Genomic DNA, 72,089 nt, shown 5'->3' on the forward strand with positions numbered 1-72,089 from the left:
AAGGTGTACAAAGCCTTTAAAGCAAAATACAAAAAAAATGCGCTTACAATGTGGCAGCCATGGAACATTGCATTAGAGTGTAAACTTTGTTGCAGATTTTGTTTGGCAGCAACATCCTCCCTCTTTGTAAATTGTCTCCCGGTGTCTCGCTTCTCAGTCTGACCAAGTCTTCTGACACTTTGTATTTGATACTACATTCATGTCAGACTGATAGAAACAGGACAGGAAGAAGAATTCTTGCGGATATGCTCTTAATTGGATGTGTGTTCCTCATGGGTTGGGGCTGGTGATGTCACAGCTGCTTATGTACTACTCCTAGTATAGATTTTGGGAGTTTCTTATTTACATATTATGAGCACTTAATGAATCTCACCCGACAATAAAAGGGGAAATCCAATGAAAATCATCTTCTGATGCAATTGATAATGTTTGTGATTTGGGACCACCCCTGATTTAAAATATTTTGATAACTTTTCCTTAACAGAAATCTCTGTGGAGTGCCAAAGGGGTATAATTGTCCAGTGGACTCGTGCAGTGGTGTACAGAGGAGAGTAATATAAATTAGCCCCCGTTCTTTTCTGCTCCACACATTGTTCACGATCCTTGTGTCTATTTACCCCATTGCTTGCTAACTGTGGAGTTCCTCTGGTGAGGGGAGCCCCATGAAGGTTCTTTCCAAAGGAATTAGGACCAGTCAGGACTGGGTCCCATTTCCAAGGACCCCATGTTATAACTATTATTAAGTCCTTTGAATGCCGGAATACAACTCCTGATACAATGCCTGATACTTTTTGGTTGGAGTGATACATTTCAGGTGGAGTCACCTTCAACTGCCCATAGTTGACAGCCCAGGAAATGCGCCTCTATTTGCTTCCATCCTTCCCTATACATCACTCACTGCATATAGAATTTATGTAAATATTTGTATATTTTTATTTATTTTTTGTTTTTATTTATTCTCGTTGCTTTTTTTCTATCGGGATTTTCAGTGGCCACTTAATGAAGTCTGTAAACTGCTTGAGCCCAATAAATATCTGAGAAAGGAAAGGTTAATATATTCTAAATAGACGTTAGGTATAGAATGTCAGATCTGTCAGAGCCGATAACCACGCGCTGCTCAACGAAGAAGATTTGATTCCTTTTGCCACTGTCCTAAAATGTAGAGCGCCAGCAGCAACCAGTCATTCACCACAGGCTGGCATCCAATGTACCCGAGTGAGAAGCCAGCCGCAGCAACCATCTGTTTTGGATTCCTCGCTGAGCCAAGATGTTCAGTGAAGTGGATGCCATCGAGGGCTCCCGCCATCTCCTGCTCCGATTATTAGTGTTACAAGTGAAATTATCTTTCCCGAGCAGTGGGGGAGCCATAATCCGTACAGAACAACGAGAACTTAAAAAATTGGGAAAAAAAACAAAAACTCCACGCTTTTTCAGCCATCTTTTTGTTAAAAGTATGGAAAAGACGGCTTGTAAATGTAATTACAATCTTCCAGGGGACATAACGGGGGTTTTATTAAGCATGAGAATGCTTGGCAGCAGCCCGATGATCATTTTCCTCCTGTACAGACATGATACAGGCTGTTAATCTACAGATCTTCTCGTTCAACCAATTTCTGCAACAACATAAAATAGGAGGGAGGTCGGACTGGTTGCTAAGAAATTCAGCAAAAATATCAGAATATGAGATGTTTTCGACTCAATGATTGTAGTTTGTCTGGTGGCTTGCCCAGTACATGTCAACCATAGGGAGGGCGTTAGCCCAGGGGTCTCCACCACCCATGCAAATATTATGAACTTAAAGGAAATCTGGTGGCTGGGCACACATGCTCATTGCTATTGGAAGAGGAAGATAAGTGGCTGCAAGATGCATTGGGTGACGCTTATCTCTGAAATCAAATTCAACCTTGTTTTGTGTAGATAGTAGGACAGCTCTCCTTCACATTAGGCTATCACGTGGTCCTGTAGACATCAGCAGATGATCTGAAGACTATTATGCAATGTCTATGGTCATAGGCTATCCACGCAATTTAAGACCCCACTACATCTACTGACCTGTATAGAGATGCCCATTCAGGCTGGTAGTCTATGCCATATCAAGAGTGTAATGATGATGAGGTGTAGAGGTAGCAATTACTCCTGACCCCGGTGCCTGAGGGGGTCCAAAAGGTCCCAGTACCAGATAAGAAGACACTATTATCAATACCTTAGGCAACAGGGCCCCTGTTACAATTTTGCTTTGGAGCTTCTACTTACAGCTCTGGCTTCCCACTCAACTTATGGTGGCTGGTTCTGGACACACATTGCTGGCAGCCATAACAAGACATCACCCTATGTAGCCTCTGATTAGTTTCTTGTGGCCTGTCATCTGTTCTCCTTTCTTGGACCACTTTTGGTAGGTACCAGCCACTGCCTACCAGGAACAACCCACAAGATTGGTCATTCTAGAGATGTTCTGACCCAGTCGTCTAAAGCGTTGGCCTTTGTCACAGTCACTCAGGTCAATAGATCAATTTCAAGTACTGACTGATCACCTGCTCCCTAATATATGCCACCCGTGTGCTATTCACTTTACACAAATGCTATGGCTGGCCAGTATATTAGATATATATAGCATTATATGGACATGTGTCCTTCTTCTAATGTTACTTCATTCTGGACAGGTGAAGTGAACGTGGCCTCACATGGTCGCACTTGGTTAATTAAACTCACAACAAGCTGTTGGCAATTCACACTCTGCAGAGTATGACGATGGCCAGGGCCTTATGAAGAGATCGGTCCAAGCAACTGCTCCGATGGTCATGGAAGGGTGGTCCTGGCCACCAAAACCTGGTACCATTATGGGGACCTGTGCAGCTCCCTCCCCCCTCTCACAGCATACAAACTAATAAAACACATAGACATAGAATCTGCAGCCACATCCCCTCCTCCCTGTCTTCTATTTAGTGTATTACACTAGATGGATTTTTCTTGTTGGTTTCTGAACATTTACAAACAGTCTATGGAGAGGAAAAAGGGATCTACAGGTCATGGAAGGGGAAGAAGATGACACCCAAGAAAATATACTACTCACAAAAAGTTAGGGATATTTGACTTTCGGGGGAAATTTATGGAAAACGTAAAAAGTTCCCACTCCAGTGATATTATATCATAAAAGTAAGGCATTAAGTAGAAGAAGCAATGGTGATTTCCTCATCTCAAACAATTTATTGACACAAAAGCCCACACCAGTGATGGGTATACCGCCACAAAATGCCAGTGTCTCAAGAACTTGTCATGTGGCCTTGAGCATCAATTACAGCTTGACAACGACGTCTCCTTGCTGTTCACAATTCGCCTTATTGTCTGCAGAGGCACGGCATCCCACTCTTCTCAAAGGGCGGCCCACAGGTCATTGAGGTTCTGGGGCGCAGAGTTACAAGCGTCTACACAGGGGTGGGATTCAAATTTTTAACATCAGGTTCCCTACTCAACGGCAGATACGAGGCATCACGACACATGTTTACATATACATACACCATATATATGCAACACACATAAATACACCATATATACACTACACACACATACCACAAAATTTTTAAAAAGCCTAAGGAACTAAAATATCAGTGTCACGCAAAGTTTTTTTTCCAGCGCCGTCCCACACCTCTAACCCTCCCAATGTCTATCTGTACATATCCCAACCCTGCTTAGTCTCCATTGTGCCCCCCACACAGTAGTTATGCCAAATCTGGGATGGTTGGGAGGTATGCATACCCAGGCTCAGACTGGCACACAGGGGTACAGGGGAATCCCCCGGTGGGCCCCTGAGGAAGGTGGGCCCCTAGTCTCCCATCCCCTGCACAAGTGACATATAACACAGTAGATTTACTGCACTACATACATATATTCAATGTACAGCACCTCAACCAGCCTATGTTCATATAAAAAAAAAAAACACTTGTTAAATTATTTATTATATTTGAATGTATCTGTACAGTGGGCCCCCAAAATAAATTTTACTGCTGGGCCCTAGGTTCCCCAGTCCGACACTGTGCATACCTATACAGACTATATAGACACTACACTCACATAATCACATATACAATATACACCATACAGTATATAAATGACCCCAGGCTACACTTACAGTAGATTTACCTACACCATATACATTTTATACACATTTGTACCTCGCACTAAAGACATATTTGTAGACATATTATATTCTGTGCTATCCAGAATACAGCACCACATACCTCTTATGTCCAGTGACTTCTCCTCTGATGCAGGCCTTCTCTTTCTTCATCTTCTCCTTTGAGAACAGACCGCCATGATGATTTTTCACCCATCTCTCGTCTCTGCAGTTTGACAAAAGACATCTTAGGTTCCTACTTTTCCATCATCCTCCTTCCTTCTTAACAGATCACCTGCCACCTTCAATAATAATAATAATGTGCACTAGTTCAAAAATGCTCTCGTTCTGTGTGCCAGTACAAAAAAATCCCTCAGTGCCCCCCAGTTGAGCTAATGTCCCCATAGTGCCTCCATGATGTGTGCAAGTATAAAAAAAACCCTATATAATGTCCCTAGTAAATGCCCACATAGTGCTCCTCTTCCTCATAGTGCCCCCATAATGTGCCAGTATAGGATTCCCTTATAGTGTCACCCAGAATGTGCCAGTATGAGTGCCCCCATAGTGTGCCTATATAATATGCCCCCATAGTGTTCCCCCCCCCTCCAACAACATAGTGTCCCCATAATGTGCCAGTATGAGATGCACCCATAGTGTCCCCCATGATGTGCCAGTAATGCCCCCATAGTGTCACCCATGTGCCAGCAATGCCCCCAGTAGATGCCCCCATAGTATCCCCCATATGCCAGCAATGTCCCCAAAGATGCCCCCATGTGCCAGCAATGTCCCTAGTAGATGTCCCTTATAGTGTCCCCAAGGATGTGCCAGTAGATGCCCCCATAATGTCCCCCATGTGCCAGCCATGCCCCCAGTAGATACCTCCTTAGTGTCCCCCATGATGTGCCAGTAATGTCCCCAGTAGATGCCCTTATAGTGTCCCCCATGATGTGCCAATAATGCTCCCATAGTGTCCCCCATGATGTGCCAGTAGATGCCCCCATAGTGTCCCCCATGATGTTCCATTAGATGCCACTATAGTGTCCCTCATGATGTGCCAGTAATGCCCCCATAGTGTCCCCCATCATGTCCCAGTTGATGCCCCCATTGCGCGCCACATAAAAGAAAAAAAAAAACACGAATACTTACCTCCATGCTGGTAGCGATGCAGGCCTCTTCCGGCCTGTGTCCCGCGCAGTACAAATCTCGGCTCAGGCGGACGCGATGATTTCATCGCTCCGCCTGCGCCAGCCTCTGATAGGCTGCAGGCACTAGGCTTGCAGCCAATCAGAGGAGCATGAAAGGGAGACACCTCTCCCTTGCTCTGCTGCATCTCCCCCTGACCTGCTGTCGCCGCTGCCAAGCCCAGGGTCTGGATTCAGCCAGCAAGACGGTTCTCCGACCTGGATGTAATTTTAACCCCATGCCTGCGTCTACACCGTGACTTAGCTGATCCCATAGATTTTGTATGGGATTTAGGTCTGAAGAAAGTGCAGGCCACTCCATTTGAGGTCCCCCAGTCTCCAGCAGCCATTCCCTAATGATGCGACTTTGATGAGCTGGCGCATTGTGGTCCATGAAGATGAAATAAGGCCTGTGTTGTTCATGCAGAGGCACAATGACTGGAGTAATAATGTTCTTCAAGTAGTATGAGTTTGTCACTGGACCATTCACAAAGTGTAGGGCAGTTCTGTACTGACTAGAAACACCTGCCCACACTGTAACACCACCACCACAAAAGGCTCATCTGATGACACAGTGGCTGATGTAGAGCGCTCTCCTTGACGTCTCAAACATTGTTAGTGGCCATCATTTCTGCTCAGCGTGAATTTACTTTCATCAGTGAACAACACTGAGGCCCACTGGTCCCTTGTCCAGCGTAGATGCTCCCTGGCCCATGTAAGACAATGACTCCTGTGGCTAGGTACCCTTGCAGGTCATCTAGCACACAGACCACACTGATGTAAATGCTTTCCAATGGCCTGATGTGACACTTGGGTGCCTCTAACCTCCCTTAAATGGGCCAGGAGTTGTGTGGCATTCATCATTCGATTCTGCAGGGCATTGTTCACAATGAAGCGGTCATCAGTGTGGGATGTGGCCAAAGGATGTCCACTTCTCTGCCTTTCTGTGACTCTTCCAGTCTCCCTGTATCTCTGATACAACCTGCGGATGACACTCTGTGACACTCTAAGCTCAGTGGCAACTTGCGTCTGAGAACATCCTGCTTGAAGCCTCGCAACAGCGAGGTACTGTTGATCAATTGTTAGGTGTCTTCTTGGTCTCATGATGTCAAAATGTGAACACCATGATGAGAAGGACTGTTTAAATACTAATTCTAATTGAACTAGGAAATTTATTAGGTGATTCATGAATCAAACACCTGTTGTGAATTTTTCCGTTAAGCTCTTTGTTAGAGAACAGCAAAAAGAACAAAAAGTTCTGAAACATTGAACAGTTGGACATGTGCATTCAGAAGTTTAGAGAAGGTCACATTAAGTTCACCTCTAAAGTTTAGAGGGCATTTTAGGTTTGTTCTGCCCAGCAGGGTTAGAGAATCATTACAGATCACGTCTGCCTCAGTCTTGGTATTTCTGAAGTTTTTAGTTATAGCACCATCTAGCGGTGTTAAGTTGTATTACACTTTGTTTTTCCTGTTACAATACTACTGCATTGTGGGTGGTGCACTGCATTGTGGGAGTGCAAAGCATTCTGGGAAAAAGAAGTCTCTAGTCTCCAAGACACAGTTCAGAGCTGTCCTATGCATGTCTCCATCTCAAACTCCACCATCCTTGTAAAAGCATTCAGGGACATGATGTTATGCAGAGCTGTTCAGCTGGTTGTGATTGTTACTCAGGGAGTTGTTATTACTGTTAGCTAGCCATGCAACCTTATGTACAGTGAGCCATTTTTCCATGTGCCTTCACTAATGACTGTTATTGTTATAGTACATGCTATTCTATGCTTTATACTTGCTGTTTGTATTCTTGTAGTTTTACCAATCAATCAATTGTATATAATCAATCAATCAATCAATCACATATGTATGACCTGTTGACTAAAAAACAAGTTAGACTACAAGGAACAGTCCTCTAATTTGGAAGACAGGAATGGTTTATGCTGAATGTCAGACTGCACACTGTGTGAACGTGTATGAAGACAGAACAAGGTTCATCCTGAAATTTAATTCACAAAACAAATATCCCTAACTTTTTAGTTACATCCATTTAATTCTACTTTGCTCGTCTACTTGCAGAATGGGTTCATTCTTAGGCCTCATGCACACGACCGTTGTTTTGGTCCGCAACCGAGCTGCAGTTTTGGCGGCTCGGATGCGGACCCATTCACTTCAATGGGGCCGCAAAAGATGCGGACAGCACTCCGTGTGCTTTATGCAACACGCCAGACCTGCAGGGTATGACGAAGTGAGGTCACAGTTATGGGCAATCGAGGGTACTCTCTATATTTGAAGAACCCTGGGCAGGCGCGTGGCAGTGAAGGAGAGGTAGACACAGTTCCTCTGGGGCACGCTCTGTAGATAGGGACCAGGCCTGATGGTAGTTGAGGTGCCCTGGATGTTACAGGTATTTTGTGTGCCTGGGGCAAGGTCCCTGTGGTATTCGTGACGCCAGTGCCTTTGGACGGTGGCACGCCGGTTGGTGGCTGGAATGATGAAGGTACACAAGTATATAGTGAACCAAAACGTAAACTTTACTGGACAATCCAACTTTGTACAGCAGGTGTAGCACAGTCTCTATATTACAGTTCCACGAAAGGGGCTTATTCACAAGTATGGCAGGCAATAGTCATGCAAGTTACACTGAGGGTAAATTCCACAAGCACTCAGCAGCAGGTTGTACTTTTCCTCAGAATCACTGTACACTGTCCTCTATAGAACTCCTGCTCTGGCTTTACATCTCCCAAGGCCCGGATGCCTAAAAGGGTGGCTTATATCCTTGGTTACTTTCTTCCTCAGGTATTATACTACTTGCTATGATTTCTCAAGGTTCTCTGCCCTTCAGGGTCACTTTGCTTACCCTGGGTCGCCTCCTCTTGTAAGATAAGTAACTGTGGGTTTTCTCCCAGGAGGTTGGATCCTGCAACTGGGGTATCTCTACTGAGCTGATCCTAGCTTCAGGAGCTTCAGGTGGACGAGGTGACTCCTCTAGTCCCCTGGAATGAACTAACACTTCCCTGTCTGGGCCTTCCTATATGTAACTAGGGCTCTCCAGCTCCCTCTAACGTCTGGGAGGCTAAACTACACCCTGACAGGCCTGACACCCAGATAATACAGGGAAAAACATGCACATGACATTTAATGCAATGCAACACATTAACCTGTGCAGTGCCCACCTTTACCTAGTGGGACACTACATACCCCCACGCTATAACGTTGCCCGTCCTCGGCGCAACATGGAGGGTCCGCCCATCTGGAAGCGGCAACCTGAAAGATAGCAGAGAACATACATATGCAATATTCACCACATTTAACAACACAACAGTGGGCAATATGGATCACTGGAAGGAGTGGTGACAAGGGGCGTCGTTCTCTTCTTTCAGGATAATGTGAGGGAACAGTGGCGCTGACCTGGCACAGCGTATCAATAAACCAGGATAGTCCATATTTCTTGCAGTGGTGGCAGACAGGCTGTTTCCTGCTTCTGGGCCGGTACTTCGGTCGCCCATCAGGCTCTTTTGGATATACATCTCCATATGCAGGTGGGAGCCTTGGAGGAAAAGGACCTTCATCTTCTAGTAACAATGGTCTCTCTCACTCCTCTATTTTCTTGCACACCTTCTCTAAGCTTAGAGTAAGATGGTTCACCTGCTCCATTAATGCGGCCACCACATCCGTGACCGGAGCTTGGGTGGCTTGACAGACTCCTGCAGACCCCACATTAACAGTCTTTGGCTGACAAGCCTGGGGTTCAGGGAAGGTTGCTGGCCCTGGAGCAGGGTTCTGGCCTAGTATGCTGATGGCCAATTCTTTAAAATCCAAGAATGTACAGTGAGGGTGTTGAGCTGACAACATCCGTAGCTGGCCCTTTAAATGCTCAGTACTTATGCCTGCAATGAATTGCTCTCTAAGAGTCCGGTCCTGGTCCTCAGCTTCTTTAGGATCCACTTGGACTACAGCTCTCAGCGTCTCCTGTAAGGACAGGGCAAAATCACGGAGCGACTCTCCAGGCTGCTGCTTTCTGCTGAAGAAACGCATTTTAACTTCTGACACCGTTCTGGCTTCAAATGTGGTGCCCAAACGTTCGAAGATCTGTTCCAGGCTATTTTTCTCAGAACGGGGCCATGACATTACTTCCCTGCGGGCGGCCCCTTCTAACTGAGCTAAGAGGATCTCCATTTGCTGCTCAGCATTGATGGGATAAAGCCGGAACAGAGCCAGTATCTGTTCCCTAAAGTCTTTTAACTTGTGGGCTTCCCCTGAATAACGGGGGAACCAGGGGGCCCCGAAATAGTACGGCATGGTTAGCGGCATCAGGCTGGGCGGTGCCGCGGCGGCAGGGGCCCTAGAGTCGGCTGCGGGTGCTTCGGCAGGCACGACTGGGGCTTCCTGTCCGATTTCCTCGACCGCGGACATGGCGTTGCTAGGTGGGTATGGCCCTTTAAATGTAGCGGAGCGGACCGGAGAGGCTATGGCAGCAACTTTAACTTTTTTTTTTTAGACAAGTCTTTCACGACTAGCGGGGATCCCTCCGGTGCCTTGGCAGGGGTCGGGGAGCTTCCGGACAGGTAAGCGGAGAAGCCGGTAAAAGTTTTTAAAGTTGGTACTCACTCCGGTGGTGCTCGCTCCAAGTCTCGCGAGATGCGCAGCTCCGGGTGTCGGGACGTCCTGTCTACTGCCTCAGCAGGTGGGCGCGGCCTCTCGTAGCTCCGGGACTCAGGTAGGCGGGGTTCTTCTTCCTGGTTGGTTGGGCGATGGCTCCGCCTGATTCTTTTCGCGCCAAAGTCCTCTTTTTCGCGCCAAAAAGCTCCACGAGGCGCACTTGTAATCCAATCAGGTTAAATGGGCAATATGGCTGTCTATTCACTGACAGCAAGCGGTGACTCAAATAAGCAGAAAACAGTCCATATAGCACAATCTTCACACCGCAATTATTACAGTTCACTTTGGCCCAGCAATTTTCAATAAAACAATTGGGGCATGTCACTTTAAGACAATTTTCAGCACACCGTTTTTGTATCCGCAATGGCGCAGGAATATTCGGATCCTGTTCGTGACGCCAATTTATGCAACACCCCAGACCTGCAGGGTATGACGAAGTGAGGTCACAGTTATGGGCAATCGAGGGTACTCTCTATATTTGAAGAACCCTGGGCAGGCGCGTGGCAGTGAAGGAGAGGTAGACACAGTTCCTCTGGGGCACGCTCTGTAGATAGGGACCAGGCCTGATGGTAGTTGAGGTGCCCTGGATGTTACAGGTATTTTGTGTGCCTGGGGCAAGGTCCCTGTGGTATTCGTGACGCCAGTGCCTTTGGACGGTGGCACGCCGGTTGGTGGTTGGAATGATGAAGGTACACAAGTATATAGTGAACCAAAACGTAAACTTTACTGGACAATCCAACTTTGTACAGCAGGTGTAGCACAGTCTCTATATTACAGTTCCACAAAAGGGGCTTATTCACAAGTATGGCAGGCAATAGTCATGCAAGTTACACTGAGGGTAAATTCCACAAGCACTCAGCAGCAGGTTGTACTTTTCCTCAGAATCAACTGTACACTGTCCTCTATAGAACTCCTGCTCTGGCTTTACATCTCCCAAGGCCCGGATGCCTAAAAGGGTGGCTTATATCCTTGGTTACTTTCTTCCTCAGGTATTATACTACTTGCTATGATTTCTCAAGGTTCTCTGCCCTTCAGGGTCACTTTGCTTACCCTGGGTCGCCTCCTCTTGTAAGATAAGTAACTGTGGGTTTTCTCCCAGGAGGTTGGATCCTGCAACTGGGGTGTCTCTACTGAGCTGATCCTAGCTTCAGGAGCTTCAGGTGGACGAGCTGACTCCTCTAGTCCCCTGGAATGAACTAACACTTCCCTGTCTGGGCCTTCCTATATGTAACTAGGGCTCTCCAGCTCCCTCTAACGTCTGGGAGGCTAAACTACACCCTGACAGGCCTGACACCCAGATAATACAGGGAAAAACATGCACATGACATTTAATGCAATGCAACACATTAACCTGTGCAGTGCTCACCTTTACCTAGTGGGACACTACATTTCCGCATCCGTTGCTCGTTTCTGTGGTCCGCAAAAAAAATATAACCTGTCCTTTTCTTGTCCGTTTTGAGGACAAGAATAGGCAGTTTTATTATGGGCTGTCCGCCCCCTTCTGCAAATTGCGGAACGCACACGGCCGCCATCCGTGTTTTGCGGACCGTAAAACACAGAGCGGTCGTGTGGATGAGGCCTTAAATGAATGTCTGCAAGAAAAAATGGAATTTAGAGTAGAATATAGGATATATATTGACCATCCTTAGGACAGGCCATCAATGTGTGATCAATGGGGGTCCAATCCCAGGCGCCTCCACTGATCTGACCTGTTCACAGGTCTCCCCTTAATGTGGACACTTATTATGACCAGAAAAGGACAAGCTCATCCCGTCTATGACGTTGCAGCTTCATGTAAATGCCTCCGCCTGACATCCGTTCACACAGACTTTCTAATCCGCCTCCTTTATAAAGAAGCTACCTGCCGGTAAAATAATAAATCAATGGCCTCTTGTTTTATTGCACGCCTGATGCCAATAATTAGTAGAAGATAAAAGAACTGCTCCTTCACAGAGATGGGTCCAGTCGGATAACGATGCGGCTGCAGCTGGAGCTTTTAATTGCACAGTTAAAAAACAGAGCTGAGAATAATGTGAGCCGGGGACCCCCGTATCATGACATCAAAGGGAGTGAGAGCACAAACGTGACAGCGGGGTATCTGCCAGACCGCAGCCTCTTTGTAGTCTATGATAAGGTGCGAAGTCTATTGTTCATGTACACAGACTACTGGCTGGCGCTCAACTTCTGTGTGAAGAGCAGACGTTCTTACACTACTTTTTTTTTTACCATGATGCTAAAGCTATGAACGTTGCTTTGCTCCACTGTGAGAAGCCCCAAGTACCTTGCAGGGCCACACAGCAGAAATCAGAGGGATAGGTTAGGGCTAGATGTCTCCTAGTGCCAAACAATGCCTATTATAAGACGTCATGTGCCCGCTCACATGGTGGCGCATTGATTTCTAAGGTTACATCCTGGGCACTCCAATGTGCAGCCTTTGTATGCCGCTATATTACAAAGGTATAGTCATATAGAAGAAATGTTTCCAGGGAGAACACTGCCATAATGCGGCATTTGGTGCTGTATGTCTCCTATGTGTTTCCATCTGAAAGTACATTATGGGCCCATAGATTTCTAGGGGTGTCACAGTATGATCACATACCACCATATAGCAGCTTTAATGTTTGCGGTCCAGCTCATTCTCAGTCCTCCCCCTCTGGTGGTCTATATACTACCAGTCTGGTAGAGCAGCAATGACGTTTGATAAATGCGCTGGGTCCTGGGTTTGTATTTAACCAAGGACAGTAATTGTATAGGGGTTGTACAGTATGTTGTCCCTAGACTTGTGACTACTTTCTCCACAGACTCTGGGTTTCTGTCTGAAAACATACTCCCCCCTCCCTGCCATTCCTCCCAACTACAAAGCAGCTGTCTGTATCGAGTTACAACAGCCAGTAAAAAGTTCTGGCTGTTGTAACTTTCGGCAGTACAGACGGAAGAGGGAAGAGGTAGAGAGAGACCCACATCCCTCATCACATCTCTACATGACTGCACTGGGGGCCAGTATTCCGGCTGCCCAGACTCTCACTACTCCCAGGGGTGAAGATTTTAATTGTCCATTTCAGGCAAAAGAAAAAAATAGTGATCGTCTGCTAAGTCATCAAGTCTGGAGTCATCAGTCGCTGACAGTATATATACAGTATATATATTGAAATATAATTTTCATGCATATTGCAAATCCAGATACATGGAGTCTGTATGGCAGCACACAAAGGTCTTACTTTTTTTTGTATTATGGAGCAGTAAGCACTCTACATGCCGCCATATCATGTCCTTATACCTCTAGACCAGGCATCCTCAAACTGCGGCCCTCCAGCTGGTGTAAAACTACAACTCCCACAATGCCCTGCTGTAATCTGTTCGGGCATGCTGGGAGTTGTAGTTTTGCAACAGCTGGAGGGCCGCAGTTTGAGGATGCCTGCTCTAGAGGGTCAATGACTCCATAGTACAGCATCCGTGAATGTAGCAGACGCGGAGGCACAGCATGGGGCCGTAGATTTCTACAGGTGCCATGTCAAAAACCTGTACAACAGAGATCCATGATACAACTGTGTGCATGACCGTTATAGCAGTGTCCCCAACCCGTCTCCACCTGTTGGAAAAACTACTAATCCTATTGTAACCTAACAATCAAAGGCTGTCAATGAATGCTGGGAGTTATAGTTCCCCAAACAGCTGGAGAGCCACAGATTGGGGTACCCAGCCTTGTAATCCTTGGATGGGGAGTCATTTCAGTGGTGTATTTGCAGTTTCGGAATGCACCTGCTTCTTTCCAGCCACAGGTTATATACTGTATCACTTAGGTGCAGACACATCTAATGTAGGTCCTGGTACAGAGCCCGCCTATTGTCATCTTCCAAAGGTTCGCCGGCAAGAAAAAAAAAAAAAGAGAAGAAAGAAGAGTTTTCTCTGCAAAACAAAGTATCTTTTATTCTTCTCAGAGCAATGGAGGGGAACTGGGGAGACTGGTAAAAAAGTGGTCTTACCGGAAGTCGTCCAAAGAATGCAGATATACTGTATACCGCTGACAATGGGACGCATTGTTCTCCACAAAGCCTGAACATGGAGTAAGATTGGCGGGGTGGAGGGTCTACGCCGCCCGCGGGTCAGGTTTCAGCCATGTCAGTCTTGTCACCGGTCAGGAAGAGGAGCTGACGATCGCGGCTACAAGCCGTAAATGTTTAGACAGTGCTGGAGTGACGAGAATATATATTCATTATATCAGATGGAGGCACTTAGGAAGATCCCAGCAGAGAGGGCACGATGTATACCCATAAGCTGCCATGATGGTACTTACCTTATATAGTCTCATCATACAGAGGGTGCAAGTACTTACTGTATCTTCAGCCTTTGGCTACATGCACACAACTGTGGTGTGTTTTGCGGTCTGCAAATCGCGGATCCGCAAAACACGGATGGCGTCCGTGCGAGTTCCGTAATTTGCAGAATGGCACGGACAGCCTTTAATATAACTGCCTATTCTTGTCGGACAAGAATAGGACATGTTATATTTTTTTTGGCGGGGCCACGGAACAGAGCAACGGAGGCAGACAGCACATGGAGCGCTGTCCGCATCTTTTGCGGCCCCATTGAAGTAAACGGGTCCGCATCCGAGCCACCAAAACTGCGGCTCGGATGCGGACCAAAACAACGGCCGCGTGCATGAGGCCTTTGCCGGAGAAGCCCTGCACTGTTTGTAGGCTACTCTAGGCCAGCATTTCTGTACACTGCCCTGATACTGCCCAAATGTTCATGGAACACAATGCAGCAGATATTAAAGGGGTCATCTGTCTCACAATACATTTTAATGGAGTCTCTGGTCATAGGGCAGTGATGGCTAACCTCCAGCACTCCAGCTGCGGTGAAACTACGACTCCCAGCATGCACCCTTCATTTCTGTGGAGTTCTGAGAACGGCCAAGTAAGTGCACATCTTGGGAGTTGTAGTTTCACCACTGCTGAAGTGGCGGAGGTTAGCCTTCACAGTCATAAAGGGTTCCCCTCTGTCACTTTTATAGGGACTTCCATTTCCATCTGGATTGAGGGAGTTGTGGACTGGAAATCTGTCTGTACAATTTTATGGACGATTACAGACACAAAATGGTATAAACGTTACAAGGATAGCACAGGATTAGAAAACATGGCTGGTTTCTTCCAGAAAGAGCACCACGCCTAGGCACAGGTTGTGTCTGGTATTGCAACTCAGCTACATTGAGGTGAATAGAGCTGAGATGTAATACCGCGTACCACCTGTGACCAAAGGGGGCGCTATTTATGGAAAAAGTTATGTTTACTAATTCTAGAGAACCAAACCCTTTTACAGTGAAACCCACAGGGAGATGGTCTTCTTCACCTCTCTGATGCCACCAGCAATATTTATGATCCCTAATTGATGGCTGTGACGGTCTGGTCAACTCCCACCGTCACGGGTCCCCTTTTCCTGCCCGGATTGTATATAATCCTGTCAGGCGTACTCCCTCAGGCATGAAATCATCCCACACATCAGCTGAGGCCTATTGCCGGGTAAAACATGAACTGAACTTCATTGACACACACACATCACGTTTATACACATAACTCCTCCCCCAGTATCCTGGGACAGTGGCGTACACACAATCCATGGGGCCCCGGTGCAAAACTAATCCATGGGGCCCCCTCCCCGCCCATCACCCAACCTGACTCCGCCCCCCCCCCCCCACTACCTCCCCTACCATTCACCCAACATGCCTCCCAACAGTACTACTTTGTGCGGGACAGGCCGATTTTGGATGGCAATCCTGCTGTACTGCCATCTGTGGAGGACACTGTTATGGGGGATCTGTGGAGGGCACTTATGGGGGATATCTGTGGCTGACACTATTATGGGGATATCTGTGGATGACACATATATAGCTTTGCTATATATGTGTCATTCACAGATATCTCCATAACAGTTCCCTCCACAGATATCTCCATAACAGTTCCCTCCACAGATATCTCCATAACAGTGCCCTCCACAGATATCTCCATAACAGTGCCCTCCACAGATATCTCCATAACAGTTCCCTCCACAGATATCTCCATAACAGTGCCCTCCACAGATATCTCCATAACAGTGCCCTCCACAGATATCTCAATAACAGTGCCCTCCACAGATATCCCCCATAAGTGCCCTCCACAGTTCCCCCCACAACAGTGCCCTCCATAGATATCCCCATAAGTGCCTTCTAGTAATGTATCAGTGGGGAGGGATGAGGCGGGGACACTTGCGGCGGGGCCGGTGCCATGGCCGGCGCTGTGCACACACCGGGGGCAGCTCCTACCTTCTGGGAGCTGCCCAGGACATTTTGCTCCATGGTCATGGCCCAGCTCCTCCCCACACTTCTTCTGCTGCTGATGCTGAGATGCAGAGCACAGGGCAGCGGTTGCGGAGTGAGCGGCTGCCAGGGCAGCGGGGAGGGCATATGGGCCATGCACTGCGGGGGGTCCACGAGCCCTAACTGCACCGCAACTGCTGCTACACAAGTCTCCTGAGCGGCGGCCGCTTCACCACTCCCACTCCTCACAGGGCCGGCAGTGGGCAGCCGAACTAGAGCGTCGCTCCCCACCCTGCTGCTGCTGTGCTGCCTGTGCATGACATGACATCTCTTCCTCCGTCATGCGCCTCCTGCCTGCTTCATTCATAAAGTGGGAGGAGCAGGCAGGCGGGGCAGGAGGCGCATGACGGACATGTTTTGACACACCCACTCACTGACTGTTGGGCGCTCGCATTTTGAAAGCAGCTTGAGCGGCGCGATATGGCTGCACGGCGGCCCACCCGCGCAGCTTAGTTAGAAGGAAGGGAACACCAGAGGCATCCAACCCCTGTATGTACGCCACTGTTCTGGGAGATATTCGAGTGACAACATAAGCCAACCCCCCTCCCCATGTGTCACATTCTTCATTGTCTGTGGTAAAACTGTGAGCAAGAGTCAAACAGTGTTCATGATGGAGGGCATAATAAAGGGCTTTCCTTCACGCTGCTCCCTCCTTGCTGACAGCTTCGGCAGACACAGATGGACCCTTTTCGGGTCGACTTGGGGCTGTCCGGGTAGCCCCTGAGATACTTAAGCTACCAACTCCGTTTGCCTAGACAGGCCATCCACATTCCCGTTCAACTTGCCAGGCCGGTAGTGTATAGTGAAGTCGTATGGTTGTAGGGCTAGACTCCACCTGAGAAGACGGGCGTTATCCCCTGCAACCAGGTTGAGCCAGACTAGGGGATTGTGGTCGGTGATGAGGGTGAATGCATGGCCATAGAGATAACGTGTCAGTCTTTTCAGTGCCCAGACGAGAGCTAGGCTCTCTTTTTCGATAGCTGCATAACTGACCTCCCTGGGCAATAGTTTCCGGCTCAAATAGGTTACTGGGTGCTCCCCTCCGTCCTCTCTGACCTGGCTTAACATTGCCCCCAGTCCAAACATGGAAGCATCTGTGTGAACGATAAAACGTTTATTAGGATCAGGGGCGGCGAGAACAGGTGCACTAACAAGAGCTTGCTTCAGGGTTTGGAAAGCTGTCTCACACTCCGGGGACCACAGGACCTGTCGGGGCGAGTTTTTCTTCGTCAGGTCTGACAAGGGTTTAGCCAGGGCGCTATAGTCAGGGACAAAGCGTCTATAGTAACCGGCTGTCCCTAAAAAAAGCCATAACTTGTGTCTTGGTACGGGGGAGTGGGCCAATTGGCAACAGCCTCAATTTTACCCGGCTCCGGTCGTTGTCTTCCACAACCTACCCTGTGTCCCAGATATTGAACTTCCGCCATCACAATGTGACACTTCTCGGGTTTCAAAGTCAAACCAGCTGCTCTGATCCTGTCCAATACAGTCCCTATGTGGACTAAGTGGGCTTCCCATGAATCGCAAAAAATGTCGTCCATGTAGGCACACGCAAAGTCTTGGAGTCCATCTAGGAGACGATCTACCATTCTTTGGAATGTAGCTGGGGCATTCTTCATCTCGAATGGCATGACCCTAAATTGATACAGGCCGAACGGGGTGACAGAGGCGGATTTCGGAAACGTATCCTTGGCTAGGGGAATTTTCCAGTAGCCTTTGCATAAGTTGATAGTAGTCAGATACTTCCCCCTAGCGATGCGGTTCAGCAGTTCAGCTACCCGGGGCATTGGGTAGGCGTCTGTAACCATCTTATCATTTAGTCTCCGGTAATCTACACAGAAGCGGGTCGTACAGTCCCACTTTGGCACTAGTACCACCGGTGAAGCCCAAGGGCTTTCTGAATGCATCTCCCTGTCCCTGTCAATTCTGTTGCTGCTCCTTAATTACATCTAGAGGTCCCCTCACTTGCATCCTGTATAGCAGCTCGAAGGGCGAGAATCCCATAGATTCCTGCGGCACCTCCCTATAAGCAAAGAGGAGGTGAGGCAGGAACCGTTCCCAGTCTCTGTAAGTGGCTGTGAATGTCTTCAGCATTTGCTTCAGAGTTCCATTAAATCGCTCACAGAGACCGTTAGTCTGGGGGTGATATGGGGAGCTTATCAGGGGTTTTATCCCACAGATCTTCCATAGATGATGTGTTACAGACGCTGTGAATTGGGTACCCTGGTCAGATAGAATTTCTCGGGGGAAATCCTACTCTTGAGAATACTTTGACCAGGGCATCTGCTATTGTTTCAGCCTCAATATTGGTCACCGCTACCGTTTCGGGGTACCTAGTGGCATAATCCACTATGGTCAGGATGTATAGTTTACCGGAGTGGCTAGGTTGAGCCAGGGGCCCTATTAAATCCACCGCTACCCGACTAAAGGATTCTTCAATTATGGGCATGGGGATCATTTTGGCCTTAGGGTGGTCACCTCTCTTGCCCACCCATTGGCATATTTCACAAGTTTGACAATACTGTCGGACATCATTGGAGATTCCTGGGCAGAAAAAATGTTGGGTCACCCGGTATGACATCTGTCGGATGCCCAAATGCCAAGCTAAGGGGATGTCGTGCCCAATTCTCAACAGCTCCTGCCTATACTTTGGGGGGATGACTAGCTGACATTTCTGCTTGGGCCATGAGGCATTTATCCTAGAATCGGTTAGCCTATAAAATCTGCTACCTTTCCATACATACTGCTCCCCCCCCCCAGTCCCCCTTGATCAGTTACAGCTTTTTCACGGTACTTTAGTAAGGTGGGGTCTCCTGCTACCTCTTTCCCAAAATCCTCAGGGGTGTCCCAGGATAGGGGCTCTACTGTCGCTGTCAGGAAAGTGGATCTTACCTGGGTCCCCGAAGTTTGTGAGGGGCCTTCTGCAGCACGACTCTGGGCTCTGGTAATTACAGTGTGCACCTCTTGGTTGGGTGTAGGCATAAAGGTAGACGTAAGAGGACCCAAATCATTGCCAAGTATTACATCGGCGGGCAAATCCTTCATGACCCCCACCTTTACTGTTCCAGACCCCACACCCCAATCCAAATGAACCTGGCAGTGGGGATTCTATAGGCGGCTCCCCCTGCCACCCAAACAGCAATAGATTTGCCTGTTGGCTCCTTGTTGTTATTGAGCAAATGTTTTTGAATCATCTTGATGGTGGCCGCCTATACCGGATTGGCTTCATGAAGGAATCCCAGGGGTTCTTCTCCAGATAACTCCCGGGGGCCAACTGTGGAGCTGAACAGACGTGTTTCGGAGGAGCATCTGCTCTACAAGTGGAATTATCCTATTTTTGATAGCCCTTATTGTCAAACTTGTGGCTTTTTTGACAAAATCAAGTGGGGCTGACATTCGGGCACCCTGGTGTGGACATTTTGACGACTAAGAACATCGCTGTTTATCTTGGAAACGATACTTGATCTACACCGGTGGAAGCGGTCCCGGCCGGAGCTGGGGCCGACCAAGTTAAAATAGTACCGCTCTTGCTATGTTGCTTTTGCTGAACCTGCAGGGCTCTGCAGACTATTGAAGACAGAAGCAGACACCCAGTCTAGCGAAACATCATCCCCTGCAAACAGGAGACAACGCTGCACTCAACAGTTCCGGACCTGCAAACGTGCCCGACGAAAGTAGATCCGGCCATGAGCCGAAGCAGGCTGAAGAAGTGAAGAGCTGACTTAGGCCTCTTTCACACTTGCGTTGTCCCGATCCGGCGTGTACTCCACTTGTCGGAATTACACGCCGGATCCGGAAAAACGCAAGTGTACTGAAAGCATTTGAAGACGGATCCGTCTTCAAAATGCTTTCAGTGTTACTATGGCACCCAGGACGCTATTAAAGTCCTGGTTGCCATAATAGTAGTGGGGAGCGGGGGAGCAGTATACTTACCATCCGTGCGGCTCCCGGGGCGCTCCAGAGTGACGTCAGAGCGCCCCATGCGCATGGATGACGTGCCATGCGATCACGTCATCCATGCGCCTGGGGCGCCCTGACGTCACTCTGGAGCGCCCCGGGAGCCGCACGGATGGTAAGTATGCTGCTCCCCTGCTCCCCGCTACACTTTACCATGGCTGCCAGGACTTTAGTGTCCTGGCAGCCATGGTAACCACTCTAAAAAAGCTAAACGTTGTATCCGGCAATGCGCCGAAACAACGTTTAGCTTAAGGCCGGATCCAGATCAATGCCTTTCAATGGGCATTCATTTCCTTGCGGCAAGTCTTCAGTTTTTTTGGCCGGAGCAAAAAGCGCAGCATGCTGTGGTATTTTCTCCGGCCAAAAAACGTTCCGTTCCGGAACTGAAGACATCCTGATGCATCCTGAACGGATTTCTCTCTATTCAGAATGCATTAGGATAATCCTGATCAGGATTCTTCCGGCATAGAGCCCCGACGGCGGAACTCTATGCCGGAAGAAAAGAACGCAGGTGTGAAAGAGCCCTTACTAACTTGTGGCGCACAGAACCTTACAGAGAACCGGAGCAGACGCCGATTTCTGGAGTAGACCGGACGATATCTATATAAGGTACGCTAGTGGGGCCAGTGATTGTCCCATCAGTGTCTAAGTCCGCACTGAGTCGGGAGCCGAACTTCCGGGTGGTCCTGCAGCCGGCTCGAAGATAAAAGCAGCCATATAATAGCTGTAAAGCCCGGTTCATTCACCCTAAACCTCTGCTAACAGCCGCGGCTGTGGTGATCGATAGAATAAACAGTAGGGACCTGCTGTGAAAGCCATAAAGCGCTCTGGTGATCGGAGCCTGACACAAAAGAAAGTAGATCTAGGCTAGCTGCTGAGCCAAGCAGTTGCATGGTGCCTGAGCTCCTGCTCTAAACAGTGGCTATCTTTCACTCTCATTACTTTTATTGAGAAAACCTGAGATTTCCTCGATATAGAAGACTGCTGCTAACATCTAGGCACCCAAATATCACCACTTTTGCAAATATCACCACTTTTGCAAATATCACAGGATAGAGTTACACACTTTAAAACCTGAACTGCTGCTGTGACCGGCGACAGTAGTTCCGGCCGGGTCCGGTTTCGGACCTGCCGTTGGCCTAGGAAGAAACTTAAATATAGAGTTTTGTACTACCAACCGCGACTGCGGAGGACAGTAAATTGGCCAGCAGGGATCTGCTGTAAGGGCCACATGGTGCTCCAAGTTCGGGGCCTAACATAGTGGGACGTAGATCCCTGCGCTCACCTGCGCTTATAAACCGAAGAGAATCAAAGTTATGCCCGCATAAATTGGGCCCATGAAAAGCTGATAACCTGACAATTTAAAATAGGGGATACCCTAACCATACCCCTGGATACCCCCCTGGGTCACTGCTGCTAGGTGGCCAGAGGGCCCTGTTGACACAGGAAGCTGCAACACTTTGAATATCTATGTATATAATGTGAAGTGAACAACTTCAGCATCCTTTAAGCCTGGTATTACTGCGATAAAGATCAAATATGGTCAAGATAGGTAACCCCAAGGCAGGTGAACACACAAACCACCGACAAATAGCGGGAATATGGAGAAATTTATAAAGAAAAACTGCTGCCACATATGTCTCCAAGATTACGCCGACAACTTCACGAGCGGCGAGCCAGAGACAGCAAGTAGAAGCAAACACAGCAAGCGGAGGTGAGAATGAATCGGATAACCTCCCGATATCTCGCTCATACCTAAAAGAGATTCTGTCAACCTCGCTAGCTACAGCGCTGGAACCTCTGAGCGCCGACTTAATAGCTATAAAACAAGATGTCCGCCATATAGGAACGCGAGTAGAATCTCTGGAGGACTCTCATGCAACAATCCTCCAGCATCAGGCTGCAGTAACGCAACGCTTACAAATCTATCAATCCAACCTGAACAACATATATAATGTGATTGAAGATCATGAAAACCGTGGAAGACGTAACAATTTACGATTCCGTGGAATCCCCTTAACGGTTGGTGCTGGCGATATCCCCAATACAATAGCACAAATATGCCTGCAACTTTTAGGCCCAGATTCCGTCCACAAAATCATTCTAGAAAGGGCACATAGAGCCCTTCTCCCCAAACCGCCTCTATCTGAGCCATCAAGAGACGTTATCTGTAAATTCCAGAGCTTTCCTGTGAGCAAGAGACACCAATAACATCATATGGGACGGCCACAAAATTCTTGTGTTCCAGGATCTAGCACAATCTACACTGAAAAAAAGAAGAGCACTCAAACCTCTGACAGATCTGTTAAGATCACGCAAAACCCTATATCGTTGGTCTTTTCCATGCGGCCTATCTTTTGCTCATGATGGTCGCAGAATTCAAATTGCCTCTTTCAGTGACTTGAGCGCGGTCTACAACCTGCTACAGATCGAATCACTGGCCATTTCAAACTGGGATCCCGTTTCAAGAACTCGCAGACCTGCCGGAACTGCCAAGACAAGATCCCTGGGAAAGACAAGGCACTCCCAAGTCTAATAGAGATAGAAGAGACAAAAGGAATACTACTCCCAGACGACTCCCAATAGGAGACTGATATATGGAGACGTTTTATCCAGCCTAAATCATCTCCTCCAGATATTATGCGTTTATTAGGCTCTAGCTCTTTACCTTAGTAGCTCACTCTTTTAGGACCATCTACCCCTTTCCCTTTCTTCCACCTGTCTGGATTCTTTGAGTCTTTGACCTGATCCTCATTTCTATCGTAGGGTGCTGTAACACACTACTGTCCCTTTTCAGCCTTTCTCCACCCACCTATCCTAGTCACTTCTAGCTAAATGTTTCAAGTTGTACTTAAAAGGCTATCTATGCTTAGATTAGCCATATATGTTTTAACCTGTTACTGGTTATTTTGTTCTGATTCTGTTTCTTGTTACAGTGAGCGCTCCCTATCCCTAACAATTGTCTCTCCAGAAATGACACAGTGGAATCCTCGTGAATCCCCTTCGCTTCACCCAGGGACGCTGAGTATATATATATATATTTAATCCACACCTTATGACTAGGGATGAGCGAACTCGAACTGTATAGTTCGGGTTCGTACCGAATTTTGGGGTGTCCGTGACACGGACCCGAACCCGGACATTTTCGTAAAAGTCCGGGTTCGGTGTTCGTCTCTTTCTTGGCGCTTTTGTGACGCTTTCTTGGCGCTTTTTGAAAGGCTGCAAAGCAGCCAATCAACAAGCGTCATACTACTTGCCCCAAGAGGCCATCACAGCCATGCCTACTATTGGCTGTCACGGAATGTGTACAGGTAACAAGGCAAAGCAACATGTATAAACGACTCGCTGGATCCAAAAACTAAGGAACCAAGGGAGACCCCTGCAGAAGACCTGGCACTTTCCCTGGCTGCTCAGCCTATGCAAAGATCCGAATGGTGGAGGTTTGCATATCCACGAACCGTGACTATAAAGCCCTGAGCACCCTACAATAGTGAGGGGACACGACCACCGGCTCCCTACACGAGACACGGAGGGAGTCAGGGTCACCTGGGATCCAGCAAACAGATATTAACAGATAAAGGTACACTTAGCTTTGAAGCAAACAGGAGGACAGATCAGCGTGCACACACACTCCAGGAAGTAATATAAGCCGCCCAGAAAAGCATTCTGGGGAGGCATTTAAAGGGAAGCAATTAACACATGACAGCTGAGAGAGGCTGACGAGAGGAGGAGCTGAATAATTCAAGGAGGAGGTTCTGAAAGGCCTCTGTCAGAGCTTCTCAGCTGTCTGGTTGTGACATTGGCATGGCTGTGATTGGCCAGAGCACCATGTGACCCAGCCTCTATTTAAGCTGGAGTCACATAGCGCCGCCCGTCACTCTGCTCTGATTAGCGTAGGGAGAGGTTGCGGCTGTGACAGTAGGGCGAGATTAGGCAGATTAACTCCTCCAAAGGACTTGATTAACTGATCGATCTGCAGCTGTGGATCATTGAGCTGCTGAAATTCAATTGCTCACTGTTTTTAGGCTGCCCAGACCGTTTGTCAGTCACTTTTTTCTGGGGTGATCGGCGGCCATTTTGTGTCTTGTGCGGTGCTGCGACCAAGTGCATCCAAGCTGCGACCAAGTGCATTTAACCCTCAATGGTGTGGTTGTTTTTTGGCTAAAGCCTACATCAGGGTGAAGCTGTCACACCAAGTGCATTTAACCAGCAATAGTCTGTTAATTTTTTGGCCATATACTAAATCAGGGGCAAGCTGCGCCCGTCACCAAGTGCATTTAACCAGCAATAGTCTGTTCATTTTTTGGCCATATACTACATCAGGGGCAAGCTGCGCCCGTCACCAAGTGCATTTAACCCTCAGTAGTGTGGTTGGTCAAGCTGTCACACCAAGTGCATTTAACCAGCAATAGTCTGTTCATTTTTTGGCCATATACTACATCAGGGGCAAGCTGCGCCTGTCACCAAGTGCATTTAACCCTCAATGGTGTGGTTGTTTTTTGGCTAAAGCCTACATCAGGGTGAAGCTTTCACACCAAGTGCATTTAACCAGCAATAGTCTGTTCATTTTTTGGCCATATACTACATCAGGGGCAAGCTGCGCCCGTCACCAAGTGCATTTAACCCTCAGTAGTGTGGTTGGTCAAGCTGTCACACCAAGTGCATTTAACCAGCAATAGTGTGGTTATTTTTTGGCCATATCCCAGTCTAATTCTGTCACTAAATCCATACCGGTCACCCAGCGCCTAAATACTAGGCCTCAAATTTATATCCCGCTACATCTGTCGTTACCGCTGTACTGTTGTGGCTAGGCAAGTTATTTAGTGTCCGTCAAAGCACATTTTTTGTTCTGGGTTGAAATACAATTCCCAATTTAGCAATTTCATAATTTAGTGGTTCCTGCTATATCAGAGCTATTTGAAATCTATCCCTAAAAGGGTATATAATATTCAAGGTGCACATTGGGTCATTCAGAATAACTTCACACACCCGCTACTGTGTATTTCCAAGTCTAATTCTGTCAGTAAATCCATACCGGTCACCCAGCGCCTAAATACTAGGCCTCAAATTTATATCCCGCTAAATCTCTCGTTACCGCTGTCCTGTTGTGGATGGGCAAGTTATTTAGTGTCCGCCAAAGCACATTTTTTGTTCTGGGTTGAAATACAATTCCCAATTTAGCAATTTCATAATTTAGTGGTTTCTGCTATATCAGAGCTATTTGAAATCTATCCCTAAAAGGGTATATAATATTCAAGGTGCACATAGGGTCATTCAGAATAACTTCACACACACGCTACTGTGCATTTCCAAGTCTAATTCTGTCACTAAATCCATACCGGTCACCCAGCGCCTAAATACTAGGCCTCAAATTTATATCCCGCTGAATTTGAATACAATACACTGGGCCAAATAATATTTTTGTTGTTGTGGTGAACCATAACAATGAGGAAAACATCTAGTAAGGGACGCGGACGTGGACATGGTCGTGGTGGTGTTAGTGGACCCTCTGGTGCTGGGAGAGGACGTGGCCGTTCTGCCACATCCACATGTCCTAGTGAACCAACTACCTCAGGTCCCAGTAGCCGCCAGAATTTACAGCGATATTTGGTGGGGCCCAATGCCGTTCTAAGGATGGTAAGGCCTGAGCAGGTACAGGCATTAGTCAATTGGGTGGCCGACAGTGGATCCAGCACGTTCACATTATCTCCCACCCAGTCTTATGCAGAAAGCGCACAGATGGCGCCTGAAAACCAACCCCATCAGTCTGTCACATCACCCCCATGCATACCAGGGAAACTGTCTCAGCCTCAAGTTATGCAGCAGTCTCTTATGCTGTTTGAAGACTCTGGTGGCAGGGTTTCCCAAGGGCATCCACCTAGCCCTTCCCCAGCGGTGAAAGACATAGAATGCACTGACGCACAACCACTTATGTTTCCCGATGATGAGGACATGGGAATACCACCTCAGCACGTCTATGATGATGACGAAACACAGGTGCCAACTGCTGCGTCTTTCTGCAGTGTGCAGACTGAACATGAGGTCAGGGATCAAGACTGGGTGGAAGAGGATGCAGGGGACGATGAGGTCCTAGACCCCACATGGAATGAAGGTCGTGCCACTGACTTTCACAGTTCGGAGGAAGTGGTGAGACCGAGCCAACAGCGTAGCAAAAGAGGGAGCAGTGGGCAAAAGCAGAACACCCGCCGCCAAGAGACTCCGCCTGCTACTGACCGCCGCCATCTGGGACCGAGCACCCCAAAGGCAGCTTCAAGGAGTTCCCTGGCATGGCACTTCTTCAAACAATGTGCTGACGACAAGACCCGAGTGGTTTGCACGCTGTGCCATCAGAGCCTGAAGCGAGGCATTAACGTTCTGAACCTGAGCACAACCTGCATGACCAGGCACCTGCATGCAAAGCATGAACTGCAGTGGAGTAAACACCTTAAAACCAAGGAAGTCACTCAGGCTCCCCCTGCTACCTCTTCTGCTGCTGCCGCCTCGGCCTCTTCTGCTGCTGCCGCCTCGGCCTCTTCCTCTGCCTCTGGAGGAACGTTGGCACCTGCCACCCAGCAAACAGGGGATGTACCACCAACACCACCACCTCCGTCACCAAGCGTCTCAACCATGTCACACGCCAGCGTTCAGCTCTCCATCTGACAAACATTTGAGAGAAAGCGTAAATTCCCACCTAGCCACCCTCGATCCCTGGCCCTGAATGCCAGCATTTCTAAACTACTGGCCTATGAAATGCTGTCATTTAGGCTGGTGGACACAGACAGCTTCAAACAGCTCATGTCGCTTGCTGTCCCACAGTATGTTGTTCCCAGCCGCCACTACTTCTCCAAGAGAGCCGTGCCTTCCCTGCACAACCAAGTATCCGATAAAATCAAGTGTGCACTGCGCAACGCCATCTGTAGCAAGGTCCACCTAACCACAGATACGTGGACCAGTAAGCACGGCCAGGGACGCTATATCTCCCTAACTGCACACTGGGTAAATGTAGTGGCAGCTGGGCCCCAGGCGGAGAGCTGTTTAGCGCACGTCCTTCCGCCGCCAAGGATCGCAGGGCAACATTCTTTGCCTCCTGTTGCCACCTCCTCCTTCTCGGCTTCCTCCTCCTCTTCTTCCACCTGCTCATCCAGTCAGCCACACACCTTCACCACCAACTTCAGCACAGCCCGGGGTAAACGTCAGCAGGCCATTCTGAAACTCATATGTTTGGGGGACAGGCCCCACACCGCACAGGAGTTGTGGCGGGGTATAGAACAACAGACCGACGAGTGGTTGCTGCCGGTGAGCCTCAAGCCCGGCCTGGTGGTGTGTCATAATGGGCGAAATCTCGTTGCAGCTCTGGGACTAGCCAATTTGACGCACATCCCTTGCTTGGCGCATGTGCTGAATTTGGTGGTGCAGAAGTTCATTCACAACTACCCCGACATGTCAGAGCTGCTGCATAAAGTGCGGGCCGTCTGTTCGCGCTTCCGGCGTTCACATCCTGCCGCTGCTCGCCTGTCTGCGCTACAGCGTAACTTCGGCCTTCCCGCTCACCGCCTCATATGCGACGTGCCCACCAGGTGGAACTCCACCTTGCACATGCTGGACAGACTGTGCGAGCAGCAGCAGGCCATAGTGGAGTTTCAGCTGCAGCACGCACGGGTCAGTCGCACTACGGAACAGCACCACTTCACCACCAATGACTGGGCCTCCATGCGAGACCTGTGTGCCCTGTTGCGCTGTTTCGAGTACTCCACCAACATGGCCAGTGGCGATGACGCCGTTATCAGCGTTACAATACCACTTCTATGTCTCCTTGAGAAAACACTTAGGGCGATGATGCAAGAGGAGGTGGCCCAGGAGGAGGAGGAGGAGGAAGAGGGGTCATTTTTAGCACTTTCAGGTCAGTCTCTTCGAAGTGACTCAGAGGGAGGTTTTTGGCAACAGCAGAGGCCAGGTACAAATGTGGCCAGCCAGGGCCCACTACTGGAGGATGAGGAGGACGAGGATGAGGAGGAGGTGGAGGAGGATGAGGATGAAGCATGGTCACAGCGGGGTGGCACCCAACGCAGCTCGGGTCCATCACTGGTGCGTGGCTGGGGGGAAAGGCAGGACGATGACGATACGCCTCCCACAGAGGACAGCTTGTCCTTACCCCTGGGCAGCCTGGCACACATGAGCGACTACATGCTGCAGTGCCTGCGCAAACGACAGCAGAGTTGCCCACATTTTAACCTGTGCGGGCTACTGGGTTGCCACCCTGCTGGATCCATGCTACAAAGACAATGTGCCCACCTTACTTCCTGCACTGGAGCGTGATAGGAGGATGCGCGAGTACAAGCGCACGTTGGTAGACGCGCTACTGAGAGCATTCCCAAATGTCACAGGGGAACAAGTGGAAGCCCAAGGCCAAGGCAGAGGAGGAGCAAGAGGTCGCCAAGGCAGCTGTGTCACGGCCAGCTCCTCTGAGGGCAGGGTTAGCATGGCGGAGATGTGGAAAACTTTTGTCAACACGCCACAGCTAACTGCACCACCACCTGATACGCAACGTGTTAGCAGGAGGCAACATTTCACTAACATGGTGGAACAGTACGTGTGCACACCCCTCCACGTACTGACTGATGGTTCGGCCCCATTCAACTTCTGGGTCTCTAAATTGTCCACGTGGCCAGAGCTAGCCTTTTATGCCTTGGAGGTGCTGGCCTGCCCGGCGGCCAGCGTTTTGTCTGAACGTGTATTCAGCACGGCAGGGGGCGTCATTACAGACAAACGCAGCCGCCTGTCCACAGCCAATGTGGACAAGCTGACGTTCATAAAAATGAACCAGGCATGGATCCCACAGGACCTGTCCGTCCCTTGTCCAGATTAGACATTAACTACCTCCCCTTAACCATATATTATTGGACTCCAGGGCACTTCCTCATTCAATCCTATTTTTATTTTTATTTTACCATTATATTGCGAGGCTACCCAAAGTTGAATGAACCTCTCCTCTGTCTGGGTGCCGGGGCCTAAATATATGCCAATGGACTGTTCCAATGTTGGGTGACGTGAAGCCTGATTTTATCACAAGACACGGAGGCTCCTATTGCATTAAACTCTCTTTACTGTTACCATAGCAGCAAAGAAGAACATGTCAATCAAAAGAAAAACCATAACAACTGACTCCTCCCCTCCATCCCAGTATATATTGTCTCTCCCCTCTGGGATCATCCTCTTTCTTTGCTGCTGCCATGGCAGATAAGTAGTCTTCATGTTAACTGTATATCTTTCTGTGTTTTTGGAGTTTCCTTTTAGGTTTGTCGCTTCATGGCTTGCTAGCCCAGGTGCCCCCTGGCCACCTTATTCCCCAGAGTCCTCGTTTCTGCGGGAATTTACTGATTTCATATATGTATCTTTTTCTTTATAGTTATATTCGCTTTATTGGGCCCCACTTGCACCGATTCTTGTTTGTTTTGCCCTCCCTTTTCCCTCGCTTGCCTTCTTGTCCGGTCTCCGGTCCCCGGTACCTGTTGTTTCATCAGTGCTCCGTTCCGGCCGAAGTCTCGCGATCCGCGAGATTTCGGCCGCCATCTTGCTTTTCCCCAGCACCCGCCCGAGATCTCGCGATAGGCGGGATTTCCTAAGCCCGCCGCTCTTTAGCTTTCCCTGCATTGCGGGCCTAGGCCCCTCCTCCCGCCCTCTTCCTTCCGGCTGCGACGCGCGTTTTTCTCCACGCTTATCCCTGTCGCCTTTGCAGTCCCACACCGGTCTACAGGATCACTCACCTGCGTTATTTAGGTAGGTTTGGGCTTCCTTATAGGCGCTTTACTTGGTATTCCTTGGGTGCAGTGCCCTCATTAGCGTTTTTTCCCTTCTTTTACAGGTCTGTCCTTCTGGTGGTCTGGGGTGACTAACTCCTACCACTTATCATGTCTCGCCGTAGTTCCTCATCCAGGCAGGATGCCCCTAGTACACCCCTTGTTCCTGCTAATGCCCCCTCCCGCGATGCAGGTCCTCAAGGGTTAGAACATACTGCGCTGCAGCAATCTATTTCTGACGCTATCATGGCGGCGATGGGCTCTATGTCCTCCGCACTGTCCCAGTCGATCTCTCAGGCCCTAAGTGCACAATCTGCTGAGTCCATGCAGGACCAGGCTTTGGATATCGCCAGACCATCTGCCTCCAGAACCCTCAGAACCGATGGTAATCCATCACGTGACCACGCGGTTGTCCCGCGGAAAAGAGCCTGCGCACGACAGGCAGAACGCTCTCGTGCATGGAAGTCGGCCAGGACTATACCTGAGCCACAGTCTGATTCTGAAAGAGAATCGAACGAGGAGGCGCGTAATGAGTCTTTATATGACTCTTTAGACGAAATTCAGGATGTTGAGGTTGATCCTCTGGATATATCGCCTACCCCCGGGCCGTCCATACCTACGGTTTCTGTACAGGGAAACCAGCCTCTCCCAGACGACCTCATGGTTGACTCCCTGGGTACTCCTTTGTTCAACCCGGACGAACTCCATCATCCCCGCTCTGCGGAATGGCTCCCCACCACTCCGGTGGCACAATATTTGGAGGCAAAAATCCGTACTCCTCTGAGTAAGGAGTCCCGGAACAAATTGCGGGCAGAATGCCCTCGGCCTTTGATTTTGAATAAAGTGTGTGAGACGCCTACGGTGGACCCGAAGATGGTCCAATTCCTCACCAAAACGAAATTCAACCCGAAAAAGGGGTTGGATTCCGCTCTGCGGGCCGTTCAGGACAAACTCCTTGACATCACGGGGCCCCTCGCCAAGATCTTTGAGATGGCGGAGTCCGCTAAGTCGGAGGGCAGGCCGGTCGACCCGGTTGAATTGGGCGGATGGGTCCAACGGGCCATCTGCATCACGGGCAACGTGAACACCTCTCTGGCCATCGAACGGCGAAAGGCCATTCTGATGAAGGTGGAACCGAAGCTGTCCAATTTAGCTTTGTCTGAGGCAGGCAAGAATGCCCAGGGTCTCTTATTTGGAGACTCATTCATTAAGGAACTGGGCAGATACGTCGGGGCCTTTACGGCGTTAGACAAGGCCCAAACGTCAATGAAACGTGTTTTCAACAACCGTTTTTCCAGCAGGGCCGGCAGTTCTAGGGGCCGTCTGTCCGGCCGGTCGGATTTCCACTCCCGCGGAACGGGACGAGGCTCCTTCAGTTATCGGTCCTCCCTCCAGGACCCAAGGCACCAGCCGTCCTTTTTCCCATCCAGAGGCTCTTCGGGTCGGTCCAGGAATTACCGCGGGACCCCATCCTATCGCCGTCCAGTTGGTAAGTCCCCAACCAGTGATTCCTGTGCTTTCTTCAACAGGTTGTGTCGGGGGCAGACTCCGTTTCTGTTTCAATGCCTGGTCCGAGATCACCTCAGACCAGTGGGTGCTCCAGACCATCAGGGGATTCACGATAGACTTGGTGGCTTCACCGGGCCATCTACCCACTCCTCGCCCCATCCACTTAACCGGTTCCCTTCTGCATCTTTTACACAGGGAGCTGGTGGGGTTGGTCCACAAGAGGGCGATAGAGCGCACCTCACCTCACCCCGACAGGGTGGTCAGTGGCATGTTTTTGGTCCAGAAAAAGGGCGGTCAAATGCGCCCAGTTATCAACCTGAAGGCCCTCAACTCACTGGTTCAGTACCGGCATTTCAAGATGGAAGGCATCCATCTTTTAAGGGATATGCTACTACCCGGCGATTGGATGGTCAAGCTGGACCTCAAAGATGCATACCTTACGGTACCGGTAGCCCCGTCTTCCAGAGACCTGCTTTGCTTCCTTTGGGGAGACCAGATTTGGCGGTTCACTTGCCTGCCGTTCGGTCTTTCGTCCGCCCCGTGGTGTTTCACCAAGGTGATGAAACCGGTGGTATCTTGGCTCCGCAGCAGAGGGGTGCGCATGATAATTTATCTCGACGATATCCTTATCATGGCGCACAGTCCATCCCTTCTCCGATCTCACCTCACCTTGACCACCGACCTCCTTTCCCGCTTGGGTTTTATCATAAACCACGAGAAGTCTTGCCTCACTCCAGCTACGTCCATGGAGTTCCTGGGATTCAGAGTGGATTCCGTGTCCCTGTCTCTTCATCTCCCTCTGTCCAAGGTCCGGTCCATTCGCAAAGAACTGCGCCACGCTCTTCTTCGACCGCAGTTGTCGTTGCGACACCTGGCGCGGCTTATTGGCCTGTTGGCATCCTCTATCCAGGCCATTTTCCCTGCACCCTTGCACTATCGGGCTCTCCAGAGGCTCAAAATTGCCCATCTTCGGGCGGGATCCACATACTCGGACCTGGTCACGCTGGACACGGAGACGAGGGACGAGTTGAGGTGGTGGATCCAGAATCTATCGGTTTGGAATGGCAAGGCTTTGCTGGGTCCTTCGCCGGACCTGATCATCGAATCCGACGCCAGCTTACACGGCTGGGGAGCTCACTGCAACGGGATTTCCACCGGGGGGCCTTGGTCCCCGGAGGAGTCTCGTCTTCATATCAATGGCCTAGAGTTGCTGGCAGGGTCGCTGGCGATTCGCAGTTTTGCGAATGGCACTGTCACGACTTGTATCAGACTGCGGATGGACAATGTATCCGCAGTCAGATATGTCAACGGGATGGGCGGAACGCGCTCGTCAGTTCTGACGTACCTGGCACAGGACTTTTGGGAGTTCTGCCTCGCCAGGGGTATCGTGGTGGTTGCGGAACACCTTCCCGGCCTCCGCAATGTAGTGGCGGATTGGAATTCACGTTACTTTTCGGATTCCAGCGACTGGAAGCTAGACGAGGGGGTGTTCCTAGCTTTGTCGTCTCGCTGGGGTCCTCCCTCGGTGGATTTATTCGCGAGCCGCTTGAACGCCCAGACTTCCCGGTTCTTCAGCTGGCGACCGGACCCGTTGGCGGAGGCAGTAGACGCCTTCCTCCAACCGTGGGGGGGTTCACTGATGTACGCATTTCCCCCCTTTGCCCTGATTTCTCGGGTCCTCCTTCAGGTTCAGCGCCAGCGAGCGGAATTGATCTTGATCATACCTCTGTGGCGGTCTCAGCCCTGGTTCCCGATGGTACTGGATATGCTGGTGGACTCTCCGCTCCTCCTTCCAGACCTTCCGCACCTTTTGCGGGCCCCCTCGGGGGACTCCCACCCCCTCATTCAGTCACGCCTCCTTCGTCTTCTCGCTTGCAGGATCTCGGGTGCTCCGGCAGGTTGTCGGGAGTTTCGAACACGACTGTTTTCCTTCTGGAAAACGCATGGGCTCCAGGGACCAGACGTGCTTACCGAGCCGCCTGGGACTCTTGGGCTCGCTGGTGCGGAGAACGGGATCTGGATCCCTTTCGAGCACCTGTAGTGTCGGTCCTGTCTTTCTTATCATCTTTATTCGATGCGGGCAAAGCCTACCGTACAATTAATCTGTACAGGTCGGCCATCTCGTCACGACACGAGGGTTTTGAGGGTTGTCCTGCTGGACAACATCCTCTTGTATGCCGTTTGTTAAAGGGTTCTCGTTTATCTCGTCCTCCCAGACCTCGTTTTTCTACCACTTGGGATGTGGGGTTGGTTTTGTCCTTTCTCCTTTCGTGGTCTCCTAATGACCAGTTGTCACTGCGACATTTATCTGCCAAGTTGGTTACACTTTTGTGCCTCATTTCTTGTAAGCGGGTGTCGGATGTCCGGGCTCTGGATTACGATGCTCGGTCCTTCACTCCGGATGGGGTCTTATTTAACATTTCTAGGCGCACAAAAACGAGCATCCGCTCTGTGTCTTACCCAGCATTCCGGCAGTCCCCTCTTTTATGCCCGGTGGCATGCCTCCAGGAGTATGAGTCTAGGACGGCTTCCCTACGGGATCCTTCTTCCCCTAATTTGTTTATTTCTTTTCGGAGGCCTTATGCTCCCGTTTCGAGTGTCACCCTCTCTCGTTGGGTTAAGGAGATTCTGGGTCTGGCGGGTATTGACACCTCTATTTTTACGGCCCATTCGGTTCGCAGTGCTTCTGCTACGTCCATGTCGGTCTCGGGAGCCCGTCTGGAGGACGTTTTGCGCGTGGCGGATTGGTCCAGAGTCTCTACCTTTCGGGAATTTTACTTTCGTCCCGAGTCACATGCCTTTCATTCTGTCGTCTCTCAGCTTTAAACTTGCAATAGGAGCCTCCGTGTCTTGTGATAAAATTTCATGATTTTCCTATTACATGACGTAAAGTCATGATTTTATTAAAGACACGGAGGCGAGTATTGCCCACCCTCCCACCCGGGTTTTGGTTATGTTCAACTGTATTGTTGTTCTTGTCCTATTGTTCATGATACTGCCCATTTTGATGTTTCATGTGTGCACTACATCTTGCTTGGTTTCGTGCCATTTTCATGTGATTTTACCTCGTATTTATTTTATCCTGCAGGTTGATTGATTTCTTCATTCATGGTTCCAGTTCGGTTGGCGCTGTTGCCGTTTAGGTTTTTCGGTGGATCCGAGTTTCCTGGTCGATTCGGGGTCTGGAATGTCCATCGGGTTTCGGATGATCCAAGTTCCGTCGATGTCTGCGGTTTTTTGCTGTTCAAAGAAAGAGGATGATCCCAGAGGGGAGAGACAATATATACTGGGATGGAGGGGAGGAGTCAGTTGTTATGGTTTTTCTTTTGATTGACATGTTCTTCTTTGCTGCTATGGTAACAGTAAAGAGAGTTATATGCAATACTCGCCTCCGTGTCTTTAATAAAATCATGACTTTACGTCATGTAATAGGAAAATCATGAAATTCTCTGCTATGACATGCAGACTGATTCTCTGCTGACATGAAGACAGATTCTCTGTTACGGGACCTCTCTCCTCTGCCTGGGTGATGGGCCTAAATTTATGAAAATAGACTCTTACAGTGGTGGCTGACGTGAAGCCTGATTCTCTGCTATGACATGAAGACTGATTCTCTGCTGACATGAAGCCAGATTGTCTGTTACGGGACCTCTCTCCTCTGCCTGGGTGCTGGGCCTAAATATCTGACAATGGACTGTTGCAGTGGTGGCTGACGTGAAGCCTCATTCTCTGCTATGACATGCAGACTAATTCTCTGCTGACATGAAGCCAGATTGTCTGTTACGGGACCTCTCTCCTCTGCCTGGGTGCTGGGCCTAAATTTATGAAAATGGACTGTTGCAGTGGTGGGTGACGTGAAGCCTGATTCTCTGCTATGACATGAAGACTGATTCTCTGCTGACATGAAGCCAGATTGTCTGTTACGGGACCTCTCTCCTCTGCCTGGGTGCTGGGCCTAAATTTATGAAAATGGACTGTTGCAGTGGTGGGTGACGTGAAGCCTGATTTTCTGCTATGACATGCAGACTGATTCTCTGCTGACATGAAGCCAGATCCTCTGTTACGGGACCTCTCTCCTCTGCCTGTGTGCTGGGCCTAAATATATGCCAATGGACTGTTGCAGTGGTGGCTGACGTGAAGCCTCATTCTCTGCTATGACATGCAGACTAATTCTCTGCTGACATGAAGCCAGATTGTCTGTTACGGGACCTCTCTCCTCTGCCTGGGTGCTGGGCCTAAATTTATGAAAATGGACTGTTGCAATGGTGGGTGACGTGAAGCCTGATTCTCTGCTATGACATGAAGACTGATTCTCTGCTGACATGAAGCCAGATTGTCTGTTACGGGACCTCTCTCCTCTGCCTGGGTGCTGGGCCTAAATTTATGAAAATGGACTCTTACAGTGGTGGGTGACGTGAAGCCTGATTCTCTGCTATGACATGAAGACTGATTCTCTGCTGACATGAAGCCAGATTGTCTGTTACGGGACCTCTCTCCTCTGCCTGGGTGCTGGGCCTAAATTTATGAAAATGGACTCTTACAGTGGTGGCTGACGTGAAGCCTGATTCTCTGCTATGATATGAAGACTGATTCTCTGCTGACATGAAGCCAGAATGTCTGTTATGGGACCTCTCTCCTCTGCCTGGGTGCTGGGCCTAAATTTATGAAAATGGACTCTTACAGTGGTGGCTGACGTGAAGCCTGATTTTCTGCTATGACATGCAGACTGATTCTCTGCTGACATGAAGCCAGATCCTCTGTTACGGGACCTCTCTCCTCTGCCTGTGTACTGGGCCTAAATATATGCCAATGGACTGTTGCAGTGGTGGGTGACGTGAAGCCTGATTCTCTGCTATGACATGAAGACTGATTCTCTGCTGACATGAAGCCAGATTGTCTGTTACGGGACCTCTCTCCTCTGCCTGGGTGCCGGGGCCTAAATATCTGAGAATGGACTGTTCCAGTGGTGGGTGACGGGAAGCCAGATTCTCTGCTATGGGACCTCTCTCCAATTGATTTTGGTTAATTTTTATTTATTTAATTTTTATTTTAATTCATTTCCCACATTTGTTTGCAGGGGATTTACCTACATGTTGCTGCCTTTTGCAGCCCTCTAGCCCTTTCCTGGGCTGTTTTACAGCTGTTTTAGTGCCGAAAAGTTCGGGTCCCCATTGACTTCAATGGGGTTCGGGTTCGGGACGAAGTTCGGATCGGGTTCGGATCCCGAACCCAAACATTTTCGGGAAGTTCGGCCGAACTTCTCAAACCCGAACATCCAGGTGTTCGCTCAACTCTACTTATGACATACCAAATAGAGCAGAAACATCACCTTTCTGTACGACTATTTAACCATGGCTAGTCTCAAAATAGTTTCTTACAATGTGAAGGGATTTAATTCACCTTCCAAGAGATGCAGGATCCTTTCACATTTGAAGAAAATGGATTGCTCTGTTCTTCTCATACAAGAGACCCATTTTAAATTCAACCATTATCCAAACCTTTCATACTCTAGGTTTCCTACCTGGTTCCATTGTGGATCTGACTCCTCAGCTTCCAGGGGTGTAAGCGTGGGTTTCAGTAGGGATTTACCCTTCCAATACTGTCATCATATCCAAGACAGTGAAGGCAGATATATCCTAGTGAAAGGCAAAATAGCCAACCAAACATATACGTTCATTAATATCTACGCCCCTAATGTAAGTCAAATTGGATGGTTCAAATCTCTCTTTCCAATAATAGAGTCCTTTAGAGAAGGTGTGGTTGTCCTGGGAGGAGATTTTAATGTTACATTAGAACCCCACTTGGATTCAACATCTCAAAGATCTGCCCTATCCCAGAAAGCTCTCAAAATCATTCACAGAAATCTCCAAAATGTCCACTTGGTGGATGCATGGAGAATCCTTAATCCCTCCAACCAGGACTACACCTTCTTCTCCAATGTACATGGCTCCTATCAAAGATTAGACTACCTGTTCATCTCAAAAGAATACTTACAACTGTGGCAGGAAAAACAATAGGATCTATTCATCTATCGGACCACTCACCAGATAACTCCCGGGCCTCCCCAGTAGTTGGAACTGGGCAATCAAGTGAGTGGACTGCTGTCCTGGCGCTAGCACCTGACGGACGGTTCCAGTTAGGTCGGCGTTGTTCCAGCGGGCAGTCCCTATGGTAGTGTCCCACTTGCTTGCACCGGGAACAGCGAGGTCCAGTAGTCTGTGGAGGTTGATAGGCCGCGGCTGCAGGTCACTGGGGTGGTTGACGGCACCCTCCTGGTGGTTGTGTTGCGGCCTTGACCCGAAGAAGTTGTGGTTTGAGGGGAGGTCGTTCTGGCTTCCGGGCATCCGTGTATTCATCGGCCATCCTGGCCACCTGTTGCAAGGTGAGAGGGTTACGGTCCCTCACCCAATCCTTTACATCTGGCGTGAGCAACGTGAAGAATTGTTCCAGTAGTACCAGTTTTAGCAATTCCTCCAGGGTGGTGGCCTGACAGCCATTCACCCAGTGGGTGGCTGCCCTATGCAACTGGCAAGCCCACTCTGTGTAGGAGTCTGACTCCTGGAGTTTCTAAATTTCCTCCGGTACGCCTCTGGGGCCACTGCGTACCTTGCTAGGAGCGCCTCTTTTACTCGCTCATAACTACTCAGGTCCTGATCAGGGATGGCTCTGAAAGCATCAGCTGCCGTGCCAGATAGATTTCCAGCTAAAATTGGAACCCATTCCCCCTCTGCTACCTTGTGCAGGGCACATTGTCTCTCGAAATCATCCAGAAATACATTGATTTTGTTAGTGTGCTCCTCAAATGCTTTGAATGCGCTGAAAGGAACTTCCCACGATTTGGGGTTAGCGCGGGAACAGTTTAGCCGCTGTAGTTCTCTGGGCCTCCACTAGACGGATCTGTAATTCCCTCCGTTTGTTCGCATTTTCATTTGCACTATCAATGACGCGAAAAATAATTTCAGGCGAAGGATTTGGCCCAAACAGCGCTAGCCGTTCCCTTATTTCTCTGTCCACTTCACTTTCCTCTGTAAGCACAGCCGGGGTAACCGCGGCCATGCGCTCCTTATCCGGCTCCATTAGCTCGCTGATAATAAGATGCTTGGCTTTATTGCTGCCACTACCTCCACGAACTTCCAGTAGTTCTTTCAACGTGTTGCGCTTGAGCTGGTTGTAGCAGTCTTCCATACAAGCTGCTCCAGTTCACGCCTCAGATTATGAAGCCATGGAAAAGGGACGATCCCACCGCTGCCACCAAATGTGACGGTCTGGTCTCCCTTTTCCGGCCCGGATCGTAAATAATCCGGTCAGGCATGAGATCATCCCACACAGCAGCTGAGGCCTAATGCTGGGTAAACCATGAACTGAACTTTATTGACACACACACATCAAGTTTATGCACATAACTCCTCCCCCAGTATCCTGGGAGATAATTGAGTGACAACATAAGCCAACCCCCCTCCCCATGTGTCCCATCCTTAGTTGGCTGTGGTAAAACTGTGGACAAGAGTCAAACAGTGTTCATGATGGGGGGCATAATAAAGTGCTTTACTTCACAGTGGCATATAGGACTTGCACATCTGAGTAGATGCCCACCGATGTCCATTATGGAGAACCTAGGGGTGCTGTTTCTCCTAGTGGCATAGGGAATCTTATAGCATGCTCCCTAGGAAAAGGGATATGCAGATTCGCTGTCTTCCAAAAAAGGGCCCCCTACTGGAGTGGGGGGCGCTGCTGTATAGTCACCTAGCGGAGGTAGTTTTCTTCCTCTCGGAAGAGAGCTGATCTGCAGGTCCATGATGGTGACACATCTTATCCTTATCTTGTGTGTGGCACATCAGGAAATTAATTAGGTTCGATTTCCCTTTTGTCACAAACTAACCAAATTAACATTGAAGGAGCGACGCTCTGTGACTGCCATCATTTCTTAAAATTACCTTCTAAGGGCACAGGGTGAAAAATGTGACAGATGTGAGTGTCGGTGGAAGTTTTGGCTGTAAATGTGAATGCATGGAGCTCCGGGGCCTTCAAAGATGTTTCCTTTCACGTAGATTAAGTTTCCAAGTTGTACTCGATGGTTGCTAAAAATACAAATCTCTTCTTGTACCTCTGGCAATATGAAGCATTAGACCGCAATGATATGAGTTGCACTTGTATAATACACGGTTGAGTCCTATTATTCTGAGCAGCAGCTAATATCCAGAATAACAGCAGCACAGACAGCAGCCTGACAGGATGGGAGTGACTCCATAAGGTTATGGGAGGTTGTCACAGGTATCTGGAGCCACTGCGTCCCACAACTGCTGGAGGAGGCGAGGGGGGGATCCATAGGGTGAACACAACCATGAAGGTGGTCCCACAGCTGCTCAGTTGGGTTCAGGTCTGGTGAATTAGGGGGCCAGGACAGTACTTGGAAGTCTTGGTCATGCTCTTCCAACCAATGTTGGACATTTCTAGCCCTGTCACATGTCACATTATCTTGCTGGACTATCCCATCCGCCCCAGAGAAGACAATCAGCATGTATGGTTGTACGTGATCTGCAAGGATTTATTCATACCCAAAACATCTGATAGCGCCTTCCTCATGGATGAGTGGTCCAGAAAATGCCAGGAAAACCTTCCCCGGACCATAACGCTGCCACCACCAGCTTGTGTTCTTCCAGTAATGGTTGCAAGGTGTTTGTTCTCTGATGTTTCTCTCCTGACACGCCAACGTCCATCCGTCCCATGAAGCAGAAAACGTGACTCATTGGAGAAGACATCCCTTTACCAATCAACAGAGGATCTAATTCCAACACAGCCCTGAAAACCGTCCTGCCTGCTCCGGAGCCCCATACGCAGTAGGATTCACTGAACTGTTGTGTAAGGCCTCATGCACACGACCGTTTTTGTGGTTCGCATCCGAGCCGCATTTTTTGCGGCTCGGGTGCGGACCCATTCACTTCAATGGGGCTGCAAAAGATGCGGACAGCACTCCGTGTGCTGTCCGCATCCTTTGCTCAGTTCCGTGGCCCCGCAAAAAAAATATAACATGTCCTATTCTTGTCCGTTTTGCGGACAAGAATAGGCATTTATGCAATGGGCTGCCCGTTCTGTTCCGCAAATTGCGGAAGGCACACGGGCGGCTTCCGTTTTTTGCAGATCTGCGGTTTGCGTACTGCAAAAAACAGAACGGTCGTGTGCATGAGGCCTTAGACACGTCTAGTAGTCCCTTTGTAGCCGATTATCACCTCTCCCATCAGTGGCACGTGCCGCTTCGCAGTTTCCATGTTTATTCACAATGGAGCCATTTGTCCTCTCACAATACACTTTCACCACAGTAGTATGAGAAGAGTTCACACTGCGCAGTTTCAGAAATACCGCCACCCAGGGCCCAAACACCAATAATTATTCCTTTCTGAAACTTTGATAAATCGCCTCTTTTACCCCTGACAGCAACGAGAGATATGTGTGCAGACAGCCTATCGCATACCTTATATACCCATTGAGCCAGCTCACCGCACCTTATATACCCACTGAGCCAGCTCACCGCACCTTATATACCCACTGAGCCAACTCACCGCACCTTATATACCCATTGAGCAAGCTCACCACACCTTATATACCCACCAATAGGGATGAGCAAATCGACTTCAGATGCTTCATCCGAAGTCGATTCGCATAAAACTTCATTAGAATACTGTACGGAGCGCTCGCTTAGAATGTATTGGCTCTGATGAGCCAAAGTTATTACTTAGCGAAGTCTCGCGAGACTTCGGGTAATAGCTTCGTAAATTAATTTTTACTGTAAAAAACCTTGGTACGGAACTCGGGTTCAGTTCTAGGTGGTACCTGATGGTGAAAGTAGGTAAGTAAGTGGTCAAAATGATGTGTTATGGAGGATATAACGTGTTATGTGGTGTTTATTGGTTCATTCATTCATCTTCTGCTGCTTGTCCATGGAAAATGATGGGGGTCTCCCAAGGTGCTTTGCAGAACAGTAGACATTTCTCTGTCTCCATGTGGCTCCATATAAAGTATATCATACAGCAGGGGTAAAGCTCCTCCCTGGGTAAGGATGAATTCTCTGCTTTAGCCTGAGGCATAACGGGAGTGACAGTCAGAAAAATAAAGATATTTAGTAACAAATATTGTTTAATGTCTTTATCAATGACTGTACTACAGATTATGAAGACTGTCACAACCTCACAGATCCCGGCGATCAGCTTGATCCGGGAAGGCTCTTCCAGTTATACGTTTCCCTACAGCGGCCACTACAGGAAACAAGTGGAATTACATGGCTGGTTGGACATGTGATGCATGGATGGGCCGGGTGACCAGGGCGAAAGCTGCCCTTCATTATTCATCTGTTCTCCACTCTGCTAAATACAGGGGGTCCCGAATTGTGGAAAACCCTCTATCACACTCATATACCCTAAAAGTAAGGACCTGTCTTGTCTTGACATCCTCTTCATATCACTTGTGACTGGAGCAACTTTAAAACCTTTTAGAAACTATGAGGCCTCTTTCACACGGGCGTCGCGTGTGAGGGCCGGACAACATACGGGTGCGTTGGGGGAAAATGCACAATTTTTCAAAGCGTTTTTGCAAAGCGTTTTAATGCGTATTGCACGCGCGTGAGAAAAATCGCCATGTTTGGTACCCAGACCCGAACCCGGACTTCTTCACAGAAGTTCGGGTTTGGGATCGGTGTTGTGTAGATTTTATTATTTTCCCTTATAACATGGTTATAAGGGAAAAATAACAAAGATCGGGTCTCCATCCCGATCGTCTCCTAGCAACCATCCGTGAAAATCACAATCCGCACTTGCTTGCGATTTTCACGCAGCCCCATTCACTTCTATGAGGCCTGTGTGGCGTGAAAAACGCACAATATAGAACATGCTGCGATTTCTACGCAACGCACCAGTGATGCGTGAAAATCACAGCTCATGTGCACAGCCCCATAGAAATGAATGGGTCCGGATTCAGTGCGGGTGCAATGCGTTCACCTCAGGCATTGCACCCGCACCGGATTCTCGCCCGTGTAAAAGGGGGCCTTAGGGGAAATGTATTTTTGAGACATTAAATTTAAATGTGCCCTTTTTTTCTTCAAATGTTTTAATGTCTTATATTATTTTACTTTATATGTCCATTTAGAATAATTTGATTTTACTTTATTTTATTACTTTTACTTTTTTTAAATTTTAATCTTGTATTGCTTTTTTTTTTACCTTTGTAATATATATATATATATATGAAAAAAAATACATCAAATATTTTTCTTTATAAAATGGATGGAAACAAAACATTTATAGCTGTCGAGTGCCCGAGAATATTTATCACCATATGTATCCTATAATTATGGTAATGAGAATTTTACACACAGCGAAATCCCCACCAATCCGAGGCATTTTCCCACCACACCCCCAATTTCTAACAGAGAGGAAACAGGTGTTGGGTGTATATGCAGATATGTGGCACTGTGCATTACAAGCATATGGTAAGGCATATTGTATTAGCTCGTCCTATGAATGCTTGTTTTATATATATCAAGTGGCATAATAAAGTCGTACAGTTGGCGCAGACACAAAAACACTTTCCCCCCTTCTTCCCTTGTGCACAAAAGACACTTCTGATCCTTCCCTTTTAAGACTTTACCCCGTTCACACTGCTCTTCCTTTGTAAAAGGTTCTTTTCAAGACGACTTTGATAAAAAAAAAAGGAAAAAAAAAAAAAATCAAAGAAATGTCTAAATGACCCTCTAATGACCAGAGCTAATAAGGAAAATGCTTCTAAAATTTCTTTTAGCCGCCCATAAAGGGCCCATTGTTTTACCTCTGAGAGCCAAGAGCGAAACCTGTATTTTCCGAGATGACTCGTCTATCTACATAATACCTGAATCGCTGCATTATGTATTTAAAAACCCTTTAATAATTCCGTTCCCACAGCAGGTTGTTCGCCGCGTCTCTCGTGTTCAGTCATTTAGGCAGAAATGACAGATTGACTGATTTCCCGTTTGTTTCATATAAAAATAAATAAAATGAACGCAAAAACAAACAAGCGCTCCACATGTTCCCGCGGGAATGTCTTTGAATGTTTTTGAAAGTCGCACTCTGTTGTGACTAATAAAATGATAATAAATCAAATGCGGAATAGAATGCAAGCAAAATCATAAAAAAGGAAAAAAATAAAAAAACTACTTGGAATCCGGAAATTTAAAATTCAAAATGTGAAAATACAATATTGCAACAATATAGAAGGAGAATAATTCTTAAAAATGATTGCTGTAATTTCCGTTTGTGATAATTTCCATTATTATAATTATACATAGAAAGGACTTGTATCATCTTCCCAACCCCCCGATGTACGGATGTCCCGCACTTTTAGATCCTCTCTATGGGCCAGTCGTTAACAAAGAGCAACTCTCCTCCTTATTGAACTGATATGTTCATGGTTGTATGTAAGATGTGCAGGGTTTAAGGTCGGCTTGAGATGAGGGGCCCCAAATTAGTCCATAGTTAGGAATCCTGTGCAGATGGGGCCCAGAAGCTTCGAGTTACCCCTCTCTGTCAATTGATTTGAATGGATGGCATGTAATTCGACAAAGGTATGACCAATAGGGCAGGCTTCGAGGGAAATCAACAGTTCAGCTTTGGTTAATCTGCACCTATGGAGGGTTTCTACACCAAAAATCTTCCGACATTTTGAGGATGAGCGGCCCCTTTCATTCTACTGACCTGTGAGGGGCCCAACCAATGGACACTTACCAACAATAAGGCTATGGGGGAGATTTGGCAGAAACTCACCTTAATCCACTGAAGTTCATGTCACTTATATAAAAAAAAAATCTGCAACTTTCTGATATACTCAGCATTTCAATTTCTAACCATTTTTAAAATCTATGCTTTGTGTCAGTGAATAACAACAGGGCTTCCATCGAGAGGCTGAAAAACACCCATCCTGATCAGGTGCAAGCATGTCTCCAAAAAGGAGAAAGCTCTGATACACTGTGCTAAACGCTGCACCTGCGTGAGCGAGGCTGGGTCAGGACAGGTTCTCAGCAATGGGTGGAAACAATGAATGCTTTTCCTAGACATATCAGGCTTCTTGTGTAGTAAGAGAGAGCGCCCTCTGCTGAGAAAGGTAAGGAACAGCATATGATTTTCTTAAGGTAGCCCCTACGCTCCCACCACCAATGCCATGGTTGTACCCACACTACCGAGCTGTGCAGGACACGACTGCTCTTGCAATGCATCTCACACCATGCGCAGGACTCAGGTTGAAATAGTTCAGCCGTGACTTTTTGATTTTTCAGAGGTTGGAAGACAGGAATGAGGAAGCCAGATTTCTGTAAAAGTTTTAAAAGCGCTTGTACTAATAACTTACAATGGGTTTTTAGATTTTAACAGCAAACTGAATTTTATAGAATTTTATCTTCCGCCAAATTGAAAAAAGAAAAAAAAAAATTTGCAAAAAGTTGACTTTACTGTGACCCGAAAACGAACCCTTTCCTTTCAGCTAACCCACCCTAAGGCCTCATGCACAAGACCGTTGTTGTGTTCCGTTCTGCAGAATGGGGTTCCGGTGTTCCGTAATTCGTTTCCATTTCCGCGTGTCTTTCTTTATTTTTGGAGGACCACCGGACATAAAGGAAGGTAAAAAAAAGTCTAAGGCCTCTTTCACACGGCTGTTGCGGAAGCATGTGCGGGTGCGTTGCGGGAACACCCGAGATTTTTCCGCGCGAGTGCAAAACATTGTAATGCATTTTGCACTCGTGTGAGAAAAATAGCGCGTGTTTGGTACCCAAACCCAAACTTCTTCACAGAAGTTCAGGCTTGGGATCAGTGTTCTGTAGATTGTATTATTTTCCCTTATAACATGGTTATAAGGGAAAATAATAGCATTCTGAATACAGAATACATAGTACAATAGCGCTGGAGGGGTTGAAAAAAAATAAAATAAAAATTGAACTCACCTTAGTCCACTTGCTCGCGCAGCCCGGCTTCTCTTCTGTCTTCATCTTAGCTGTGTGGAGGAACAGGACCTGTGGTGACGTCACTTCGGTCATCACATGGTCCGTCACCATGGTAAAAGATCATGTGATGGATCATGTGATGACTGTGACGTCACCAAAGGTCCTTATTGCTACACAAAGCTAAGATCAAGACAGAAGGAGATGCCGGGCAGCGCGAGCAAGTGGATTAAGGTGAGTTAAATTATTTTTAATTTTTTTTAACCCCTCCAGCGCTATTGTACTATGCATTCTGTATTCAGAATGCTATTATTTTCCCTTATAACCATGTTATAAGGGAAAATAATAATGATCGGGTCTCCATCCTGATCGTCTCCCAGCAACCGTGCGTGAAAATCGCACCGCATCCGCACTTGCTTGCGGATGCTTGGGATTTTCACGCAACCCCATTCCCTTCTATGGGGCCTGCAGTTGCGTGAAAAACGCACAAAGAGGAGCATGCTGCGATTTTCACACAACGCACAAGTGATGAGTGAAAATCACCGCTCGTGTGAACAGCCCCATAGAAATGAATGGGTCGGGATTCAGTGCGGGCGCAATGCGTTCACTTCACGCATTATACCCGCGCGGAATACTCGCTCGTGTGAAAGGGGCCTAAGACAGGTTTGCCATGCAAATAATAAGAATAAAACGGACGCGGGCGACAATCTTGTGCGCCTCCGCGTTTTTTGAGCGGTCCCATTGACTTGAATGGGTCCGCGAACCGTTTTCCGCGGACAAGAATAGAACGGGTTATATTTTTTTGGACTGGACTGGAACCACGGATCACGGACGCGGATGGCAAACGGTGCACTATGTGCATTTTCAACGGCTCTATAGAAATGAATGGGTCCGCACCTGAAACACTAAAATCGGCGGAACGGACGCGGAAGCAAACAACGGTCGTGTGCATGAGGCCTAATACACAGACTCAGCGGCAATAATGTTTCCTCTGCCTTCCGGATAAATGTCATTCTTCTGTTTTATTTTTATATCGTTCGCAAAACACTGGAAATAAAGAAAGAATATTTTACAATTTTCTGGAACAATTAAGCCCATTTGATAGAGCTGTTATAGACTTTATCTGGACACGTACACACACCTCACAAAATACTAGTCACGTCTTAAAATTTATAAGAGCCGGCTCGGGCCTATTACCTATTTTTTTTTACTGGAGGCCTGTAAATCATTTTAAACCGCTGTCGAGCCCATCACCTTTCTTTCTGCTGATGTTGCTGCCTAATAATTCCAAGTGGCTGTGCAGCGTAATGTAAGCACTTCATTATATAGACACTTTATTGGCTCTGTGATTTGCGCTAACGGTGACCATCAAATGAGAATATAAAGCCTTGATGCTTCCACTTAGCACCAGCTGCTCGAGGCCGGCTCGGAGCTGATCTCCTTGCTTTGTTACAATGTAGCTATTCTGTTCTATTTACAATGGTTTATATCCAAAATATCTATTTACATAGTAAACAAACAATGTACACACTGTGTACATGAAATAGTAACTCTAATTATTACTTGAATGGGGCCTCGGACCGTGATTTGCGGACGATAATAGGACAAGCACTACTTTTTTGCGGAACGGAAATACGGAAACGGAATGCACAACGGAGTAACTTCCGTTGTTTTTGCAGACCCGTTGAAATGATCGGTTACGCAATACAGTCCCCAAAAAAAGAACAAAACGGAAGCAGAAAGAAAATATGTTCCTGTGTATGAGCCCTTAAAGGGATAGTTCACCCCTGGAGACCTTCTCTACAGCAGTGGAGCCGGAACACGGAACTGTGATTACTAGTAGCGATGAGCAAAGTATCAAAAATTTATTTGGCTGCTTCGCCAAATAAAAAATAAATAAATCACTTTATGATGAATTTGCATTTCTTTGTAAGTAGTGGGTGCAATGACAGGGAACGGCGAATGCACCCCCCCCCCCCCCCACTGTACCCCTCATACGCCCCGTTCATACATGGCATCTGATATAAATAACAGAGTGTAAAATAAAATAAAAAGTCATACTTATCTGATCCTTTTGCTTGCGACGGGCCGGCTGCCGCCATCTTGATTAAAGATCTAGCGCAAAATCTCGCACGGCCTGTGATGTCATCACGCCGGCCAGCGCCACCATGCACAGGATTTTGTGCAAAATCTTCAAGAAAGATGGCAGCGGCCGGCTGTCGCAAGCAAATGGATGTGGTAAGTGTTTTTTGTTTTTTTTCCCCCCCGCTATTTTAGGTTAAATTGATTTGCTACCACAAAACACAAGGAAATTCGGCTTCGCGATGAATCAAATTTATACTGAAATTCGGATCAATTTGGACTTCAATTAGCTCAACACTAATGATTACCACCATGGGTCCCGCCATGCTGGGGGATCTGTAGAAAGGGTCTCCAGGGGGGAACAATCCCTTTAAGCCTCCAAGATATATATGGATACGTGGTGGTGATCATGTGGGCCTAGTATTGACTGACAGAATATGACATCTAAGTGCCATACTAGTAACAGTTATGCCGCACGTTGAATCGCACGAAATCTGTTTTTTTTTTCCATTTCCCCCAGAATGAGTTAATAAATAAAGTCGTCACACACTTAGGCCCCTTTCACACGGGCGTTGCGGGAAAATGTGCGGGTGCGTTACGGGAACACCCGTGATTTTTCTGCGCGAGTGCAAAACATTGTAATGCGTTTTGCACTCACGTGAAAAAAATCGCGCATGTTTGGTACCCAAACCCGAACTTCTTCAGAGGTCCTGTTCAGCAAAGGAGACAGAAGAGATGCCGGCTGCGCGAACAAGTGGATTAAGGTGAGTTAAATCATTTTTTATTTTTTTTAACCCCTCCAGCGCTATTTTACAATGCATTCTGCATTCAGAATGCTATTATTTTCCCTTATAACCATGTTATAAGGGGAAATAATAATGATCGGGTCTCCATCCCGATCGTCTCCTAGCAACCGTGCGTGAAAATCGCACTGCATCCGCAACTTGCTTGCGATTTTCACGCAACCACATTTATTTCTATGGGGCCTGCATTACGTGAAAAACGCAGAATATAGAGCATTCTGCAATTTTTTTACGCAACGCACAAGTGATGCGTGAAAATCACCACTCATGTGAACAGCCCCATAGAAATGAATGGGTCGGTATTCAGTGCGGGTGCAATGCGTTCAACTCACGCATCGCATCCGCACGGAATACTCGCCCGTGTGAAAGGGGCCTTAGGGCTCATGCACACAAACATATGCATTTTGTGGTCCGCAAAAAACGGATTTGCAAAAAATACAGGATGACGTCCGTGTGCATTCCGTATTTTGCGGAACGGAGCAGCCGGCCCCTAATAGAACAGTCCTATCCTTGTCCGTAATGCGGACAGTAATAGGACATGTTCTATTTTTTTTTTCCCGGACATACGGAAATGGAAACGTTTTTTTTTTTGCGGACCCATTGAAAACAGAACGGACACGGAAAGAAAATGTGGTCGTGTGCATGAGCCCTTAAGTTGACAGAAAAATCTAAACATTTTAGTTCTCTAAATGTGATGATGCAAAAACTAAAATATGAATGTGATACTTTTCCTGGCGCCATTACATAGACCCTACGGATTGTATGGCTGCTAGTATTATGTGGATGCGCTATTACTATTTGGATGCCACGGCTGACACTAATATGTGGGTATTATTCAAATGATACTGTATGCTATTATGTAGACACTACGGCTAAAGTTACAAAATGCCGGCACTATTATGTGGACACCATTGCTAGCAATACTGTTCAGATCGTATTTTACGCTATGGATGCCGTTACCATGTCTGGCATGGTCGGTCTTATTATTTTAGTACTATCACTGCCACTTATATATGGACACTGAGGCTGACTCTCTTGCTTCACCCCTCCCCCATTACTGTAATAAGTATTACCCCAGGTCATGTTGATTTATATTCCCAGCGTCCCCAGTACATTCTCTATTTTTGTATAATTATTCCAGTTTTCCGTAAGTCATTTTAATGGGTTAACAGCCGCCGGAGCTGAGAGAAGTCATCGACCAAGTGCCGCTCTCCCGGCAGCTCAATTACAATTTCAAAGTCCAGGGCACATGGAGGCCGGGGATATTTCAAAAACTTGGAGAAAAATAAATGTGTTTTCAGTTATTGGATATGTGCAGACAATTTCCTGTCTGAAGCAGGTGTGCCGATAATTAAATATATGTGCGCCGGCCGGCGGGGCCACAGTGTTTACACAATGGAAGGTCACTGGTGTTTTACGCCGGCGAACGCTGCCGTCAGTTGATGATTTACGTCTTACTTCATATTCAATACACAGACCTATCCAGTATGTATGATGGCAGAGCTGTCTCAAGCGAGGGCAAGCTAGACAGAGCCGCAGCTGCTATGGAGCCCTTGGAGCGAAAGGGCCCAACCCAGTTGGTCACATACTGGGTGGTGAGAACCTGTGCAGGAGTACCCCTGCCTGTAATTGGGTCATGGGTAGGGTGACATAGGTGACATCATTATGAGGGGCAGAGACGTACAGTCATGGGCTCCAATGCAAGATCTGCGCTAGGGCCCCATGTGCAACCTATAATACAGGAATCTTCTCAGGTGGCTGAGAGGCTTTACCAGTCATCCAGGTGCGACTGCTAGTTCTGCACCCCCACAGCTATAACCCTCCTGAGGGGTGGGGTTGCACAATGACTTTGGTTGCAGCATACAATGCATGGCCCAGATGTCAGCATTGCAATGGTACTGGACCGTGCATTGCAGCAAAATGCAAGTAAATTGGGTTGCATTGTGACATGCAAGTTGCTACAACAATGACCGAAAGGTCACAAGAAATCAAGCAGATTTGGATCACTTGCGACTGATGTGACACGGCCACTTGCAGATTACAAGGCAACCCCAGTTGTTTTCACTAGCTGCAATGCTGCAGCGTTAGGGCTCATGGACAAGGCCATTGCCTGGCCGTTCCCGTATTGCGGCCCGCAAACAGCGGTTTATAAGTGGCCATGTGCACCCCGCATCATGGATGTGAACCCATTCACTTGGAATCTGGAAGGTGCGGTGCTGAATGGAGGCATAGAATCCCAAGGAAGCACTATGGAGTGCATCCGTGGGGTCTCTCTCTGTGCCTCCACACCGCAAAAAACATGTTCTATTTTTTTGCACTGCGGATAGATTGAATGGGTCTGGATCCTTCTGCGGAATCCACATGGATGTTGTTGCCCGTGCAATGGGTCCCAAATGCATGGAACGGCCGACCAACGGCCGTGTGCATGAGCCCTTACAATGTGCTTTTCGGCTACCAAAGTTGTCATGTAGCCTGAGCTTTACACAGGTGACAGCTAGATATGATATTAAGTGACTCTGCAAATTCTTTACATACAAGTATATTGGGGCAGGTTTTACACTCCATTCACATCTAGAGCTGCATTCAAAACCTTGGTGGTTTCTGATAAGCTACCATGCTGCAAGACTTTACAAGTTAGGTAGAGTTCACACTTCAGTTATTTCAATCAGGTATTGTGAGCCAAAACCAGGTTTGCGGGTCAAAAACGCAGAACAGAAGCAGATCTTTCCATTACACCTGATCTCTGAGGCTTCACAACTGGTTTTGGCTCATGATAACTGATGGAAATAACTGACCAAGTAACTTGGCCTAAATGCTTCCTCCTGTACTGCACTGACTGCACAGAGAAAGTTCTGCTGTAGTGTATTTACAAAGATACAATGTTTCTATCATAAATGTAACATTGTATCAAAACTTCATAAACATTTTTTTTTTTACGTAAATACAATTCTCCTGACGTCCTTCTTCTGATCTCTGATCCTTCTTAATTTATGGAGCATCCAAATATTTCACAACTATACCACTTATAAACCATCACCCACGGGTGTCGCGTGTGAGTGCCGGATAGGATGCGGGTGCGTTGTGGGAAAATCGTGTTTTTTTTTTCTTTTCCTGTGAGTGTGGTGAATTTTGTATGCGATTTGTGTTGCACTCGCGCGGAAAAAAACGGAAGAACGCAATGCATTTTGCACGTGAGAAAAAACTGAATGTGGTACCCAGACCCAAACACGGACTTCTTCACAGAAGTTTGGGTTCGGTGTTCTGTAGATTTTATTATTTTCCCTTATAACATGGTTAGAAGGGAAAATAATAGCATTCTTAATATGCTAAGTAAATTAGGGATGGAGGGGTTAAAAAAAAATAAAAAATTTTTACTCACCTCATCCACTTGTTCGTGTAGCCCGGTTTGTCTTCTTTCTTCTTCTTTGAGGACCTGGGAGAAAAGGACCTTTGGTGACATCACTGCGCTCATCACATGGTCCATCACCATTGTGATGGACCATGTGATGAGCGCAGTGACGTCACCAAAGGTCCTTTTCTCCCAGGTCTTCAAAGAAGAAAGAAGACAAACCGGGCTACACGAACAAGTGGATGAGGTGAGTTAAAACTTTTTAACCCCTCCATCCCTAATTTAGCTTACCATTCTGTATTAAGAATGCTATTATATTCCCTTCTAACCATGTTATAAGGGAAAATAATAAAGACCGGGTCCCGATCGTCTCCTAGCAACCATGTGTGAAAATCGCACCACATCCGCACTTGCTTGTGATTTTCACGCAGCCCCATTCACTTCCATGGGGCCTGCGTTGCGTGAAAAACGCACAATATAGAGCATGCTGCGATTTTCACAGTGATATGTGAAAATCACCGCTCATGTGCACAGCCCCATTGAAGTGAATGGGTTCGGATTCAGTGCGGGTGCAATGCGTTCACCTCACACATTGCACCCGCGTGGAATTCGCACCCGTGTGAAAGGGGCCTAATACTAACGGCTAATTGCAATTTTTAACAACTTGACAGGAAAGAAAAAATAGACGACACGTAACTTACAGGCAAGTGTCGGGGATCCTGGGAAAGCTGGACAACAACCTGCCAATATTAACTGTCACCTAGCTTTCCCAGACACAGATATAACTAATACTAAGTACAGTACTTGACAGATCAAGGATATTTTGCAGGCAAATTTTCCTTTCAAATATTTGATTGCAATATTTTTGCTGTTTGGGAACATGGGAAAAGTGCATGAGCCATAATAGTGTCCATATTGGGTGTCATCCAGCTTTCCGAGATACAGATAAAGCAAATAAATATTTGCATGCAATTTGCATAGCAACTTGACAGAAGAGGATAGAATGGAGATATATGCTGTATAGCCAACGTTTTGCTGTTTGGAAGCCTGACAACATGTACAGGAGTCATAATGGTGTTCATATTGGTTGTCACTGAACTTTCCTAGAGACAAATATAATGAATGCATGGAATACGTAAAACCTAAACTGAGGAAAAATTGACTTTTTTAAAATTTCCGCTGTTCAGGGGCCTGAGAAAGCTGGGTAACAACCTGTTTAGGAACCGTAATGGTGTCCATATTGGTTGTCAGCCAACTTTCCTAAGCACAGATATAACTAATATAACTGATACTAAAGGCTGCAAGGATGAATGGAAGTCACTTACTTTACAGGTAAGTTTGTGGTTTGGGATCCTAGAAGATGAAGCTCACAACCTGACAACCCACTTAGGAGACATAATATTTGTCACCCAACTTTTCCAGATGGAGGTAAAACTACTAAACAGCTGCACAGTATTTGCAAAGTTGATGCTTTTTGGGAACCCAGGAAAGCTGGATGACAACCTGTTTAGGAGCCATAATAGTGTCCATATTGGCTGTCACCCAACTTTCCCCGATAGAGAAATAACTAATGCTAAAGTCTGCAAAGAATCTTGACACAGACGACTGGAGGACACTTACTTAACAGGTAAGATTTTGCTATTTGAGATCTTAGCAAAGCAAGCTGACAACCCGACAACCCACGTATGTCATCCAACTTTGCCAGATGGAGATAAATCTAATGCACAGCTTGCAGCAATTTGGTGCTGGAGGGGACATATATTTTCCTGAAAAGTTTAGGCTTTTTTGGAAACCAAAAAGTTGGATGACAACCTGCTTAAGAGCCACAATGGTGTCCATATTGGTTGTCATCCAGCTTTCCTAGAAAAAGGTAGAACTAATATTAATTAACACATTTTACAAGCAAATTTAATTTAAAATATTATTTTTGCCAAGTTGTTGCTGTGTTGACAGAAGCTGAATGGCAACCCATATAGGAGCTGTAACTGCTGTCAATTTGTCACCTAGCTTTCCCAGATACAGATAAACCATTAGATGCATGGGATTCTTAGCATCTTGATGGTCCAGGTTTTCGTTTTAGGGGTACGAGGCTCTTTAAAAATGGAAAGTAAAAAAAAAAAAAAAATCGGCGTAATGGAAAATCCATGAACGTCCCCTCTGCCTGCGAGCAGCACTTTCTGCATAAGGACACTGAATGTATCCCCTGCTGTTACTTATAAATACCGAGGATAAAGCGTTTATTATATAATATATCAGGTTATTTAAAATTCAAGTACAAGCCGCAGCTAATAAGAAGCATGTTCTCATTACCCGGTGACAGGCTAAACTATGCACCTGGTCACTGCAAGCGAGATTTGTATAATTTAATATTACCCCAGTAGCTATTTAATTATACAATAAATACTGCAAATGTGGCCGAGGCTGCCGACGAAACTTCATCTCTGGGACTTAGCTCGCACCCGGCTCTATTTATTCAAAGACACCGCGGCGAAGGGTTCAGCTGCGGCCTCGCAGCGCTGACGGTATGTGCGCTGATATTAAGTCAGGCTGCAGTGCATAAGGTGGTCAAAAAACTCTCCATCATTAGGACTTGCTGTTTTCTCTACGGCTCTTGCCTCTCAACGTGGCCCTTGGGTATTGGAAAGCGAAAGTTCTGCAGACTTTAATTTAAAGAAAAAAAAAACCCGAAAGAACTGTAAGTTATATAATAGACGTCTTCATGCCGGGAGGCCGGACCTCGATAATAGATCCCAAGGCAAGGAAGACGCGTTCTCTGGTTGTGGCCTGTGGGAAACAGTAAGAAAATTTATTATAATCAGATATTTTTTAAATTTCTTGCTCTAGTTTATTTTTTACGCTAATATCTACATAAAGTTGTTTTTTAAATCTTGCTTCTCACATAGCACACAAGAGGTTAATATTTACTGTGTTCTTCTGACTAAGGCCTCTTTCACACTACCGTTTTTTTTTTTCCGTTTTGCGGTCCGTTTTTTGCGTTCCGTATACGGTCCGTATACGGAACCATTCATTTCAATGGTTCCGCAAAAAAACGGAATGTGTTCCGTATGCATTCCGTTTCCGTATTTCCGTTTTTCCGTTCCGTTGAAAAGATAGAACATGTCCTATATTTGGCCGCAAATCACAGTCCGTGGCTCCATTCAAGTCAATGGGTCCGCAAAAAAAACGGAACACATACGGAAATGCATCCGTATGTCTTCCGTATCCGTTCCGTTTTTTGCGGAACCATCAATTGAAAATGTTATGCCCAGCCCAATTTTTTCTATGTAATTACTGTATACTGTATATGCCATATGGAAAAACGGAACGGAACAACGGAACAGAAACGGAACCACAACGGAAGCAAAAAACGGAACAACGGATCCGTGAAAAACGGAACGCAAAACACTGAATTCAACATACTGTAGTGTGAAAGAGGCCTTAGGCTGGTTTCACACGGGCGTTGCGGAAAAATGTGCGGGTGCGTTGCGGAAACACCCGCGATTTTTCCGCGCGAGTGCAAAACATTGTCATGCGTTTTGCACTCGCGTGAGAAAAATCGCGCATGTTTGGTACCCAAACCCGAACTTCTTCAAAGAAGTTCGGGCTTGGGATTGATGTTCTGTAGATTCTATTATTTTCCCTTATAACATGGTTATAAGGGAAAATAATAGCATTCTGAATACAGAATGCTTAGTATAATAGCGCTGGAAGGGTTAAAAAAATAATAAAAACGTTAACTCACCTTATCCCCATGATCGTGTAGTTCCCGGTCGGTCTGTTCTTTAGCTGTGGGCTTGGGCTGAATGACCTTTGGTGATGTCAGATCACATGCTCCAATCACATGGTCCATCACCATGGTGATGGAGCATGTGATCTGACATCACCACAGGTCCTTTAGTCACAGCTAAAGAAGAGACCGACCGGGAACTAGGCGATCATGGGGATAAGGTGAGTTAACTTTTTTATTTTTTTTAACCCTCCCAGCACTATTATACTAAGCATTCTGTAGTCAGAATGCTATTATTTTCCCTTATAACCATGTTATAAGGGAAAATAATACAGTGAATAGACTGTCACCTAGAACCCATGCGTGGAAATCGCACCGCATCCGCACTTGCTTGCGGATGCTTGCGATTTTCACGCAACCCCATTCATTTCTATGGGACCTGCGTTACGTGAAAAACGCAGAATATAGAACATGCTGCGATTTTCACGCAACGCATAAGTGTTGCGTGAAAATCACCGCTCATGTGCACAGCCCCATAGAAATGAATGGGTCAGGATTCAGTGCGGGTGCAATGCGTTCAACTCACGCATCGCACCCGCACGGAAATCTCGCCCGTGTGAAAGGGGCCTTATACTCCAGAGCTGCACTCGCTATTCTGCTGGTGCAGTCGCTGTGTACATACAATACTTATCCTGTACGGATCCTGAGTTACATCCTGTATTACACTCCAGAGCTGCACTCACTATTCTGCTGGTGCAGTCACTGTGTACATACATTACTTATCCTGTACTGATCCTGAGTTACATCCTGTATTATACTCCAGAGCTGCACTCACTATTCTGCTGGTGCAGTCACTGTGTACATACATTACTTATCCTGTACTTATCCTGAGTTACATCCGGTATTATACTCCAGAGCTGCACTCACTATTCTGCTGGTGGAGTCACTGCGTACATACATTACATTACTTATCCTGTACTGATCCTGAGTTACATCCTGCATTATACTCCAGAGCTGCACTCACTATTCTGCTGGTGCAGTCACTGTGTACATACATTACTTATCCTGTACTTATCCTGAGTTACTTCCTGTATTATACTCCAGAGCTGCACTCACTATTCTGCTGGTGCAGTCACTGTGTACATACATTACTTATCCTGTACTGATCCTGAGTTACATCCTGTATTATACTCCAGAGCTGCACTCACTATTCTGCTGGTGCAGTCGCTGTGTACATACATTACTTATCCTGTACTGATCCTGAGTTACATCCTGTATTATTCTCCAGAGCTGCACTCACTATTCTGCTGGTGGAGTCACTGTGTACATACATTACTTATCCTGTACTGATCCTGAGTTACATCCTGTATTATACTCCAGAGCTGCACTCACTATTCTGCTGGTGCAGTCGCTGTGTACATACATTACATATCCTGTACTGATCCTGAGTTACATCCTGTATTATACTCCAGAGCTGCACTCACTATTCTGCTGGTGCAGTCACTGTGTACATACATTACTTATCCTGTACTGATTCTGAGTTACATCCTGTATTATACTCCAGAGCTGCACTCACTATCCTGCTGGTGGAGTCACTGTATACATACATTACTTATCCTGTACTGATCCTGAGTTACATCCTGTATTATACTCCAGAGCTGCACTCACTATCCTGCTGGTGGAGTCACTGTGTACATACATTACTTATCCTGTACTGATCCTGAGTTACATCCTGTATTATACTCCAGAGCTGCACTCACTATTCTGCTGGTGCAGTCACTGTGTACATACATTACTTATCCTGTACTGATCCTGAGTTACATCCTGTATTATACTCCAGAGCTGCACTCACTATTCTGCTGGTGCAGTCACTGTGTACATACATTACTTATCCTGTACTGATCCTGAGTTACATCCTGTATTATACTCCAGAGCTGCACTCACTATTCTGCTGGTGGAGTCACTGTGTACATACATTACTTCTCCTGTACTGATCCTCAGTTACATCCTGTATTATACTCCAGAGCTGCACTCCCTATTCTGCTGGTGCAGTCACTGCATACATACATTACTTATCCTGTACTGATCCTGAGTTATATCCTGTATTATACTCCAGAGCTGCACTCACTATCCTGCTGGTGGAGTCACTGTGTACATACATTACTTATCCTGTACTGATCCTGAGTTACATCCTGTATTATACTCCAGAGCTGCACTCACTATTCTGCTGGTGCAGTCACTGTGTACATACATTACTTATCCTGTACTGATCCTGAGTTACATCCTGTATTATACTCCAGAGCTGCACTCACTATTCTGCTGGTGCAGTCACTGTGTACATACATTACTTATCCTGTACTGATCCTGAGTTACATCCTGTATTATACTCCAGAGCTGCACTCACTATTCTGCTGGTGGAGTCACTGCATACATACATTACTTATCCTGTACTGATCCTGAGTTACATCCTGTATTATACTCCAGAGCTGCACTCACTATTCTGCTGGTGCAGTCACTGTGTACATACATTACTTATCCTGTACTGATCCTGAGTTACATCCTGTATTATACTCCAGAGCTGCACTCACTATTCTGCTGGTGGAGTCACTGTGTACATACATTACTTCTCCTGTACTGATCCTCAGTTACATCCTGTATTATACTCCAGAGCTGCACTCCCTATTCTGCTGGTGCAGTCACTGTGTACATACATTACTTATCCTGTACTGATCCTGAGTTATATCCTGTATTATACTCCAGAGCTGCACTCACTATCCTGCTGGTGCAGTCACTGTGTACATACATTACTTATCCTGTACTGATCCTGAGTTACATCCTGTATTATACTCCAGAGCTGCACTCACTATTCTGCTGGTGCAGTCACTGTGTATATACATTACTTATCCTGTACTGATCCTGAGTTATATCCTGTATTATACTCCAGAGCTGCACTCACTATCCTGCTGGTGGAGTCACTGTGTACATACATTACTTATCCTGTACTGATCCTGAGTTACATCCTGTATTATACTCCAGAGCTGCACTCACTATTCTGCTGGTGCAGTCACTGTGTACATACATTACTTATCCTGTACTGATCCTGAGTTACATCCTGTATTATACTCCAGAGCTGCACTCACTATTCTGCTGGTGGAGTCACTGTGTACATACATTACTTCTCCTGTACTGATCCTCAGTTACATCCTGTATTATACTCCAGAGCTGCACTCCCTATTCTGCTGGTGCAGTCACTGTGTACATGCATTACTTATCCTGTACTGATCCTCAGTTACATCCTGTATTATACTCCAGAGCTGCACTCACTATTCTGCTGGTGCAGTCACTGTGTATATACATTACTTATCCTGTACTGATCCTGAGTTATATCCTGTATTATACTCCAGAGCTGCACTCACTATCCTGCTGGTGGAGTCACTGTGTACATACATTACTTATCCTGTACTGATCCTGAGTTACATCCTGTATTATACTCCAGAGCTGCACTCACTATTCTGCTGGTGGAGTCACTGTGTACATACATTACTTCTCCTGTACTGATCCTCAGTTACATCCTGTATTATACTCCAGAGCTGCACTCCCTATTCTGCTGGTGCAGTCACTGTGTACATGCATTATTTATCCTGTACTGATCCTGAGTTACATCCTGTATTATACTCCAGAGCTGCACTCACTATTCTGCTGATGCAGTCACTGTGTACATACATTACTTATCCTGTACTGATCCTGAGTTTTACATCAGACACGGAGGCTTCATATTGCTTTCTCTTCCTTTACTGATCACCAATAGCAGCAAGGAGAAACAAAAACAAATGCAAATGGTCACCATAGTAACCCATACATCCCACCCCTACAGCCCCAATATAAGGCTGCGTCCAAGGTGGTAATTCCTCTTTCTTGCTGCTCACCAGATAAGTAACATTTTCATTTTATCTGTTAGCTGCTTTTGTTCTCCCTAGGGGTTTATATCGCTATATATTATATTCCCCTTGTTATTTTTCTCCCCTGGGGTTTATTTCCTCCCTTTTAGGTGGTGTAGTGATTGTGCAGTGGTATAGCTGTTTACCCTGCATTCTTTTTCCCAGGTGCTTATCCCTGTCATTGCAGGCATTTCCTACTTCAGTGTTCCCTGGTTTTTTCTCCTAGTTTGCGCTCTGCGTTTTTCCCCCTGGGACCTTCCCTCTGGGGGTCCTTGTGTTTTCTCCCTCTCCCCCCTTCTCCCCTCGGGAGTTTTGCTTGGGGGGTCCCATTTTTGGTTGTGCGCTCCGCTGGCCTTACCGCCATTTTTCTGCCTCCCGGTGGTGGGCCACGCCCCCCTCTTAGCGCGCGTCTTCTTCTCCGGATCGGCGGCTCTTCTCCGCTGTTCGCGCGCTTTTGGCTGGCTGGAGCGAGATCTCGCGAGATCCGGCGGCCATCTTGGTTCCCGTTCCCGCGAGATCTCGCTTCCTCCGGTCTCCTGCGTGCCCTGCTGCCGGTCGACTGTGCTGCTGCTCTGCTCCTCTCTCTCCTGGGGTGATTAACCCCTCGTTCTTCAGGCTCTTTACCCCTAGTTCCTCAGGCTCTTCTCCCTCACAGTTTTTTCCAAACTGCAGGTACCCTGTTCCCTTTGCTATACCAATATGGATCCCTCTGCCCAGTCATCCCCCTCCCCCCTCCCTGGGGATGCTAATCTCACTGACTCAGACACACAGGCGCAGCTCATCCAGCGCTCTGTGTCTAATGCTATTTTGCAGGCTATGGGTTCCATGTCCACAGTCTTATCACAGACCATCTCCCAGGCCCTGTCTGCACACCCCCTAGCTGGGGCCAGACTTGCTCCCTCTGAGATTGCTCAGCATTCTTATGCTGCTGAACCTCCTGTTGGACAGGAGACAATGACCGGTGTGTTGATGACCACCCCAGACGACGCGCTGAGGTCGCGTAAAAGAGCTTGTCCCCGCCAGGCTGATAAATCGCGGGTGTGGAAATGCGCTAGAGCGCAAGCCGATTCCGACTCTGACTCGGATCTGGTTTCGGGCCCAGAGGACCCGGCAGAGGCTAGTGATTTTTCAGAGGAGGATGACACCCCTCGGGGGTCCGACCCTATTGCCACTCCCCCTGCTGTTCCTTTAACTAAGGATTCCTCCTCGGCCTCTGCTGACAATTCCCCTTTGGATTCCGCCGGGGCACCCATGTTTGATCCTGAGGCCCTCCACCACCCTAGATCGGCGGAGTGGCTCCCCGACACACAAATTAGTAATTACCTGGAGCATTGGGTCCGCCGTCCTCTGTCCAAGGAGGCGCGCAGTAAGCTGCGGGCCGAGTGCCCCAGGCCTATTATACCCCACAGGGTCTGCGACACGCCCGTCGTGGACCCGAAAATGACCCAATTTTTATCCAGGTCTGGGTGGAATGCCAAGAAGGGTTTAGACTCAGCCCTTAGAGGATGCCAGGACAAGCTCCTGGACATTTTTGGTCCACTGGCAAAGATAATGGAATTGGCGGAGTCCGCCAGACAAGAGGGTTCCCACATTGACCCTGAGGAACTCACGGGCTGGGCCCAGCGGGCGATTTGCATCGCCGGGGGAACCAATGCATCCCTGTCAGTGGAAAGGCGCAAAGCCATCCTTCTTAGGATAGACCCCACGCTTATAAATCTCGCCCAGACGGAGACGGGCAAAGAGGCGGAAGGCCTGCTTTTTGGGGATTCCTTTATAAAGGATCTCAGCCGCTTCGTCGGCACATTTTCCGCTCTGGACAAGGCGCAGGCGACTATGCGCAAAGTCTTCCAGGGCCGGGTCTCTCACAGGGCCGGCAGCAACAGGGGCCGTCTGTCCGGCCGCTCCAGCACCCGAGGCAGGGGTGTATCCAGAGGCTCCTTCTCCCAGCGAGCCGCATTTCAAGACCAGCGGGCTCCCCCAGCGTTCTTCCCATCCAGAGGGGGACAATGGCGCTCTCGTTCCTTCCGAGGAAACACGGCTTCCCGCAAGTCCTCCGGTAAGTCAGACCCCGGTCGGGGATTCTTCGGTCCTTTGTGTAGGGGGCAGGCTTCGGCATTTTTTACACGCTTGGGAACTAATTACATCAGACCCATGGGTTCTGGCGACGGTCAGGGGCTTCTCCATAGAACTCACAGACACCCCTTGCTCAGTGCAGCACCCACCGTCCTCTCTTCGGAGGGGATCGGACTCCGCCCGGGTGGACGAGGAGCTCTCTTCCCTCTTCCTCAAGAGGGCCATAGAGAGAGCTCACGGCCACTCAGGGGGAGTAATAAGCAACATTTTCTTGGTCCAGAAAAAAGGGGGTCAGATGCGTCCCGTCATCAATCTCCGGGCCCTAAACAGCATCGTACGGTACCGTCACTTCAAGATGGAGGGAATCCATCTACTCCGGGACCTTCTCTCCCCCAGGGATTGGCTCGTGAAGCTGGATCTGAAGGACGCGTACCTTACGGTCTCGGTGGCCCCCCACTCCAGGGATCTCCTTCGCTTCCTCTGGAAAGACGAGGTCTGGAGATTCACATGCCTTCCATTCGGCTTGTCATCGGCTCCTTGGTGTTTCACCAAACTCCTGCGTCCGGTCATGGCCTGGTTGAGGAGTCGCGGAGTACGCCTCATAATATACCTGGACGACATCCTCCTGATGCATCAATCCAGGTCGACACTGCTGCAGCACCTCCGATGGACGGCGGATCTCCTAGAGTCGCTCGGCTTCCTACTCAACTTGGAGAAGTCCTGGCTCACTCCCTCCCAGAGGTTGGACTTCCTAGGCTTCACAGTGGACTCGATCTCGGAATCCCTCAGCCTTCCAGGGGACAAGTTACGTTCCATTCACAAGGAACTGCGACGGGCGTTGACCAGTGCCCACCTGTCCCTGCGTCACCTAGCCCGCATCATCGGCCTGCTGGCATCCTCCATACAGGCTGTCTTCCCGGCACCGTTGCATTACCGGGCCCTACAGCGCTTGAAGATTGCGCACCTCCGCTCGGGGGCCTCCTTTGCAGACATGGTGGAATTGGATTCGGAGGCCAGAGAAGAGATTCGTTGGTGGATCGCCAATCTGGAGGCTTGGAACGGCAGGGCGATCTTTGGTTTCCAGCCGGAATTCACCATCGAATCGGATGCGAGCCTTCAGGGCTGGGGAGCGCACTGCAACGGGGTCTCCACCGGAGGACCTTGGTCGCATGTCGAGACACACTTGCACATCAATGCCCTGGAATTGCTGGCCGGCTCCTTGGCCGTCAAGAGTTTTACCAACGGTATGGCCAACGCATGTATCCGTCTCCGGATGGACAATATTTCAGCGGTTCGCTATATCAACCGTTTGGGCGGAACCCAGTCTGCTACTCTGGCGGGATTGGCGAAGGACTTTTGGGCGTACTGTCTCTCCAGGGACATCATGGTGCAGGCCGAATACCTACCGGGACTTCACAACGTGCGGGCGGATTGGAGTTCCCGCCATCTTACGGACGGCAGCGACTGGCAGTTGGACCCGTCGATTTTCTCGGAGGTGTCATCCAGATGGGGACCCTTTTCCGTGGACTTGTTCGCCTCCCGGCTCAACGCTCACCTCCCTCGGTTCTACAGTTGGCGCCCGGATCCGGAGGCGTTGGCGGCGGACGCGTTTCTGCAGGATTGGTCCTCCGGCCTTCTCTATGCCTTTCCCCCATTCATGATGATTCCGCGGATGCTTCTCCAAGTACGTCGCCATCTGGCGGAGTTGGTGGCGATAGTCCCGTTCTGGGACTCCCAGGTGTGGTTCCCGTCTCTCCTGGAGCTTCTGGTGGACATTCCCGTCCTTCTACCGAACCCGACCTCTCTCCTGCGCTGCCCTCAGGGGACGCCCCACCCTCTGCTCCTGGACGGATCCCTGCGTTTGATGGCCTGCCGGCTCTCAGGACTCCAGGAGCGGTCGACGGAGTTTCGGAGGCAACTAGGCGCCTCCTGGACGACGCTTGGGCTCCCGGCACCCGAAAATCTTATCGGGCGGCCTGGCGAACTTGGGCTGGCTGGTGCCTGGAACGGGACCTGGATCCCGTTTCAGCTCCTGTAGCTCAGTTGCTTCAGTTCCTCACCTCCCTCTTTGAAGAGGGAAAGGCTTACAGAACGATCAATCTTTTTCGTTCGGCGATTTCTTCGTCACATCAAGGATTTGACGGCGTTCCGGCAGGACAGCATCCTTCCGTTTCGCGCCTCCTCCGAGGCACGCGGCTGTCTCGGCCTCCCCGGCCGAGATTTTCTTCCACTTGGGATGTTTCCCTGGTGCTTACCTTTTTATCCTCTTGGCCTACCAATACTGACCTTTCCTTACGTCAGCTTTCCGCAAAGTTGGTCACTCTCTTTTGCTTAATTTCTTGTAAGAGAGTGTCTGATGTGCGGGCTCTGGACCACGACGCCAGGTCCTTTACCCCGGAAGGCGTGTCTTTTAATATTTCGAGACGCACGAAGACAAACATCCGGGTCGTGTCGTACCCCAGCTTTCCTGCTTCCCCGGCCTTGTGCCCGGTAGCCTGTTTAAAAGAATACGAGGCCAGGACTCGTTCTTACAGATCTCCGGATGTGCCGCAATTGTTTCTCTCCATCCGTCACCCGTTCGGTCCTGTGGCTAGCCCCACGTTGGCCCGTTGGTTGAAATGGGTTATGGCTCTGGCCGGTGTGGACACTTCGGTGTTTACAGCTCATTCGGTGCGCGGTGCGGCGTCTACCTCGTTGGCGGTCTCGGGAGCTCGCCTGGAGGACATCCTACGATTGGCGGACTGGTCTAGTGCCTCCACCTTCCGTGAGTATTATTTCCGTCCTCCTCCTCATTTGTTTGATCCCTTGGTTAACCAGCTTTGAACTAGCAATATGAAGCCTCCGTGTCTGATGTAAAACTAATTGATTTTCCTAGTCTACGACGTAAAGTCATAGTTTTATTAAGACACGGAGGCGAATATTGCCCACCCTTCCCTCCCCTGGGCTCTTGTAGTGTGGGGGGGGGGATTTGGCCTGTTAGCTCTACTTTATTTTGGTAGGCCTACTTTGAACTGTTATATATTTATAGTGTTCCGTTTTTTCGCCATTATGTGCTCATACTTGTTTGTATGCTTAAAGCCGGCCTGGACCTCTGGTGTCCGCTGGATATGGGTTTGGCTTGGCCATACTCTTGCTTTATCGGAGTTTGCTTCTCTTGTTCTTTCAGGTTGAGTCTTCCAGCCCTGGAATGTTCCTGTTCTGGACGGTGTTTTCCTCCAGCTCCTGCATCTGCCACGTTGGATTTGCTGAGAGTCTTGGATGATGGTTTCCAGTCCTTCCCTTGAAGTGGATCCTGTCGCTGGAAAGTTCCTGCTTGGACTCTGTGGGTCTCTTTGGCGCAGGTCATTCTTTGAGTGGTCCGGAGTTGTTCGTTCATCGGTTATTATGGACTGGTTCGCAGAGAAAGAGGAAGTACCACCTTGGACGCAGCCTTATATTGGGGCTGTAGGGGTGGGATGTATGGGTTACTATGGTGACCATTTGCATTTGTTTTTGTTTCTCCTTGCTGCTATTGGTGATCAGTAAAGGAAGAGAAAGCAATATTCGCCTCCGTGTCTTAATAAAACTATGACTTTACGTTGTAGACTAGGAAAATCAGTTAGTTACATCCTGTATTATACTCTAGAGCTGCACTCACTATCCTGCTGGTGGAGTCACTGTGTACATGCACTCACCTAAAGACCTGAAGCAAAAGTTTGGGCCCCTTTGCTTTTTGCAGCAGTCAGGACTCTTTCACTTCCTGTTTGAGGAATTCTCCTCCATTCTTCCTTGCAGACGTCTTCCAGTTCTGCGAGATTTCTCGGCCGTCTTGCACGATCTGCCCTTTTGAGGTCTAACGACAGATTTGATGTTGAGATCGGGGGTCTGTGAGGCCGTGGTAAAACCCTCAGGTTGCGTCTTTTGAGGTAGTGTCAGATCGCTATCTCCTCAGTTTGAAATATAATTACGAAAAGACAGGTAACAGGAACAAGAACTTTTTTGTTACTGTATTTTGAAAATGTAAAAGATGAAAATATCAAATAGTTTTGCTTAAAATACAAAGGGAAGGTGTCATCTGTAAGTTTTGGAGATCATTTCATCTTCTTCTTGCTTAAAGGGATATTCCCATCATAATGATCACTGTTAAATCTGTTAATGATTTGACAGTGATCATTTTTGTAAATATACTTGATTAACAAATTCCCACCGTTTAGGATAAAATTCATCCCCACTTACCTTATTGTTGTGACTCGGTCTCCCCTGGTTACGGCCACCGCTCTTCTCCAATCCAAAATCCCGATGGCCGCGCTTGCGCGGAAGACTCCTTCTTTTATCCTGGCCGGGCCGCTCGCTGTCCTGAACGCGCACGCTGCCGCGCATGCGCAACGGTGACTTCTTCCCGGCCAAAATAGTACAGAGCTGCGAATGCGCACCCCGGCTCTGTACTATACTGGCCAGAAATAAGTCACTATGGCGCATGCGCGGCGGCTTGCGCATTCAGTCCAGCGCGCGGCTCGGCCGGGAGAAGACTTCAATCAAGATGAAGCCGGCCCCCAGCCAGAATCCAGAAAGTGAACGGCGCGGTGGCAGCAGGTAAGTATAAAAAGGCAAAGTGGGATAACCCCTTTAAGTGTTCATTCGAACCCAGGACCCCAGCGCTGTAAAGTACCAGTGCTAACCACTAAGCCACCACTAACCGCTGAGCCACCACTAACTGCTGAGCCACCACTAACCATTAAGCCACCACTAACCACTAAGCCACCACTAACCGCTGAGCCACCACTAACCGCTGAGCCACCACTAACCGCTCAGCCACCGCTAACCACTGAGCCACCACTAACCGCTGAGCCACCACTAACCGCTGAGCCACCACTAACCGCTGAGCCACCACTAACCACTGAGCCACCACTAACCACTGAGCCACCATGCTGCCCCACGTACAGTCCATATCTATGTATCTTTATAGAGGGAAGTTTTCTATATAGAAGCTATGACAGCTATTTTAAGCTGCAGTCCCCTTTTTGGGATCAGTGTGGGTCCTGGCTCACAGAAGATGAACTTAAAGGGGTTGTCTCACCTCAGACATTGGGGACATATTCCTAGGATATGCCCCCAATGTCTGATAGGTGCAGATCCCACCTCTGGGACCCACACCTATCTTAAAAAGGGAGCCCGCAAAGTGAAGGAGGGCGCACTGCGAATGCGCGGCCATTCTCCATTTATTCCTATAGGAGCACCAAAAATAGTCGAGCAATGCTTCTTGTTCATTTCAACGGGCCTGAAGAATATCAGCGAGCACGCTGCTCAGCTATTTTCGCTGCTCCCATAGGAATGAATGGAGGGCGGCCGCACATGCAGCATGTGCCCCCACCACCTTGCGGGCTCCGTTCTAAAGACACTCTGTGACCCGCACCTATCAGACATGCCCCCAATGTCTGAGGTTAGAGGACCCCTTTCCTGTGTAATGTTTTTCTCCGCTGCTCTGATTGGATAATAGTAATTAATAATTATAATGATGATGATGATTAGAGATGAGCGAATCGATCCGAATTTCAGGATAAATTTGATTCGCCTAGAAGCTGAATTTCCCCGTACTTCGTGTCAGCGAATCGATTCAACCTGAAATAGTATAAAAAGACCAAAAAATCCAAACTTACCTCCTCCTTTTGCTCGCAACGGGCCACCAGCCTCCATCTTGCTTGAAGATCTCATCCGTAATCCCGTGCAGCGTGAGATTACATCATCACACCGGCTCATACGTCACCATGCCAGCCGGTGTGATTATGGAATCTTGTGCCGTACAGGATTTCGGCTGAGATCCCGTCGCGAGAGAATCGAAGCGATAAGTTTGATTACATTTTTTTTTTATTGTTAATTTTACATTTAGATGCCGCGATCACGTATGAATGCGGCATCTGAGGGGTACAATGGCGGGGGCGGCGCTATCGCAGCTCCCTCTCATTGCACTCGCTACTTACAAAAAAATGCACTTCACGACTAATCGAACGTTTAAGAAATTCGCTCATCTCTAATGATGATATTAGTGACATATAAGGGGAAAAGAACAATGTGACGTCGGACGCCCCGGAGCTCTTCTCCGCCATGATCCTCCCCACAGTTCAGCGCTGTCAGACTCGGTTAGTTCATTATAAGTACTCGTGACATTTCGCCTCCGCTGCCACATGGAGATCGCTATTGGGCAGCGCACACTCATGGAAAGTTTGATGTGTGTGTTCTGTCAGGATCCATGGTCCAGCTGTGCCGCGCGGCCCCGTCCTGTGTGCCCGGGTGGCATGCCTGCAGCCAGCTTCTGTCTATTAACGACAACTGATCTCAGAGCTGCGCTCTAAAAGGGGCTTCACATAGAAGATCTGATGTGTCTGTGTGATATGTATTTATACCCTCCACCTACCGTACAGACAGAGCAGAGCCCCCCCCCCCCCACTGCTTAGATACTGCGCCTCAGCACAATGTATCAAACAACCAGCTTAGATACAGCTGCTCAGTAGACACACAGGACAGGAACGTTGGATACATCAATTCATCACTCAAAATCATATATGATAGGCTTAGGGGACTTTCACGCTTGTGTTTTGACAATCCAGTTTTGAGATCCGGCAGAGAATCCGGGCCAAAACGGATCAGTTATGTCGCCATCCATTATCAATGGGGACAAAACGGATCAGGATGCAGAACGTTCTGTTTTGTTGCCATTTACAACCAGGTGCCGGATCCGTTGTTTTTTTTTTTCTGTTAGTGAAAAAAAAAGGATCCGGCGCCCATTGACGTACAATGATTTTCATAGTGGATCCGGTTTGTTCAGTTTAGATTTAATACAATCGGATCCGGCCCAAACGGATGGATCTGGATGTATTAAATCCGAATGCCGAATCTGAAAACCAGAAAGCCACAATGCCATTGTGAAACAGGCCTTAAATGATTTTTCCAAAATTTTGATACTGATGACCTCTCCTCAGGATAAGTCATCAGTATCTGATCGGTGGGGGTCTGTGACACCCGGCACCCCCGCCAATCAGCTGTTTGAGAAGGCACCGGCGGTCCAGTGAGCGCAGCGGCCTTCTCGCAGTTTACCAAGAACAGCGCCGTACATTGTATAGTGGCTGCGCTTGGTATTGCACTCAGCTTCATTCACTTCCATGGGGCTCACCGCAATACCAAGCGTAGCCTCTATACAATGTAGGGCGCTGTTCTTGGTAAACTGCGAGAAGGCCGCTGCGCTCACTGGTCTGCCTGCGCCTTCTCAAACAGCTGATTGGCGGGGGGTTCCGTGTGTTGGACTCCCACTGATCCTGAGGATAGGTCATCAGTATCAAAATCTCGGAACACCGCTTTAATGCTGCGAACGCGCCAGCAACAGACCGCTGAAAGCAACGCTCTGCATTTAGTTCCATTCACTTGGGTTCACCTGTGAACGTGCATTCAAATTGAAAAACCAGCAGGATCCACTGTGTGAACTAAGCTTTAGGCCAGGCATCCTCAAACTGTGGCCCTCCAGCTGTTGTAGTTTCACAACAGCTGGAGGGCCGCAGTTTGAGGATGCCTGCTTTAGGCCAAGGGCTGCACAGTGACATGCAACAGACGACCAAAGACCGCAGGGCAGGCACTGAAAATGTTTGGGGTCACGTTGCACCCCACAAGTTACCCCGACCATGGCACAACAGTCCCAAGACTGCGGTTGTGGCATCTTGCAGGTCACGATGCCCCCCATTCACTGTTATTGCTTGCGACGTCGGCAGCGCTACCCCGCCATCTTACTGTTCTGCAGGAGGAGAAGCCCCTATTTAACCCTTCTTTATCCCTGCAGTCTCCCTTTGTAATGGATACAGTGTATCACATACAGCTACAATTTCTCCTGGATACATTCCACCTATTACAATGTTGCACTGGATTCCAGAGCAGATTCCGCCTCCATTAGTTCCCCTTATTCTGTAAAGCTTCCAGTCCCCAAAACCTTGTAGCGAAACACGAGCCATTTTCCAATTATAGATTCTCTTTATGAGCCGCCATCCGCTGAAGGAAATGAAAGCATATGGATGGAAGCAGTGGGTGCAGGGAGCCCCGGGGTCCCTTTAGCCAGTTCACTTGAAATGTAAAGTCTGTCCTGTCCTATCACCCAGCAGCAACGGAACGATGGATCCCGGAGGGGCCGGCGTTCTGCCAGCAGCAGGTGTTGCTCCGTCCTCTGGGATACGGGCAGCCGGCAGGAGCACTGATGTGTGCCCAAGACAAGATGCTGCAAATCTGCTCCAGCTCTAGCATCTGGGAGGGCGCTGAGAGTCACCCCACTGCAACCACCGAAAACCAGTTGTCTTCCCCTTCATCATAATAGATTGAAATATCACTGAGCTGGTTTCATAGGGGAAGAAGGAGAAAAGCCATATGCTGTGATATAGAATGAGCGGGGTGCGTGATGACATGAAGATCTGGTGACGGGTGCAGAAGTGGAACAATCCTTAGTGCGACAGCGTCACGTCATGTAAAAACCCAGAGGACCGGACTGATCCATTATACCAAAAAGAAGATGCCCCTATAGCGCTATACAGGGAAGTACCACAGGCCCCAGGATTGACCCCACCCACTGGACTCCTGATCGGGGGGGGGGGGGGGCAGGAAGTACTATATGACCACTTCACCATCATCTTTCCAGTCACGCGGTTATCGACAAGTCAGTTGACTCCTGCCATCCAATCAAAGTGACGGATGCGCTGATTTGCATACAGACAGAATTTCCTTTCCTCCTCTAGTGAGAACTTTTAGGGGCACAAGGTCAGAGTGGCCTCAGAACCAACACAACATTGGAAAGAGGATGGCGTCTTGGACGTTTTCTTGAAGATATAGTTAATGGTTTTATTCAGTTCACTCATTGTCTATAGAAGTAAAGAGTAAAGGACATTGAAACTTGGGGTACAAGATGATGACACTGACACTCGGGGTACAGGATAATGACACTGACACTTGGGGTACAGGATAATGACACTGACACTTGGGGTACAGGATAATGACACTGACACTTGGGGTACAGGATAATGACACTGACACTTGGGGTACAGGATAATGACACTGACACTCGGGGTACAGGATAATGACACTTGGGCTACAGGATAATGACGCTGACACTTGGGGGACAGAATAATGACACTGACACTCGGGGTACAGAATAATGACACTGACACTTGGGCTACAGGATAATGACGCTGACACTTGGGGTACAGGATAATGACACTGACACTTGGGGTACAGGATAATGACACTGACACTTGGGGTACAGGATAATGACACTGACACTTGGGGTACAGGATAATGACAATGACACTCGGGGTACAGGATAATGACACTGACACTTGGGGTACAGGATAATGACACTGACACTTGGGGTACAGGATAATGACACTGACACTTGGGGTACAGGATAATGACACTGACATTTGGGGTACAGGATAATGACACTGACATTTGGGGTACAGGATAATGACACTGACACTTGGGGTACAGGATAATGACACTGACACTTGGGGTACAGGATAATGACACTGACACTTGGGGTACAGGATAATGACACTGACACTTGGGGTACAGGATAATGACACTGACACTTGGGGTACAGGATAATGACACTGACACTTGGGGTACAGGATAATGACACTGACACTTGGGGTACAGGATAATGACACTGACACTTGGGGTACAGGATAATGACAATGACACTTGGGGTACAGGATAATGACACTGATACTTGGGGTACAGGATAATGACACTGACACTTGGGGTACAGGATAATGACACTGACACTTGGGGTACAGGATAATGACACTGACACTTGGGGTACAGGATAATGACACTGACACTTGGGGTACAGGATAATGACACTGACACTTGGGGTACAGGATAATGACACTGACATTTGGGGTACAGGATAATGACACTGACACTTGGGGTACAGGATAATGACACTGACACTTGGGGTACAGGATAATGACACTGACACTTGGGGTACAGGATAATGACACTGACACTTGGGGTACAGGATAATGACACTGACACTTGGGGTACAGGATAATGACACTGACACTTGGGGTACAGGATAATGAACTGACTACTTGGGGTACAGGATAATGACACTGACACTTGGGGTACAGGATAATGACACTGACACTTGGGGTACAGGATAATGACACTGACACTTGGGGTACAGGATAATGACACTGACACTTGGGGTACAGGATAATGACACTGACACTTGGGGTACAGGATAATGACACTGACACTTGGGGTACAGGATAATGACACTGACACTTGGGGTACAGGATAATGACACTGACACTTGGGGTACAGGATAATGACACTGACACTTGGGGTACAGGATAATGACACTGACACTTGGGGTACAGGATAATGACACTGACACTTGGGGTACAGGATAATGACACTGACACTTGGGGTACAGGATAATGACACTGACACTTGGGGTACAGGATAATGACACTGACACTTGGGTACAGGATAATGACACTGAATTTGGGTACAGGATAATGACACTGACACTTGGGGTACAGGATAATGACACTGACACTTGGGGTACAGGATAATGACACTGACACTTGGGG

The sequence above is a fragment of the Bufo gargarizans genome, chromosome 7 (assembly GCF_014858855.1).
Source record: "Bufo gargarizans isolate SCDJY-AF-19 chromosome 7, ASM1485885v1, whole genome shotgun sequence".
Classification (NCBI taxonomy): Eukaryota; Metazoa; Chordata; class Amphibia; order Anura; family Bufonidae; genus Bufo; species Bufo gargarizans.